A 62,338-nucleotide genomic window follows, 5' to 3' on the forward strand; every position below is an offset into this window, starting at 1 on the left:
TAGCTAAAATTATAGAAATGAAATAGAGATTACCTAGAGAGAAGAAGATCTTCAATCCAAGCTTGTTGTCTTCTACAATGGAGATTGTTCTAATCTAAAAACTAAGAAAAATGGAGAAAGTTCTCCAAAGGAAAAACTAAGAAAAGGGAAAACTAAAATTATGGAATCCTCCTCTGAAAATTCATCAAAGGGGTTTAAATAGTCTCCGAAATGACAACCCTAGTTGAAATTCACGCATCACCGTCTCCACGCCTCTCACACGCGTGTGAGCGTGCGTGGGAAGCTTCTGGAAAGTTTTCACGCTTGCTCACACGCGTGTGGCCTTCTAGATTGGTCCTCCGGGGCTCCGCTTTTGCCTGTTTCGCTCTTTAAGCTCATCTTTTGGTCCTATTTGCTCCCGGGGCTCCTGTTTTACTTCTTTTAAGCTAAAAATGGCTTTTGTGCATCAGTTAGTGATTTCCAAGCATTTACGCACATAATTTACCAAATAAGGATGCTATAGACACGATAAAACACCCTAAAATGTGTCTGAAATAAGGGTATCTCGGAGTCTTATCATTACATCAGTGGTTACTATTGACCAGTTTGTTAAACCCGTAGTCTATGAATTTTATGCAAATTTGGTTCCGGAGTTGGTTTGTCACAACAAAGTTTATATTCGGGGACAGTTGTTTGATTTTGGTCCAGATCGTATTAATTATTACTTCTGGTCTGTTGATTATGATGATGAGTTTGTTGAGGATATGGACCAGATTACTAGCAAGCTGACAGGTGGGGCTAAAACTCGGTGGGTTGCAAAGGATACTATTAAGGTAGTAGATCTGAGTGTGTCCTTCGCACTGCTGCACAAGATTGCATGTACGAATTGGATGCCAACCAAACATCATTCCTATGTCAAGAGATCCATGGCCATGCTTCTCTACAAAATTGACCATGGTGTCATGATTAATCTCGGCAAATTGCTACAGGAAGAAGCTGATTTTACCTAACGTTATTTATGGAATTCTTGTTTCACAGGGATTTAAGAAGCATGATACCGAGGATTATGAGGCTCAATCTTTACCTATTAAAGTAGATCCTCGCCTACTACATGGAACTCATGTTGATGACCTTGGTGCTCCTGAAGATTCCTACCACCAGACTCGGTCCTCATCTGATGGTGCCATAGTCGATACTATCCAAATTCTTGAAGAAGAGTTAGCTGCCATCCATGCCGAGCAAAAGCGGCTGGCCTGCCGTCGAGTGAAGATTGATGATATTCTGACAAAGCTTCGTCGTGAAGACACAGAGCCTGTGAATGTTCCTTCTGAAGTTGCGTCCTCTGATGATGACTCACTAGCTTCTCCTTCTTTTTGATGATTAGTCCATGGGTAACTTCTCTCAGTTTTTGGTCTTAGTGAATTTAATAATGTTGTTTTCTTTCTCATGAAGTAGTATATCTGTGGTTGGTGGATAGAATCTGTGTCAGAAACTTTTTCCCCGATCACATAACTTGATTTATCCATCACCATATTCGAGCCTTCAATTCCTACATTGTTCTGAGTACTCCGAAACAAAATTGCATTGCGCTTTTTAATTGAGATTGAGGTTCCTTGCTTACTTTATGCGCAAACAAATTCCATATTATTAATCGTTGTTGTTTTACCTATGTATCGTGCTGCATTTCTTGGGCTGTACCTAGAAGAGGGCTACCCGCACTTAATATGGTTCAAAAAGAACCTGAGAAGAGTACGGTGTGAAAGCTATCTAGTGTACGTTTCACTTAGAAGAGGGCTACCGGCACTTAATATGGTTCAATAAGAACCCGAGAAGAGTCCGGTGTGAAAGCTGTCTAATGTGATATCTTTTCAGCGGCCTCTTTTATGCTATCCATGTCTACACCTGTACTTCATAGACAACCTATCCTGTCGGTGCTAAACTGCCAAAAGCCCTTGAAAACAATGTTACACTCTCTTCTATCCACTTATTGCTTATATATTGCTCTTGATTGAATTCAAACTTTATTACTTCACTAATACTATGTTTGAGTTGCCTTTGGCACTTGTTTATCAAAAGGGGGAGTATACGTAAGGGGAGTCAAAGCAAGCAAGTCAGGGGGAGCATACAAAGGGGGAGTACATAGTAAGGGGGAGTTACGTTATTTGGAGTTTGTTTGATCAACATATGCCAAAGTGGGAGATTGTTGGTACAAATTAATTGGCATATGTTATGTGTATTGGCATATAAAATCAAACAATATTAAGAAGCAAATACTAAAGGAATTATGAATGCAAAATATGATGTGTGGTGCAAAATATGATGTATGGAGTAAAATGAGGAATATGAAGTGTGGCACAAAATGTGGAGGTGCTTTTAAAGAAAAGTCAGCAAGTGGCATTTAATGAATTAGTCTTGAAAAAATGTGTGATCAAGATTAATTCTCTTTCTCACATCCATGCAACATGCCTGATCATGGGATGGACTTCCTAAAAACAAGGGTCTACAAAACACTATAAAAGGGGAGTCTTGTAATGAGATCAAATCGAAGTTTTAGGGAGTAACAATTCAAGAGTCAGTGACTACACAAAAGAAACTTCAAATGTTCGGGTCTAGAAACGAGTACTAAATTTGGAGAAGCAGCTCCGCGCAGTACTAGTACACCTTGTGTCAAAATCCAGGTTGGCATACAATTTGTGTAATTGATAGATTAGCTCAAATTGTATTTAAAATTTTCTTACTGAGTTATTGTATAAGGTTGGCGTTAAAATAGGTGGTAGGCCTAGTTTTGTAAATCGGTTGAACCTTGTACTTGTAAAAACCAGCGGGTTGATCTAGTGGAAAATTTTGGGCGTGGCCCCGCAGATTAGGAGTGTTCTCCGAACTGCGTTATTAAATGATTGGTGTACTTATTTGGTGCGTTCATATTTTTACATTATATCTATTAGGAATATTATCAGGAGTAATTGTCTCTTACCTAATTCCCCAGTTAAATATAGCGTATATTCATTGGAATTCTACATAACATACTTACAATTGGTATCAAAGCCTGTGTCGCTTAATTTGCTAGCGAGATCCTAGGGATCCTCGAGAGTTGTTTTGCAGGATGGAAGAAGGTGCATCCATTACAAGACCTCCACTGTTAAAGGGAGTCAGTAATTATGCCTACTGGAAGGCTAGGATGAAAGCATTTATAAAATCTTTGGACGAAGAGTGTTGGGATGCCGTTGAAAATGCATGGACTCCACCCATGATAACAGTCGAGAATGAAGAAAAGAAAAAACCCGTCAGCCAATGGATTGTAAACGAAAAGAAACAATCGTCAGCAAACAATAGGGCCATGAATGCTATTCACAGTGCACTTGGACCAGATCAATTTGTGTTGATCTCAGCCACAGGTATTGCAAAAGTTGCTTGGGATGCACTTATGAATCATTACGAAAAAGCACACATTGATATCTACTTTAAACTCTGGGTGAGGCAGTCTGGTTTGATGTTGGGTTTTGGTCTCCAACTAATTGACCTTAATTGGCGATGCAAAAGAGAGAAACCTCATTTTCACGCTAATTTTTACAGAGATGAAGCAGGTAGACGAAGGAACTGAAATTCCGTTTTTACCCTCATTTTTAACGTTCACTTAACGGAAAAATTAACGCAGGACCATTTTGGCTTAATTTTCAATAGTTGAAAGACCACATTGGGTGCAATTGAAAGTCGTCGAGTTACTGAATTGAGAAAAGGTCATAGTCGGAGGATCATTTTGGGAATTAACTCTAACGAGAATTTTACTCCTTGAATTTCATTCATCATTTCCAATTAATTTGCTACTTATTTTCTAGCTAGATATTTATTTGGTAAGTAAGGTAGCTAGGATACACAGCCAAGTAAAAATGATCGCAAATAGAAAGGTGGTAAGTTCAGCAAGCCATAGAAACTAGTCATTATACTGTGGACCAAGGTCACAAAATGACGTCGTTTTAAAAAGGGGGAGAAATGGCTCCCGTAAATCTTTATAACTGATACCACAGTTCATCTAAAATGATACTATAGTTGTGTTGGACTGATACTGTAGTTGGGTTGGACCGATACTGCAATTGTGTTGAAAGGGAACTATAGTAGCGTGGAACGGAGGTCGTTTCATCCGTCTGGACTGCAATTGTGTTGAAAGGGAACTGCAGTTGCGCCGAACGGAGGCTGTTTCATCCGTCTGTTTTCATTAATCAAAACGACGTCGTTTTGTCACTTGGACCACAATGCTTGGTAGACCGCGGTCCACAGTAAAATTCGCGCATAGGAAGATAAGGGCGAAGATAAACAAATACTAATTTGATAAAATAAGCAATTATTAAATTTGTTAGAACATTACTTTTGATTTTTTATTTTTTATTTTTTATTCGCTGCTTTAATGGAAGTAAGAAATTAATTGTATTTCTTTTGGAGTTGTTTGTTCAAATTTCCTTTCTTCCTCATAATAGGACGTTTAATTTGCCTGCATGCCTAATTTGATTTTTAACTTTCAAAATCATCATTTGAATCAACACAAAAATGATGAATGAGCCTATTGATTTTATGGCAAAAATTTGTGTTACATACTAGTACAAAAAGGAGCATATAAATGTCCCTTTTCGTTACACTTTCTTTAAAAACTGCAGTGTATGGTTAAAAAAAAAAAAGTAACGTGACATAACTGTAAATATATTAATAAGAAATAGCGACACCTTTTTTAAAAAAGTGACATGATTTCCTAAAAAAAACACCGCAACGAGTTTTGGCAACACTTTCGCAGAAACTCGAGACTATATAAATAAAATTAAAAAATTAATACACTTACCGCGACACATTTTTTAAAAAGTGTCGCGAAAAGTGACTAAGAAAATGCATTTTGAAATTCAAATTTTTTCTCTTCCTTCGTTTAAAGCCTTTCCCGGTCTTTGTGCACAGAAAATAAAGCAAAGCCTTTCTTTTTCTCGCATTTTTAGATCTAGGAAATTAAAGCAAAGCCAAAAGCCTTTATGTTAGCTGGTATGGTAGTACTTTTAATATCCTAACTTTCGACAGTGTTAAGTCGAACCTATTGTCCAAAGAAAAATTTGACTTAGAAACTATTAGGGGTTGTTCAGTTGAAACAGAGAGTAGCAATAAAAAATCTAGGTCCAAGTCCAAAGGACGTAAGTCCAACAAATCCTGTAAGTACTGCAAGAAGCATGGTCATGATGTGAATGAATGCTTCAAACTGAAAAATAAGCAAGAGAGAGAGAGAGAAGAAGTCTGCTGAAGCTAGTGTTGTTAAATGTGATTCAGAAGGCGATGTTATGTTATCTGTTAGCTCCGGTGACAAACGGAGCGAAAATAAGTGGATTTTGGACTCTGGTTGTACATTCCACATGTGTTCTCACAAAGATTGGTTCGTCTCTCTAGAACCAGTTGATTGTGGAGTTGTCTTGATGGGTAATGATACCCAATGCAAGGTTAGTGGAATTGGAAGTGTGCAGATTAAAACCCATGGTAACGTTATCAGAACTCTTACCAATGTTCGGTATATTCCTTATTTGAAACGTAATCTGATATCATTGGGCACCTTGGAATCTTTGGGGTGCAAGTACATAGCTGAAGGTGGAGTTTTGAAGGTTATAAAAGACTCTTGTTCTCATGAAATCTTCTTCGTTCTGGAAGCTTGTACATGTTGCATGGCAGCACTGTGACAAGTACAATTGCGGTATCCTCATTGGTGTCTGATGTTGATCTCACTCAACTATGGCATATGTGTCTGGGTCAAATGAGTGAGAAAGGCATGCATATCTTGAGCAAGAAAGGCCTCCTCGGTGATTCAGGTATGGGAAATTACAATTTTGTGAGCGTTGTGTTTTTGGGAAACAAAAGAGGGTTAGTTTCTCTGTTGCTACACACCGTACCAAAGATGTATTGGAATATATACATTCCGATTTATGGGGACCGACTAAAGTCCAGTCTATGGGAGGCTATAGATATTTTGTCTATTATTGATGACTTCTCTCATAAAGTTTAGGTCTATTTCTTGAAACAAAAAAATCAAGCATTTTCTATTTTCAAAAAATGGAAAATACTTGTTGAGACTCAAACAGGGAAAAATGTCAAGAAGCAAAGGACAGACAATGGCTTGGAGTTCTGTGAGTCAGATTTCAATGAGTTCTGTGCAGCACAAGGAATTTTCAGGCACAAGACCTTGCCTGGAAAACCCCAGCAGAATGGTGCTGTCGAACGTATGAACAGGACTCTATTAGAGAGAGATCGTTGCATGCTCTCTAATGCTGGGTTATGGAAACGGCGTGATTTTTTGGCCGATGCCGTTTTTACTGCATCCTATTTGGTAAATAGGTCTCCATATTCATCCCTCGATTTCAAAATTTCAAAGGAGGTTCGGTCAGGTAATCTTGTTGACTACTTTGTCTTAAGAGTTTTTGGATGTCCTGCATATGCTGTAACACCCCGTAAATTCGTTTAAGCCTTGAGACCGGTAATCGTTTCCGCCGGATGAGTCATTTGATTTAATTGGGCTTAGTCTTTCCAATTGATATATATATATATATATATATTTCTCGAACCCGGAATTAATTATTCTATTCACAAGCCCAGTTTTGATTTAATCCTTGTAAGGGATTTATTCTAATTTGGATCCTTACAATTCTTATAAGTAAGAGTATTTATATGATGGCCCAATTCCTTATGCTAATATATATTGACTACATTTAATTCCTAATGTTATGGGCTTTTTCCTAATTCTATGTATACATCTATTTAAGAGATGAATTGTTTGGCCCAATGATTATTCTTGTACATAGAATTGTGATATATATATATATATATATATATATATGTATAAAGAGTTGAGCCCATTCCTTATTAAATCTTCCACCCTAATATATACATATATGTATATATGTATTATGGTATATATATATATTCAAGACTTAGCACTTTCTAGAGATTTCTCTCTCTCTCCCTACTCATTCACGCCATTTTCATCTTCTTCTCCTTCAAAGATTGGTCTCCATTTCACCTTCAATATTCAAGTCAAGATTGCTCTTTTAGGATTGTTGGGGCTTGGGTAAGATCTATATCTAAGAGTATGCCTTGCATTATGTAGTTTTCATAATCTTTATACAAGTTCTTATGTTGTTCTTTTAGGGATCTTTTGGGGAAAAGATGATCAAGGTGGAGGTGAAGCTTTGTGAAAAAGTTTGGGAGTTCTTGGGTGGAGTGTGCTTCAAGAGGTAACCATCATGTCCACTAAAACCTATTTTACACTCTTGATCTATGATATTATTTGGTGTATTGGAATCCTGATGATTTCTTTGCTGTAAGCCTATTTGTTGTTGTATGTAAAGTCATTCTTGATGGATTATGAACTTGTGTTCTTGATCCTTTGTGTATTGATGTTTATGGATATTTATTGGTATGGATTCCTTGTTTATTTGGCTTCTGGGAGTTATAATCTGAGTAATCTGATCCTATTTTTGTATTCTGGAATGAACATTTCGTATTCTGTCCGAGTCTGTGATCTGAGGATTGGGTTTGCCCTTGCGGAGTACCCCAGCGGTATAATGTGTCCCGCTGGAGTCTTCCGTAAGTAGGCTGCGGTGAGGGTTGGCGGAGGAGAGGGGTCCGCTGAGGTGGTCCGCTCCCTTCGTGCGAAGGGGTGCAGCGGAGGGCAGTGTTCCACTAGGCTGTTCCGTCAGGCTACTGGGAGTTCTGTCCTAGTGAGCTATTCTGTGATCTGTTTGTTTGGTTGTTTCCCCCTTTGTTCTGAATCTTGTTGGAGTATTATGTTGGGTATTTTACCATGTTTTTGGAGTATTTATTCCTACCTCTTGGTCCATCTTTTGAATCTCTTGCTCTGTTGAATCCTTGATTATATTATCTGGGAGTTGGTTTGTGTTCATATTTGAGATGAACACTCTGAGTGGTTGTCTTTGGGCTGAGGTTGAGGTTGGATATGGAGGGTGAATCTTTGAGTATCTTTGTGTATTCTTGAGGCTTTAATTGCCATTTGTGTATATCGGCACTATTTGCCACTTCGGTAGTTGAGGAATATTTGCCTCTATGTATTCGGGCACGAATTGCCTTCGTGTATTTGGGCACCATTTGCCTTTATGATTCGAGTATTATTTACCTCCGTGAACTGAGTTTGGTTTGATGATTGGTATGAGGATTGGTGTTGGTTGGAGGGTAAGGGTTGGTCTTATCCTTAGGTTGAGGTCTATTTGGTCTCTTTACTTGATTCTTGAGTTATGTCATATCTCGTTGGTTGTTGATTATTCTTAGATGTATTCTTGTTGATCGTTGCTTTAAGTATTCTATTGTATCCTTGATTCAGTTGATATTCTGTTGATATCTTGTTGTCTTGTACAATTCACTTGAATATTTGTATTGTGGAGAAGTCTTGGTTTATCCTTTATTCAGCATGTTATTGTTGAGTATCCGATTTCAAGTATTGAACAGTTCGTTGGTGTTTATATTCTATATGGGTGTGTAAACCTATTTACAACTTATTATATATCTATATTTCCTTGCGGGTGTGAGTGGTGGTTGCTTAGCAGTCTTTTGCTAATGGTTTCTTGTATGTTTTCCAGGAATGCAATAAGTCTAAGCGAGAGCGCGCTAGAGCTTATCTATATGAGGCAGCTTAGACATAGTTTTGTTGTTTTAGACTCGTGTTTTGGGCCTGTGTGCCAATGATGAGACTATATGTACTCTTGTTTAGATTTCAGATGTTTTAGACATGTTTGAGGATTTATTATCTATGCAGTTCAGTTCTTTTGGTTAGCCTGTGCATCTAGGCCGTGTTTTTCTTACCTAGATGTGGCATGATACCCCTTTAGGTTTTTAATCGCTTCCGCTATGTATGTTGATAGTTGAGATAGGCAGCTTTCGTGTTAAAGTTTAGCTATCTCGGCTTGTGAAAAGTTGGGGTGTCACAGTTGGTATCAGAGCCTGTGTTGAGGTCTAAGTAGAGATCCTAGGGTTTGAAATCTGAGACTCTAGGATTTGATCAGTAGAAATTAGGATGCTTGAGAATCCTAGGATGTGTGAATTCTAGGATGCGCGGTGAGGACTCGTTTTAGTTGTTCATAACTTGTTGTGTTGTTGTTTGCTTTGCTTGCCTGTTGTTGTGAGCTTGTTCTCACTTCATTCTTGTACGTTTGGGAAGGCCGACCGCAGTGCTACCCCTCTTTCCATAGTTATCTCTCTCTCTCGTTAGTGATCATGGTGCCACCTCGTCGACGTGAGGACTTCCAGGACGTGCCCTACGGTGAGTAGTTGATGCAAAATCTGCAATAGCTGACGCAGATCACACAGCTTCTGGGTAACGCGATGGTTCAGAACAACCAACGCAAGCAGTCGGACCTCGTTAGGAGGGTGGCGGGGCAGCATCCACCCTTCTTTGCCGGGCAGGAGGATCCCGTGGTGCTCGAAGAGTGGATAAGGGCCTTCGATAAGATCCTGGAAGTGGTGGAATGCCCACCGGGCAGGTAAGCGGAGATGGCTAGCTTTTATCTGCAGGAGGAGGCTGATCTCTGGTGGATCCATAAAGGGCCGGCAATGAGGCAGGAGCCGGGCTTCAGTTGGGAATCCTTTAAGGACAAGATGCGCGCCCGTTTCTATCCCGCGCATGTGAAGGCTGCTATGCAGGAAGAGTTCCTACACCTCAAGTAGGGATCGCGGACTGTGCAGGAGTACCACAAGCGCTTCTTGGAGTTAGCTCGCTTTGCTTCGACATTGGCCCCCACAGTGGAGAGCAGGATCGATAGATTTGTAGCTGGGCTAAATTTGGACACTCGTATGGCGCTGGTCGTGTTCAAATTCCAGACACTGAGTGAGGCCTACAGTAGTGCAGCGGATCACTACCGCGTGTTGACCATTCGACGAGGAGCACAAGACCGCTCTAAGAGGCCGGGAGAGGGTGGTACACCCGACCCCAAGAGGCATAGACCTGGAGGCTCCGGTTCAGGAGGAAGTTTTCAGAAGGGTGGTGCTAACAGTGGAAGTGCTTCCCGCCCTAGCCTGGGGCAAGGACCGAGGGGTGACGGAATCCGAGAGCGGCACTTCTACTGTAGGAGGTGTGGGAAAGACCACCCAGGGAAGAACTGTGAAGGGTTTTTGGTTGAATGTTTTAGTTGCGGTCAGCGAGGGCACAGAGCTTATGAGTGCATCTCCCGGAAGGGAGGATCATCCCAGTCTAGACCGAGTGTGATCCCGGGAACCCCGATGGCGACCCGATCTTCCAAGGAGCCCGAGGGTAGTGGTGGGAGCAAGCCGAGTGGAGGCCGAGGGCAACAAACTGGGCCACAGCAGAAGAAGATCTTCGTGATGGGCCGGACCCAAGTAGAGGCTAGAGGGCTTAATGAAGGTAATCTCCGACCCTAATCTCTAATTACTTGGCATATAGTTGCTTTAGAACCTTTTTCTCTAAGGTGCATGTAGATAGTTAGACCTTTAAGCGACCCTTAGGCGATCTTTCGTTAGCTAGGGAACGTTTAGGTAGTAAGTTCAAAGATCCCATCTCGTGGGATGCGATCAAGAAGTTCGTGAGTCAGGACCGAGAAAACAAAAGGGAAAAAGGAGGTACCAAGCAAGGAAATGACCGATGTTCACGCTAAGACTCAAACCCGCATTCAAGGACTAGTGGCAAAGGGACCGAACCATCCAACCGTGCTAACTCGTTAGTTTTAGGTCGCAAGATCGCGTTTTTGTTGCTGTTTCGGATCAGCGTGGCCGAGCGGATAGGGTGAGCGGAACAGGGCACTCCGTTAATACACTCCGGGCGTGCATGCGGAAGGAGACGACGGACCAACGTCTTCCGTTAGAAGGTTCCGCTAAAAGAAGTATGGTGAACTGACGGGCCAGGGTACTCCGTTGAAGGGTTCCGCAAGGTCGGAGGGTACATGCGTCATTTCCCGTTTCCACTTGGATTAAAACCCTATCTCTTGATCGATCGGCCCTTTCGTTCTGTCCTTCTCCCCCGTAGCAGCGAACAGTCCAGGGTTCTCTGTGGATCTTCTCCGTCAACGAAGCAGACTAGTTCTTCGTCCATCGTTGACAACACACACCAGTGCATCTCTTCTCTGCTTCTGGTTCATCCCTACCGTAGCATGTGGTTCAGTGGGCAACAGCTGCAACATGCCAAGAAGAAATCAGGCTGGAGAAGGTGAAGGTCAGAGCAACATTCAATATTCCATTATCGATGGTAAGGCTCTTGACCCATTACATTTCTCGCCTGAACTCGTGAACATGCTAAATTTTCAAGGCTTGTTGGAAAAATTCTTACGGATTGAGAACGTAGTTTATCCCAACTTGGTCCATCAGTTTTATCAGAATATGAAGGTCAAGAAAGTCAACCAAGTGCTTGTTCTCACTTCGATAGTGAAGAGCGTAAAGATTACATTTGACCCTCCTAGGCTTGCTATGTTACTCAGTTTGCCGTTAGGAGGTGTGAGTCAGTATGAGCGTCACCATTGGATTGAGACGCAGGAGGTGGGTTTCCGAGATTATTTGCGGTATATGATGGGGAGAGATGAAGGCATCACATTGGATGCCAGGCCTATTAAGCACGATCTGACTGGCGAGCAAAGGATTTTGACCTTGCTAGTAGGAGAGAACTTGTTACCAAACAGGAACAACAGTAAGGAGGTAGCAGGGATGGAGTGTACCTTTGCATATTTTCTGAAGCACCGGGTTAAGTTTGACTTACCCAGTTTGATGATCTCTCATATGGAGTTCTGCAAGACGGCCAAGCGTCGCAACCGACCCTATGGGATGGTTCTGAGTTGGATCTTTCAGAAAAAGAGGGTAAATGTGACCGGGGAACTAGCTAGGCAACCGGTTCATAGCACTTTCAATGCGCCAAGTCTACAGTACTGTGGGTTGTTTCAAGTGGAAGGGAATGAGTATGTCACGGCTCACGAGTTGCGCAGGATGCCAACGGATGAGAATAGGGAGCTTATAGAGCGCTTCCACATTCCCCACAAGAGGTTGAGAGGTTTGGTCGCGCCTCAGCAGGCCGGACAAGCGGATGACGATGAGGAGAACGCCGAGTCTGAGGAAGATTCTGAGGATGAGATTGACCGAGAGCATCGGAGGAAGGAGCAACATGACCCTATGGCTTCAGCACCGCCAGTTGACCCTGTACTTCTACAGCTACAGGAGATGCATCGGATGGTGGAAGCTAGGTTCACATCGCTAGACTTGAGGGTGGACCGCGGTTTCCAGCGCTTGGGTTTCATCGAGGCCAAGCTAGGCATTGAGGTTCCGCCCGAGTATTTGCACCCTTATCCTTTTCATGGTCCAAGCAGTTCATCATAGGGAGGCCACCCAGGTTAGTTGGGAGTTTTTCATGCTCGTGATAGCTTCGTATTAGAAACACTTTATTTGACCTAGGTGAGTAGTTAGTTTAGTTCTTGCATGCTATGCATGGGTTGGGTAAGTTAGGAGGTTAAGAGTTAGTGGTGTAGTATGTTCTTAAGTTGGTTGAGCAATCCTTTTCTTTAATCTTCGATCAAGTCCTTGTTTCATTGAACCGTTCCACTTCAAGTTCCCGTGAGCTATGAGCTTCGGGGGCGAAGCTCCTTTTAAGGGGGGTAGAGTGTAACACCCCGTAAATTCGTTCAAGCCTTGAGACTGGTAATCGTTTCCGCCGGATGAGTCATTTGATTTAATTGGGCTTAGTCTTTCCAATTGATATATATATATATTTCTCGAACCCGGAATTAATTATTCTATTCACAAGCCCAGTTTTGATTTAATCCTTGTAAGGGATTTATTCTAATTTGGATCCTTACAATTCTTATAAGTAAGAGTATTTATATGATGGCCCAATTCCTTATGCTAATATATATTGACTACATTTAATTCCTAATGTTATGGGCTTTTTCCTAATTCTATGTATTTATCTATTTAAGAGATGAATTGTTTGGCCCAATGATTATTCTTGTACATAGAATTGTGATATATATATATATATGTATAAAGAGTTGAGCCCATTCCTTATTAAATCTTCCACCCTAATATATACATATATGTATATATGTATTATGGTATATATATATATTCAAGACTTAGCACTTTCTAGAGATTTCTCTCTCTCTCCCTACTCATTCACGCCATTTTCATCTTCTTCTCCTTCAAAGATTGGTCTCCATTTCACCTTCAATATTCAAGTCAAGATTGCTCTTTTAGGATTGTTGGGGCTTGGGTAAGTATCTATATCTAAGAGTATGCCTTGCATCATGTAGTTTTCATAATCTTTATACAAGTTCTTATGTTGTTCTTTTGGGGATCTTTTGGGGAAAAGATGATCAAGGTGGAGGTGAAGCTTTGTGAAAAAGTTTGAGAGTTCATGGGTGGAGTGTGCTTCAAGAGGTAACCATCATGTCCACTAAAACCTATTTTACACTCTTGATCTATGATATTATTTGGTGTATTGGAATCCTGATGATTTCTTTGCTGTAAGCCTATTTGTTGTTGTCTGTAAAGTGATTCTTGATTGATTATGAACTTGTGTTCTTGATCCTTTGTGTATTGATGTTTATGGATATTTATTGGTATGGATTCCTTGTTTATTTGGCTTCTGGGAGTTATAATCTGAGTAATCTGGTCCTATTTTTGTATTCTGGAATGAACATTGCGTATTCTGTCCGAGTCTGTGATCTCAGGATTGGGTTTGCCCTTGCGGAGTACCCCAGCGGTATAATGTGTCCCGCTGGAGTCTTCCGTAAGTAGGCTGCGGTGAGGGTTGGCGGAGGAGAGGGGTCCGCTGAGGTGGTCCGCTCCCTTCGTGCGGAGGGGTGCGGCGGAGGGCAGTGTTCCGCTGGGCTGTTCCGTCAGGCTACTGGGAGTTCTATCCGAGTGAGCTATTCTGTGATCTGTTTGTTTGGTTGTTTCCCCCTTTGTTCTGAATCTTGTTGGAGTATTTTGTTGGGTATTTTACCATGTTTTTGGAGTATTTATTCCTACCTCTTGGTCCATCTTTTGAATCTCTTGCTCTGTTGAATCCTTGATTATATTATCTGGGAGTTGGTTTGTGTTCATATCTGAGATGAACACTCTGAGTGGTTGTCTTTGGGCTGAGGTTGAGGTTGGATATGGAGGGTGAATCTTTGAGTATCTTTGTGTATTCTTGAGGCTTTAATTGCCATTTGTGTATATCGGCACTATTTGCCACTTCGGTAGTTGAGGAATATTTGCCTCTATGTATTCGGGCACGAATTGCCTTCGTGTATTTGGGCACCATTTGCCTTTATGATTCGGGTATTATTTACCTCCGTGAACTGAGTTTGGTTTGATGATTGGTATGAGGATTGGTGTTGGTTGGAGGGTAAGGGTTGGTCTTATCCTTAGGTTGAGGTCTATTTGGTCTCTTTACTTGATTCTTGAGTTATGTCATATCTCGTTGGTTGTTGATTATTCTTGGATGTATTCTTGTTGATCGTTGCTTTAAGTATTCTATTGTATCCTTGATTCAGTTGATATTCTGTTGATATCTTGTTGTCTTGTACAATTCACTTGAATATTTGTATTGTTGAGAAGTCTTGGTTTATCCTTTATTCAACATGTTATTGTTGAGTATCCGATTTCAAGTATTGAACAGTTCGTTGGTGTTTATATTCTATATGGGTGTGTAAACCTATTTACAACTTATTATATATCTATATTTCCTTGCGGGTGTGAGTGGTGGTTGCTTAGCAGCCTTTTGCTAATGGTTTCTTGTATGTTTTCCAGGAATGCAATAAGTCTAAGCGAGAGCGCGCTAGAGCTTATCTATATGAGGCAGCTTAAACATAGTTTTGTTGTTTTAGACTCGTGTTTTGGGCCTGTGTGCCAATGATGAGACTATATGTACTCTTGTTTAGATTTCAGATGTTTTAGACATGTTTGAGGATTTATTATCTATGCAGTTCAGTTCTTTTGGTTAGCCTGTGCATCTAGGCCGTGTTTTTCTTACCTAGATGTGGCATGATACCCCTTTAGGTTTTTAATCGCTTCCGCTATGTATGTTGATAGTTGAGATAGGCAGCTTTCGTGTTAAAGTTTAGCTATCTCGGCTTGTGAAAAGTTGGGGTGTTACAGTTGGTATCAGAGCCTGTGTTGAGGTCTAAGTAGAGATCCTAGGGTTTGAAATCTGAGACTCTAGGACTTGATCAGTAGAAATTAGGATTCTTGAGAGTCCTAGGATGTGTGAATTCTAGGATGTGCGGTGAGGGCTCGTTTTAGTTGTTCATAACTTGTTGTGTTGTTGTTTGCTTTGTTTGCCTGTTGTTGTGAGCTTGTTCTCACTTCATTCTTGTACGTTTGGGAAGGCCGACCGCAGTGCTACCCGTTTGTCAAATGCATTTTCTTTGGTTATGCTTCTATGTCAAAAGGGTATCGTCTATGGTCTCCTGATTCTCGCAAGATCATTCTAAGTCAAGATATCACTTTTGAGGAAAATGCACTACTTTCTTCTGGAAAAGATCGTGTTATTCCTAGTACAGGTGATACGCAGAGTACTGAAGAGAAGGTAGAGTTTGAGTTCAGGCCTATGAATAGTATTACTACTACTGATGGTAATACTAAAGATGATGCATCTACTAGTACCGCACCTCTCGTCGAGCAACAACGAGAGTATTCTATCGCCCAAGACCGGCCTATGAGGACAATTAAAAAACCTGCTAGGTATGCTACTAGTGATGATGAAACCTACTTGGTTGCTTATGCACTTTCAGTTGCACAGGAGTTTGATGGTGATCCATCTGGTTATTCTGAGGCTATTTCTTGTGCCAACTTGTCCAAGTGATTGGTTGCTTACCAAGCCTCTTCTCCTATTGCTAATAAGTTCAAGTAGTGCTTGAGTTTAGTTGGTTGTTTCAGTTATTAATTCTATAATAAATTTGATCCAAGGTGGAGATTGTTAGAATGTGGCTCAAATTGTGTGGTTTAAATTGCATGAAGACCACTCATCATGCAACATGCTCCATCATCCACCGCAACATGCTCTATCATGCCCATCACCCTCCTTTTCTTATGTGTATTTCTCTCTAAATTTGCTTGTATAAATATATTAGCTTGCTGCTTTGTAATACACAACAATTCAATATTAATTCATCCCTTCTGTTTCCTTTCTCACGTAGCACACACATATATATTATATTCATTTTGTAATACTCTTTTAGAGTTTAATATATATATTTATATTTTCCAATTTAGCAATTTCCTTATTCTATCACTATTATATTTCCCTATTATTTAACTTCTATAATTTTCAATTTTTCATTATTCGCTTCCATTATTCTGCTATATTCCTAACATAAGTGAATCATTTCCAATCAAATATTAAGATTTATGATAAAACTCAATGGCTTAATTTGACATCCCGGCAAGATACCCAATAGAATTTAGGATAAATCTGAACATATATAGTGGCTCATATTCTTATCAACATGAGATTCTATTTGTATTTTGAGTCACGCACATACATTATAAATATGGAGTAGCATGTATTGTACACACAGAAATGGCATGACCAGTAGATATATTCCATTAATCCATAAAATAGTAAAGAATATGATAAATGTACTGTTCACCGAAGATAATAAGCACATGTTTGCTGTCTTGCCCATTTCATTGCCTTCTCAATGCGGCTTGCATTTGTATTTGGTGTACATCTATGTGAAGACTCAAACAGGAAGGCAATGCTCAACGCCACAATGCAATTGAGTTTGAAAGAAATTGGTCCACCCTCGGATTCATTAAGAACAAGTACTGAAACTTGACAACTGTAGTTTGATTCACTGCCTCAAGCTCTCCACAATGTTCTTCGGCAATATGGGAATTTGGGAAATGATCATCATAATTCATATGTAGAATATCAACCCCCTACAAATGCCCTTGATGGAAAAACATATTCATGGACAGAGATCTTCTAATAATCTCTTGATTTTCCTCAAGATTATCTGCGATCGGAATCACACTATGCTGCCCATTATCTCTAACATCTATAGGAATCTCGGGTTCATCACTTCTTTCTTGATGTACAATATTTGCCCGGTGCAGGGGGCAATTGGAGTTAGATTTAAGCCATGGATCAATGCACAGCAATATAGGCTGCAGAATCCTAATTGAGAACAGTCCCTTGTGTTGTTCCAATATGACACCCAAGTTTTGGATCACTCATTGCCACCATTTAATTCTACCTCTCGCCCGCATCCCGCTGAAGGGAGTATTCAAGTTTCTCGGGGCATGATACCCGTCGACCAGCTAAATGACTATATCATGGGAGCAATGAAAGGGGGACTAGAGGGAGGACAACCTTCATACACTTACTCCAAGCCTTACACCCGAAGGATTGAAGAAATGAAGATGCCACTGGGCTACCAACCTCCCAAGTTTCAACAGTTTGATGGAAAAGGCAACCCGAGACAGCACATCGCCCACTTTGTGGAAACTTGCAACGATGCTGGAACAGACGGAGATTTCCTCGTCAAGCAGTTTGTCCGCTCTTTGAAGGGCACCGCCTTTGACTGGTACACTGACTTGGAGTATGGCTACATCGACAGCTGGAGTGACATTGAGCGTGAATTCTTGACTCGCTTCTATAGCACAAGAAGAAATGTTAGCTTCTTGGAGCTCACCACCGCTCGCCAATGGAAGGGTGAACGCGCAGGCGCTTACATTGAGAGATAGAGGGAATTGTGCCTCAACTGCAAAGAAAGGATATCACAAAGTTCAGCAATTGAGATGTGTATTCAAGGCATGCACTTCGGGCTCTCATACATCCTACAAGGTATCAAACCCAGGACATTTGAGGAACTATCCAGCCGTGCCCACGACATGGAGTTAAGTGTTGAAAACAATGGAGGGCTTAATATGTCAAGTATGTCTAGATCCTCCAAAGTACTTGCAAGGCAAGAAGTCAAGAAAGGGGGCAAACCCTTCCCAAAGCAAGAAAAGAAGGAAGCTATGAACGTGAAAACAACACCAGTGCGGGTTTTCACAAAAGTGACTGAGAAGCTTAGGCCTAGGTCATTCTTTGGGCCATCAAGGGCAACTAGAATCATTGAAGAGATGCAGCAGAAACAGTATCCATTCTTGGACTCTGACGTTTCGCCCATGTTTGACGAGTTGTTAAAACTCAAGTTAATTGAATTACTAGAGATGAAGCGCCCCGAAGAAGCTGCTAGGGTGGATGACCCCAAATATTGCAAATATCATCGTCTCCTCGGACACCCAATTGAAAAATGCTTTGTCTTTAAAGAAAAGGTTATGGCGCTAGCTCATGATGGAAAGATTGAACTTATTGATGCGACTGCAAGCTCTAACCAAATCTCATGTGGAATGTTTGCACCATTACTCATGGAGGATGATGAGAAAGATGGGGGCAAGCAATGCAAATGCCCGCTTCCCTTTATTGTGAAACACACTGGGGGGCAACACTCAAAGCTGCCACAGGTTGATTTGGTCTACGATAAGGATTGGGTACTCGTTACCCGCAGAAAGCAAAGGAATGATGTTGGGTCTGTTAGGCCATTGAAGAGAATGACGAAGCGATGGATTGAGAAAAAGCCAACAAGAGACCCCGTCTTTGACGCGAAGAAGAAGGGGTATCCCAACAAGCCACGAACACCAGTTACCTTGGCTTAATACATGCCAAAGGTGCTTCATCAACATGAGATAGATATTCTTGGGGTTGGCTTGAATACTAAGGAAAACCATGTTGAAGTTGGAGAATGTTCATTTCCTGTGGTCGAAGGAAGCGACGAGATTCAAGTCCACAAGGCTACATCTTTCACCACCGAGATAACATTCAAAGATGAAGATCTATTACTGGGTGGAATCCCTCACAATCGCCCACTGTTTGTTGAAGGTTATGCTCGCAAACAAAAGATTAAAAGAATTTTGATTGATCAAGGATCGTCCGTGAATATTCTATCACTCTGAGCCGTGAAAGAACTTGGTATTTCAACTGATGAGCTCTCGCAAAGCCGCTTGATGATTCAAGGATTTAATCAAGGCGGGCAAAGAGCCCTGGGTATTATTAGACTCGATCTCAGGATCGGATCTTTGAGTTCAAGTACTTTGTGTTATGTGATAGATGCAAGAACATCCTACAATCTGTTGTTGGGTCGACCTTGGATACATGAAAATGGAGTAGTTCCTTCATCATGGCACCAATGCTTAATGTTTGAGAAAGGTGGTGTGATAGAGAAGGTCGTCGCCGATGAAATCCCATTCACCGACGCAGAGTCATACTTTGCAGATGCGAAATTTTACTTAAAGAAACAAGTCGTTGAAGACGACGTTGATAAGAGCAGTAATGATACACCCCTCGATCCGAAATGGAAGGGCAAGCAAGGCGTAGACCAAAGTCATTGTGACCAGGAACTTGTTTTCCCATTGACAAGAATTGAACCATTAAAAGCTACTCCGGTCAACCTGTTGGAAGATCAAGTGCGGGTGGGAACAAGTCAGACATTGCCCGCAAAACGCACAGATGGTTTCGACCCCAATGCCTATAAACTTTTATTTAAAGCAGGTTTCGACCCCAAGGCACCACAGAAATTGGGTAGGCTCATTCCAGAGGCAAGTTAAACTAGCAGGAGCCACATGCACGCAAGGGATTAGGCTATGTTCCCCCAAAACCGGTGCAAATCTTTATTAACAGAGACACAAGTAATTGCATCACCTCTGCTGATGAGGAAGAAGGTGATAAAAGGCAATCTGTTTTTGATAGAATTGGCAAGGCAGAATCACGACAATCAGTCTTCAATAGACTTAGGTCGACCCGCTTAGAGAAAATTGGTACATAACAGAATTGGACCTACTCAAGTTCCAAAGAAATCCATCAGCTCGCCTACTGAAATAGAGCCATCAAAAAGGCTTAGGAGCACAGCTCCATCTCGTATGAGACGAGAGGAGGATATTCAGGTTTCGTGTGGTGAAATTTTGAAGGTTCAGCCTAAGACCATCGTACATACACGAGTGCAAGCGACAAAAGAAGGTAACATTGATTTAAGTTGTGAAGTGACGTCAAGTCAAGACGAGGTGGCATCATCGTTTCATATCACATTATGTGATGAGACCCCGATTGAGGGGGAGGACGCAGAAGAAGCACCCCATGAGTTAGAGGAAGGGGTACGGGCCACAGATGAATTAAAGGAGGTTGATCTGGGAACTCCTGAGAATCCTCAGCCTATCTTCATCAGCACACTCCTTTCTAATGAAGATGAAAAAATCTATGTCGAACTGCTGAAAGAGTACATTGATGTTTTTGCATGGACACACAAAGAGATGCCAGGGTTAGACCCAAAGGTGGCTGTGCACCGCTTGGCAGTGAAAAAGGCATGTCGTCCAGTCAAACAAGCTCAACGACACTTTCGCCCTGAACTCATTCCCTCAATTGAAGGAGAAGTCAACAAACTTATAGAGGCTGGATTTATTCGCGAAGTGAAATATCCAACCTGGATATCCAGCATTGTGCCTGTACGCAAGAAGAACGGCCAAACTCGTGTATGCGTTGACTTCCGAGATCTTAATGTTGCATGCCCGAAAGATGACTTCCCGCTTCCCATCACGGAGTTAATGATAGATGTCGTGATTGGGCACGAGATCATGTCATTCATGGATGGCTCCTCTGGTTACAATCAGATTCGCATGGCGCCGGAAGATGAGGAGTTGACAGCATTCCGAACGCCTAAAGGCATCTACTGCTACAAAGTGATGCCCTTTGGTTTGAAAAATGCAGGTGCTACATACCAAAGGGCTATGCAGAGAATATTTGATGACATGCTTCACAAAATGGTGGAATGCTACGTCGATGACTTGGTTGTGAAGTCAAAACTCCGCATAGATCAATTGGGACATTTAAGAAAAGTCTATGACCGCTTGCGAAAGTTTCAACTTAAGATGAATCCCTTGAAATGTGCTTTTGGGGTTGCTGCTGGGAAGTTTCTTGGGTTCACTGTTCGACATAGGGGCATCGAGATCGAACAACCTAAGATCGACGCTATAATGAAGATGCCTGAACCAAGAAACCTTCATGAACTTAAAAGCTTACAAGGGAATTTGGCATACATCCGAAGGTTTATATCAAACCTAGCGGGAAGATGTCACCCCTTTAGTCGGTTAATGAAGAAAGGTATCCCGTTCGTATGGGATGATGCGTGCAAAAACGCGTTTGAGAGTATCAAGTCATATTTGATGAAGCCGCCTGTGTTAACTACTCCTATACACGGTCGCCCATTGATCCTTTATATCTCCGCCCAAGAAAACTCTGTAGGTGCTTTGCTCGTTCAGGAAAATAACAAGGAGAAAGAAAATGCCCTCTACTATCTCAGTAGAATGATGACACCGAACGAGTTAAAGTACTCCCCAATTGAGAAGCTATGTTTGGCACTGGTGTTCACCATTAAAAAGCTCAAACACTACTTTGAAGCTCATACCATTCAACTTGTGTCGAAAGCGAACCCAGTAAAGTATCTTATGGCAAAGGTTGTTCTATTTGACCGCCTGGCAAGGTGGTATTTATTGTTTCAACAGTTTGAAATCGTCTATGTGCCACAAAAGTCTGTTAAAGGGCAAGCTTTAGCCGATTTCTTAGCAGATCACCCAATACCTGCTGAATGGGAGTTATCTAATGATTTGCCTGATGAGGATGTACTTATCATTGAAGTCCTACCCCCTTGGAAGATGTATTTTGATGGAGCTGCACATAGAGGAGGGGCAGGAGCTGGAGTTGTCTTCATCACTCCAGAAGGTGAAGTGTTGCCATATTCATTCACCTTGACAGAGCCATGCTCAAACAATGTTGCTGAGTATCAAGCATTGATACTTGGGCTAGAGATAGCAGTTGACATGAAACAACTGAGAATTAACATTTATGGAGATTCGAAGTTGGTCGTTAACCAAGTGATGGGACTGTACGAAGTGAAGAAGGCAGAGTTAGTCCCGTACAACAACTATGCGAAGATACTCATACAATGGCTGGGTGACGTTACGATTGAACATGTATCGAGGAAAGAAAACAAGAAAGCTGACGCCTTAGTTGCACTGGCTTCAACTATTGCTCATCCTACAACTCGGGTACAAGTACGTCAAAAGTGGGTAGTTCCACCTATTTTCAACGAAGATGGCTCAGTTGATGAAACTGTCGAACTCCCTAATGCTTCTGTTTATGACATTGGCAAAGATGATTGGAGACAGCCGTTGATTGACTACTTCACTGATGGGAAGTTACCAGAAGATCCTCGCAAGAGGGTGGATATAAAGCGTCGAGCTCCTCGCTTCATCTACTATAATGAGACGTTGTATCGTCGCTCATTTGATGGAGTCTGGCTCCGATGTCTAGGAGTAGAGGAGGCATTACAAGCCATGCAAGAAGCTCATTCTGGGGTCTGTGGTGCACATCAGTCCGGCCCTAAGTTGCACTTCCACATTAAACGAATGGGTTATTATTGGCCTACAATGGTAAAGGATTGCATAGATCATGCTCGAAGGTGCCAAGCTTGTCAAGTTCATGCAAACTTTATCCATCAACCACCAGAGCCTCTACACCCAACAGTCGCATCTTGGCCGTTTGATGCTTGGGGACTTGATGTGGTTGGCCCAATTACGCCCAAGTCATCTGCAGGGCATACATACATATTGGCCGCCACCGACTACTTTTCAAAGTGGGCAGAAGCCGTGGCATTAAAAGAAGTAAAGAAGGAAAATGTGGCAGACTTCCTCCGTGTTCATATCATCTATCGGTTCGGCATCCCACGATATATCTTAACTGATAACGGGAAACCCTTTGACAATAAATTGATGGACAAGATCTGCAAGCTTTTTGACTTTCAGCAGCGGAACTCCTCAGCGTATTACGCAGCTGCGAATGGGCTTGCGGAAGCTTTTAACAAGACCCTATGCAATCTATTGAAAAAAGTGGTCTCAAAATCGAAACGTGATTAGCATGACAGAATGGAAGAAGCATTATGGGCATATAGAACCACATACCGCACACCTACTCAAAGCACTCCATATTCTTTGGTGTATGGTGTGGAAGCAGTCTTGCCTCTAGAGCGCCAAATACCTTCTTTAAGGTTGGCCATACAAGAGGATCTCACTGATGAGGAAAATGCCAAGTTATGCTTGACTGAGTTAGAAGCCTTGGATGAAAAACGGCTGCAAACTCAACAGAGCTTGGAATGCTATTAAGCTCGTATGTCAAGAGCCTTTAACAGAAGGGTGAGGACCTGTTCCTTTCAAATTGGTGACAAGGTACTAGATGTTCGAAGACCAATCATTGTAACAAAGAAAACCGGCTACAAGTTCACTCCAAAATGGGATGGTCCCTATGTGGTTCAAGAAGTATACACCGGTGGGGCTTACAAGTTGGTTAGTGAAGATGGTTTGAAGGTTGGTCCAATCAATGGGAGATTCCTAAAGCTCTACTACCCTTAAACTTAGGGTATCAACACAAGTCACAGACGCTCCTGGCCCGCATGAGTTAAAACTGTGAACGACTTTACTTATTAAAAAAAATCATTTGAACTACGTTTGACTTTATCTCCTTCGCATGAGTACGTAGGTAGCTTAGAAACACTTTCTCTTATAAGTTCAGTCATAATTAAAATAAATCCTTTTGTGTCAAGTCCGTTCGAAACAACTTAGATTCATTGAAGTTTAATCATTTCATTGTATGTTATGATTTAAAGTAGATTCTCTCGTTAGTTGATTTCGAAGTGACTCATTTGGGGTTTATTCAAGCTCATTTTTGCACTTATGATCAAAGAAAATTGTTTGCAAGTCTCGTGAAAAAGAAAAAATAACGAATTCAACTCACGTCAAAGTCTCGTTTCAAAAGGGAAAAACTCATACAAAGTCGAAATAAAAAAGCATAAACTAAAGGAGCACGACATCTAAACATCAAAGATCTTTACTATTCGAAAATTCATCAAGTCTTCTTTGTCTGCTTCTAGATCTTTCTTCGCTAAGGAAAGCTTATCGTCATCTTCATATGTCAACAAATGCCGAAAATATGTAAATACAAAATTTTGAAAATATATATTTGTTTCAAAATTGATTACATGTTAAGTATCAATATGCGGTGTGGGTACAAGCTCTCGATATATGGTCCTCTGATTCTTCAATTAATGTCTTGAACGCTCCATTGAAGGGCCTCCGGATTTCAAGTGGCTTGATCTTCAGAGAAGAACTTATATGATTGTTCTTCTGAAGGGCCTATGGATTTCAAATGGCTTGATCTTCAAGTGGAGGTTTGGATCAACATGATAGGCATGATTTTCAAGGAGGGGCTTTTACATTTAGGATCATTTTATTGAAGCTGATTCTATGATTTTTCCTAGGATGATTACATAGAAATTAAAGCTCCTATTTATAGCTGTAGAATAAAGAGTTTTGATAAGTTCAAACTCTTTTGATATTATCTAATTAGTTAATTAGATAATATCAATATTATCCAAAATCTATTTAAATATACTAATATAAAAAATAATCAAAATTAACAAATTTTTAGTGTCAACAAATGCCCCCTCGAGACTTGCTTGTACGCCACTTGAGAGCATATACCACTCGAAAGTATGTAGTGCAAGGAAGTCTCGACACTATAGTACGTTAAGATATAAGGCCGTTTTAACTCGTGCCAAGGAGATATGGATATGAGGCCGTTTTAACTCGTGCCAAGGAGCCATGATCAATATGAGGCCGTTTTAACTCGTGACAAGGAGTATCATTTAGCTTCTTCCATTTCAAATTTCATACGGGGTTTGCCCCCATATCGGTGCCTATAAAGAGATGAGAGGCAAAGCTGTCCCACTAGGTGTGCCAAAATATGTAAACACAAAATTTTGAAAAAATATATTTGTTTCAAAATTGATTACATGTTAAGCATCAATATGCGGTGTGGGTACTAGCTCCAGATATATGGTCCTCTGATTCTTGAATTGATGTCTTGGACGCTCCATTGAATGGCCTCCGGATTTCAAGTGGCTTGATATTCAGAGAAGAACTTATATGATTGTTCTTCTGAAGGGCCTCCGGATTTCAAATGGCTTGATTTTCAATTGCCCCTCGAGACTTGTCGGGACATGCTGTTTGATGCGCTTGGAGCGAGAAAGTCTTGAAATTCAAAATTTGACACAACCTTAAGTCAATGGATCAAAATAATAGATCAAGCTTCAATCGACCCATTAATTTTAATAAACATATGCTTGGAAGAAAAAATTGGTACTCAGGCCCAAATAAAATTGGCTCAGGGCCCAATATGTAAATCCAATGACACACACTGCAGATCCAACACTCCAACGTACCAAGAATAAAAAATCCCTTAGAATTAAATACAAATCAGTAGGGTTTGAACCAATCCAAGGTAATAATATTAAAATATAGAATTATCTCTAAGCAATCGTGTTTCCCTCCTGATTACTAGTTCAGCATTCACAAACCCAGTTCATATCAAACTCAAATTCTTCACTCCATGTTGGACTCAAACACTCCCAAATCACCTATAAATAGAGCCATAATGCATCATTTTTTCCATCAGCGTTGAACAAGAAGATTGAGAAGAACGATTCAGAAGATATTGAGAACAGCGATTCAGAAGATTGAGAACAGCAATTCACAGAATTTCTGATCAGGTACATTCTTAAACAACTTCCTTTCATCTTCCCTACATACACTTTCATTCGCAGGAGTAAGAAGAGCAACATTCAAGAACAGCAAGAAATCAATCAAGATACTGTCGAAATTTTTTTCCTTCTCCACTGTCAAATTGCTACAATGAAGAGCAACGGGAAGTCTACCGAGTAGAACAACCACCGAAGCGCGGTATCATTGATGCCGCCCGAGAGTGGGTTTCTACTCGGAGTGGACGGATTTCCGTTGTTGACCGAGCTTCTCACTGGACCATTCAATCCGCCGACGCCACCGGGGAACCAGAACTGCTACGCCGCTGCTTTCAGAGTCCAGAGGTCGCTGGAGCTTCCTTCACCATTTGCCGCCGAGCTTGTGGATTGAAAAATAGAGACCGAATAGTGAGCTGGGGTTCGCTGCCGTTGAAACGCTTTGCAGAGCTTCCCTATTGCTATCGCAAACTGGTGTCGAAGAAAAGAGCTTCATATCACTAAGTGACTTCAACTTTATGGAGACAGACTTGACATTGTGATTTCTCAGATCTTCACGTGGCTTGTATTGGGAATGAAATAAGACATTGTTTCAAATGGGCCGCAACCCCCACTTTCCTTTTTACAACATCACTACACATATATCTCAAAATTATTTGCTACATACACATACTTTTGTTTCGTTTTTTTCGTTTTCCGCTTTTCGCTTTTCCCTTTTTTTTCTTTTTCTTTTCAATCTTTCATTTTCTCTTTTTTTTTTTTTAGTTTTGCTCTTTGATTTCTACAATTTTTTTTTGCTTCTTTCTTTTTCTTTCTATTTCTAAGTTTTTTTGTTTCTTTCTTTTATCTTTTTGATTCAACAAAGTTAATCATTATTATTATATCATTCCTTAGATAATAATAATAATAATAACAATAACAACTTTGTTAATAGTGATATAATAATAATAACTTTGTTAATAATGATGATAATAATAATAATAACTTTAATCATTATCATCATTACTTTTTTTTGCAGTAATTTTTCTCAATTTTGACATAATCTCAACACGGTTCAAAGATGGTGCAATTTCAAGATCAATGGTTTGATGGACGAAGGACTTTGGTGATATCAAGCACCAAGAGTGACCATAAAGTCACATTGTCCGTCAATCAACCCCTTGCATCCCCTTCACCGCCAAAGCTCACGGTGTCATATCACGAACGCAATTGGACTCATGAGTATGACCTCCCTCCGTCCAAGGTGTGGACCTTGCAACCAGGATTGAAACACGAACCCTCCACAAACATCCTTCCCACGCTGGGGAGTCTCATAATCGATGATGAGGTCAAGTGGGGTAAAGACATCGATTTTGAAGGTGAATTCATTTACACGCCAGGATACTGGGAATGGGCTGAAGATGCACTTAACTTCTTCAGAAAACCTCTAAGGGAAGGCATGATATACGATGCCGTGTTCGCGTCATTATTCACATATGACCGCAACGTCGACATTGTCCAAGCTTTTTGCGAAGCATGGTGCCCACGAACCAACACATTAATTACCTCCTCCGGCGAGATGTCTATATTACTGCGAGATTTATACATGCTTGGAGGGTTGCATTGCTTGGGGGCATTTACGATGAGCGCATCCCAAATGCCTTGGACTTGGCCAAGGGTTCATACAAATGTTGTGCGTACTTATTCGAGGCGTTCTTCCATTTAACTCAACAAGAAGATCACACCACTTTTGTTCAAGCATCCCGATGGATCGACTTTTGGTGCAGGAAAACCCGAAGATATGCAGCTCCTCCACCTCGAAAAGGGAATAAGAAATCTTGACCAAAGGCTACTCACAACCCAAGCGGGATCCTTGAAGCTGCTCCTAGATGATCACACGTAAGTGAAGCACCCTTCGTCGAACTAAACATCCCTCCAAATCTTGAACAAGAAGTCTACTTAGCAGCATTTCTGGCGTGTTGGCTCTGTACGTTCGTACTACCGGGCAACCCAACGACAACTATTCGCCCTGAGACTTTTAATATGCCCTGCAAAATGGTGAAAGGGATTAAGGTATGCCTCGCACCTCCAGTCCTTGCCAGCATCTACTATTAGGGGTGAGCATCGGTCGGTTTCGGTCGGTTTTCGGTTAATAACCGAAATAACTGAAAAAAAATTATCCTTCGTATAACCGACCGAAATAACCGACTAAATACTCATAACCGAACCGACCGAAAACCGAAATTTTCAGTCGGTTTCGGTCGGTTATTTTTAACCGAACTTAATTACTGTAATTTCTTAGAAATATTAGTCTATACTTTAAAAATTTAACGCTAACTGGGTATCAATGCTCTATTTAATTTGATTCAAATCACACAATTATAATCACTAGTAGTAAGCAGTAAGATTTCGCAAAAAAAAACAGTAAGCATTACAAAATTTAGCAGTGAAGCAGCATACTAAGCAATAAAGATAGTGTATTCGTGAATAGTAATTTAGTATTAGGTTAGTATATATATTCAATGTGTACAAAATTTAGCAGTGAAGCCGTATACTATGCAGTAAAGATAGTGTATTACTGTATTAGTAAATGGTAATTTAGTATTAAGTTAGTATATATATATATTCAATGCGTGTTGGGCAGTTTGGGTTAAGTGGCAGTAAAAGGCTAAAAGCAAGCTAACATAATTATAAAAATGAGTATATTTACTGGGCTACGTAAAAATATATGGGTTTCTTCCTCGGTTTTTCGGTCGGTTTCGGTTTTTTTTGGCTCAAAACCGATAATCGACCGAAAAACCGAAATGACCGAATTTTTTTTAAAGCCGTAACCGAAAACCGAAATTTTCGGTCGGTTCGGTTATCGGTCATCGGTTTCTCGGTCGGTCCGGTTTTTTTGCTCACCCCTATCTACTATGGGTTAAACTCGATTTCAGAGTCTATCTCTCCTGGTCAAATGGCCACTCCCTTCCCCATCCATTTTGTATATGGATGGCTATCAGCTTACTTCAATACTCACTTCAAGACCCCTAGTCTCATGTCGTCGTCTCCAAAGATGGTCACTTCTTCCAGAGAAGGCGGTGCTAAGTATTACGACAGAATTGATGCTCGTAAGAGGATTTTTAAGGGCGAATACGCGTCTTGGCTTTGCACATCTCGTCAAAATGGTAGAGACTTCTTTTTCTATGATGACAAGAGAGGGGGCAAAGAGAATTTTGAATATTTCATATGTTTGTGCCTTGGTTTTCTTGTTTTACGCCAAGGACGCCAATGTAAGGCTGAGTCTTATGTACCCCATCGCTTCAGTCGTCAGTTTGGATTCTACCAAGCATCTGCCCCCGGTTTGTTACTGACGGATGACCACGACGTCACACTTGCTAAGGGATTTCAACTCCATCGCCAGTATGAGCACTTCAACTCTCTGTCTAGGGCAACATTTCCCATGAACCCGACTATTCCAAAGAAACATGTCTCAGACACCTACAAAGCCTGGTTGGTTGACGTGCATGCAAATCTCCTTGAGAATCGCATCAAAGACATAGTCATTAATGGTGACCCAAACGTAACCGTTAGGAAGGGAATAACTCAAGAGCAAAGGGATCAATTGGATACTTTGAGAAAAGGCAAAGCACCAGTACAGGATGCCCCCCACGATCAAGTGTCAGAGCATGCAACCCAAAAGAGAAGGGAGGAGCAAGTGAGGCACCGAAGCTCGGACGAGGATGTTGATAGTGATCGCAATTTTAAACGAAACAGAAAACCATCGAACGAGGTTAGGAAACTTTCCTAAACTTTTCCCTTTCACAATGACTCAAAATCTTAACCTTATTGATATATGTATTCCTTTTATAGGGTTCTGTTGGGCTACATGTCAGTAATGACGCCCGGTCGTCGAATCAACATTCTTCTATAGGCGAGGTGAAACATAGTGACAGTTTTGAATCCCTTAATCAAGTGGTAGCATCTCATCAATCACTGCCGCCCTCAAACCCACCTCACCAAGAAGCACAACCGGAACCGTCCCATGTCTCCATTCTTCCTGGTGCAGATTCCTTCATGTCACGGTATATGGCCATGATCGCAGGCATTTGGAATGATATTTGCGAGAAGTTAAATGAACATTCTCCAACTTCAACATGTTTTTCCCTAGTATTCAAGCCAGCCCCAAGAATATCTGTCTCATGTTGATGAAGCACCTTTGGCATGTATTGAGCCAGGGTAACTGGTGTTCGCAGCTTGTTGGGATACCCCTTCTTCTTCGCGTCAAAGACGAGGTCTCTTGCTAGCTTTTTCTCAATCCATCGCTTCGTCATTCTCTTCAATGGCCTAACAGGCCCAACATCATTCCTTTGCTTTCTGCGGGTAACGAGTACCCAATCCTTCTCGTAGACCGAATCAACCTGTGGTAGCTTTGAGTGTTGCCCCCCAGTGTGTTTCACAATAAAGGGAAGCGGGCGTTTGCATTGCTTGCCCCCATCTTTCTCATCATCCTCCATGAGTAATGGTGCAAACATTCCACATGAGATTTGGTTAGAGCTTGCAGTTGCATCAGTCTCATGTTGATACAATTTCGAATATATACAATTTTAAAAATCTATAAACACAAAAAATTCGAAATTATATATATTCACAATATCGGTTTGCAGTGTGTGTGTAATTGAAGGTGCGGGTACAAGCTCTGGATATATGGTCCTCTGATTCTTCAATTGATGTCTTGAACGCTCCATTGAAGGGCCTCCGGATTTCAAATGGCTTGATCTTCAAGTGGAGGTTTGGATCAACATGATAGGCATGATTTTCAAGGAGGGGCTTTTACATTTAGGATCATTTTATTGAAGCTGATTCTATGATTTTTCCTAGGATGATTACATAGAAATTAAAGCTCCTATTTATAGCTGTAGAATAAAGAGTTTTGATAAGTTCAAATGTTGGTCCCAAGGGGATGGGGTACAAGTCTAGAGGGGGGGGGGGGGAATAGACTTGTATAAGATTTTGCAAATCTTTTCGACCTCTCGTGTGTATTGAACTAAGGATGTTTCGGTTCGATACCTCACGAGGAGAAGACAAAGTTTTATGCGCAGCGGAAAAGTTATCCCCTTTTAGTTAGCACGAGTTTGAGTTAGTTCGAGAGGTGTGTTTATATGTAGTGCAATCGAGAAGTTAGCGAGAGATAAAAACAGAAAGTAAATACGAGAGAGATTTTTAAGTGGTTCGGCCAACCCGCCTACGTCCACTCTTCTTCCAGAAACTCCCTGGAAGGATTGCACTAAAAACTTCCCTTTTTAGTACAATATCGAGCGCTTGAGCTTTGATCACGAAGCCCGCCTCAAGCCTCAGGTTTTTCGCCCCGCTTCTTGTTACTCCACCTATCGAGCACTTGAGCTTTGATCACCAAGCCCGCCTCAAGCCTCAGGATCTTTACAAGACAGCTCCCAGGTTACTTCGCCTCTCCTCAGGTTTTTCTCCCCGCTTCCAGTTACTCCACCTCTCGAGCACTTGAGCTTTGATCACCAAGCCCGCGTCAAGCCTCAGGTTTTTCGCCCCGGTTCTTGTTACTCCACCTCTCGAGCACTTGAGCTTTGACCCCCAAGCCCGCCTCAAGCCTCAGGATCTTCACTAGACAGCTGCCAGGTTACTCCGCCTCTTCTTGCTTAATCCAAAGCAAGGACCTTTGGTTGTCACAGTTGAGTGTAACAAACTCCAATCTGACCAAGAGCTATCGTTGAGTCAACTTCAATGTAGAGCAGCTTCGGTCACCTTCTAGATGTGTAGCAGTTTAAGCTATGTAACTCTCTCAAACACTAAGATGTGTTTTTCTCGCTGTTATGTAACTCTCTCAAACACTAAGATGTGTTTTTCTCGCTGTTTTGAATATCAGGATGATATTCCAATGTGTTTTTCTCGCTGTTTTGAATATCAGGATGATATTCCAAATTGTTTTTCTCGCTGTTTTGAATATCAGGATGATATTCCAAATTTAGCACTTGCACTTGAACGTTTGAATCAGACACCTCTTTTGAATTTTCCAACTCTGAAAAAAACCTTTTTTGACTTTGTGTCTTCACGTCCTTTTTATATGAGAGTTGAGGAATAGTTCCGTTGGAGGGAAAATTATTCCGTTTGAATTTTGTCTCCCATGCTGTGTATGGGACTTGCATCTTTTCAGCATTCTTCATGGAGTGGTGGTCTTGTAACTTGAATCTTTTGTTTGATAGTGGATATTCCATAATCCACTTTCTTGAGTCCATGCTCCACTTGCTACTTTTGGTAAAAGTTACTCTTTTTAAATTCCCATTGATGCTACTTTTGGTAAAAGTTACTCTTTTTAAATTCCCATTGATGCTACTTTTGGTAAAAGTTACTCTTTTTAAATTCCCATTGATTCTCGTTTTAGGGAATAAGACCGACTTTGGATTGGTGCACCTTCTATCCGTTTGTTGTGGAGTTCTGACGTGGCATCCACTTCTGGCACCTCCTTAATATTTTATCTCCATGATATTCTTCTTCTCCAAACTTCATTCATGCTTCCTGACCGTCATTCAGCCTTTTGGAGAAGTGTCAGACTATCGAGACTAAAAGATGATGTCTCGTCCCCGTGTATCGAGAGATCTATCTCTCGAACTCTGCTTATGTCTCGAACTGGAATGTTGTATCGAGAGATCCTATCTCTCGAACTCTGCTTATGTCTCGAGACTTAGTTGATGTCTCGCAGACCCTTATTCCTCCAGTGTTGTCCCGTGCCTTCTTCTGTTCTATCTATGAAATTACAACACGAGACTTCTAAGATGTTCAAACAAGTTTACCTTAAGCTTAAATATTTTCCGAGTTGAGCTCAAAGTTACCCGGTTGTATTTTCGCTCTTGGTTTACTTGTCGAACTTACAACGTTTTGCCTATGTGTCGAGACTTGGGGATTTCTACTTAACAGTTGGTATCATCAAAACCTATTACATGATGTTCCTAACAATTTCCCCCTTTTTGATGATGCCAACACTTATACTTACTTGTATGGCTGATTAGCAAGAAAAGATCATGATTTTATTTTCAGCGCATACGGTAAGTTTAACAACTATTCTACTAAAGCATGAATAAGCAGACTCACGCAACACCCCCAGCAGAAGATATATATATATTAAGATTAAGGGAATGTTTACATAACTGGGCTTAGTAGAAAAGTTTAAAAGAAATAAGACCAAGAACAACATAAACAACAATACATTGGAATAAGATGGAGTTTGGGCCACGAGAGCTTACTTCTTGTTGGCTTCCCTCTTCTTGTTAATGGCTTCTCGTGTCTTGATGGGGTCTTNAGTGCAAGGAAGTCTCGACACTATAGTACGTTAAGATATAAGACCGTTTTAACTCGTGCCAAGGAGATATGGATATGAGACCGTTTTAACTCGTGCTAAGGAGTCTTGATCGATATGAGGTCGTTTTAACTCGTGCCAAGGAGTATCATTTAGCTTCCCCCATTTCAAATTTCATACGGGGTTTGCCCACATATCGGTGCCTATGAAGAGATGAGAAGCAGAGTTGTCCCACTTGGCATGCCAAAATATGTAAACACAAAATTTTGAAAATATATATTTGTTTCAAAATTGGTTACATGTTAAGTATCAATATGTGGTGTGGGTTACAGTGTATATATTCACAATATCGGGTTACAATGTGTGTGTAATTGAAGGTGCGGGTACAAAATCTTTGTATAGTCCTCTGATTCTTCACTGACGTGTTCTACTGAAGTGCCTTCGGGTTTCAAGTGGCGTAGCCTCCGGGATTCAAATAGCGTAGCCTCCGGGATTCAATTGACGTAGCTTCCGGGATTCAAGTGGCATAGCTTTCCGGGGTTCAAGGGCGTGGCCTTCCGGGATTCAAGGGCGTGATCTTCAACAAGAACCGTCAAAATACTTCAAGTCTTTAACTGCTTCAGGATGCCTTCAAAAGCTCTCAAGTCTTCAATCTTCAAGGTGTGTTTCTAATGGGAAATGAAGGGCTATATTTATAGTGGAGTGTGCAACCTACTTTCCTCAACAAACTCCTTAAATAATTAATTAATTAATCAAGTCCAAGTTCAAAACTTTATCATTTATTTCAAATTCAAATTAATTATAATTATTAAATTCAAATATAATAAAATTATATTTAAATTATAATTATAATTATTATTAAATTCAAATAATGAGCCAAGCACTTGTGTTCTAGTGGCATCAAACCCTTCCCTTTATACGGGAGGTGGTGGGTTTGAGCCTCAGTGGAGGCAATACTGACTCTTGTGCTTCAATAGGTTGAGAAAGTAGTTATGAACAGATACTGCATTGTAATAGAGTTAGTAGTATTCAAANGCTTCTCGTGTCTTGATGGGGTCTTTCGGATTTACCAGGCTTGTGTATTCATCTGTAACATCTAGATGCCTGTAGTTTCTGTAGGCTTCCCCCACGAATTCTCCATCAATCACTCCATCTTTCCACCATGCAATGCATTCTTCAGGAGACATATTGCTGTGAACAGATATTCCAGTAATCTTCAGAAGCTTGAATATCTCAAGAGTCAGACTTTGTTCAGAATCTTCCCTGCTCCAAACTTAAAGTTTGTCATGACAAGGTCGATCTTCCTTTCTTCTTCTGACTGTTGTTCTTGTCTTTTTCTTCTCCTTTCTCTGTCCTCTTCTCTCCTTTTCTCCATTTCCAGTGTACGCTGGATCCTTAAATTTTCTGCTCTTTTCGCTTCCTCCAATTGTTTGCTTATTGACTTTGGAACTTTTGGAGGAGGTCCAGCTGGTTCACTTGCTGCCCTTTTCTTGCCAGTTGTGGATGTCTTTCCTTGTGTATTTTCCCCCTTTTTCCCTTTATTTTCCCCCTTGGTGGCATCACCAGTACGGGAAAGGAGGGTGGACATACCTTCGAAAAGTGCTTGAAGTTGGGTAGGCACTTGGTTCGACAGATCATCAAGTAGTGCTTTCATCACGTCCTGTCGAAATTCACTGGAATACTGGAAGGCTCGAAGCTCTGCTCGTAGCTCAGCTAATTCAGCTCTCGCACTTTCAGCCTCTGCTCGAGCTACAGCAGCCTCATCGGCAGCTTTCCGTGCTGCATCCTCAGCCCATACTGCTTGTTCGAGAAGTTCGGCATGACGACCTTGGGATTCACTTGTGCCGGCTGTAGGCATTGCAGCATTGCGGACAACAGTGAGTATCCTCTCAAACTGAGCCATCTTCTGAGATTGATCGGCCATAAAGTGACGCACCTCACCAATGAAAGCTTCCTCGGCCTGTCGATCATTGTCAGAAGTAGAAGAAGAAGAGTTAAAAGTACCTTTTATCGGAGGGGACTTGGGTGCTTCCAGATTTCCACCCATTTTGTGCAGTTGCAAGTCCACCTCTCGATTGACATTCTGAGAACCAACAGGAACACTGGGATCAGAGCTCGAAGGTAGCTCCATATCAGATGCTTCCCGGTTTCCATCTGAGGTATGGATCACTTCTTGCTCATCACCTCTCGAACCTTTGGCTTCAGCTTCAACAACTGTAGGGATTGGATCAGCTAGGGAGGGATCTTCTGTATTGGACGCTTCCCGGTTTCCATCCAATGGAAGTTCCCCCTCAGCATCACCTCTCGAACAATTGCTGGTAACTTGGTCATCTGCTGGTGGAGTTGGGGACGAAGTGTCGATAGGTGCTTCCCTGTTTCCACCTTCGATTGTCGCATCGTCCTCTTCAGTACCTCTCGAATCAGCAGGACTTGGGAAATTTTGCTCTAGTTGCTCAGAGGACTGCACTTCGGTCTGCTCCGATGAGTCTGGAATGATGATTATTTCAGGAGCAGTAAGAAAACCTGGCAGTGTGAGCAATGGAACTTCACCCTCTCGAACTATTTGAGTTTCATCGTTGTCAACCGAGGGTGTGGACTCAGGTGGTGGCAAAAGAAGAACAGTGTTAGGGGCCACCTCAAGTGCTTCAGAGGTCTCGGATTCACCTCTCGAAGAAGCTACCTGATCGTCCAGAGCAGAGTTATTTACTTGGGACAGGGGGATTGCTGTCGTTGGAATTGAAGTTTCAGTATCATCTCGAGCAACCCCAGAGGTCTCTCCTGGACCTCTCGTATGTCCTTCAGTCTGTCCCAAGGACATAGCAGTGGCGAGCCTGATATCTTCTCGAAATTTGGCATCAAGTTCTGGATCCTCCTCAGGCTCGGCCTCTATTTCATCATCAGCTATGCCTTTACCCTTATCAGTTCTTCCACTGTTCAGCTTCATCACTCGTGTTTCGTGGGCAAGATCCATCAGTTGTTGAGCTGGGATCTCGGAGATACCCAACCACTGGAGTGCAAACTGCTCTTCTGCCTCCATTTCAGCTGCTTGACTCATCAGTTGAGTGAAAGAACTGGTTCTCCAGTTGACCCACCTGATCACCCTGGAGAAGTCATCAAGAGTGGGTGTTTCTACTGCCAACTGAGTAGAAACTTCTTCATATAAATCATTCCGCCCATCAGAGATGATTTCAGTGGCAGAAATTGATTCGTCTATCTGTGCTGTGATCTCTCGACTATGTTCCAAGAGATCATCTCCCACTCTGACTGTGCCGTTTATCTCTCGAACCATCTCTCGTGGTTCTTCTGCACCCCCTTGTACTGGATCACTGATCCCAGTACCTTCAATCTCTCGAACCTCCTCTCGAGGCTCAACCACAGACTCCCCAGCACCCTCAGCATTATCACCAGCATGGAGATCAACAGAGAAAGCTGCTGACAGGGACCTAGTAGGGGGCACTCTCTCAACCTCAGTGGCCAGTGTAGCCTGAGGTTCCCCCTGGGCTTGTGCCCTGTCCTCAAATGGTTCTTGAATAACAGAGGGTGTCACTTCTTGAATCTGGGTGACAATAGCAGTTTTGGCTTTCTTAGCCCTCTTTGGCAGACTAACCCTTTTTATCAGTACATCCAGAGGTTCATCATCAGAATTCTTCTCCTCTGTTTGGGCTTTCCTTTTGCCCCTTCCCTTAGGTTTCGAGGGAGAGGGTGCAATCTTTACACCCTTTGCCTTAGGAGCTTGAGATTTCGTCCTACCCATATAGGTATTCCGATGAATCTCTCGCCCTTCCCTCAATTCTAAGCCCTTCAGTCTTAGAAGGTATTGAACAACAAAACCGAAACCAACCTTTTTACTGATCGTCAGGTTGGTGTTGGAGACTGAGCCCTGCACTTGTTGTTTGAGGAAGTTGAAGATGATGTGTGCCCAGTCCATTTGTTCGTTGTTCCAGATGGCATGGAGGATTTTTAGGATGTCCAGATTGATTTCATCTGTTCCGGACACCTTGCCGAGGATGAATTTCATGATTAGGTCGGTGGCCATTGCAAACCTCTCCTTCAAATGAAACTTGCGGAGGGCTGAGGTTGCTCTTGGTGGTGCAGTCTCTGATCGGATTTTGTCCCAAAACGCTTGCTTGTTCAAGTTGTAATCCGAGAGGTGCTTGACTGCCTCCTCCGATGCAGCGAAGTCGAATGCTGCTCTTAGGTCACCCACAGAGGTTGTGATGTCAATTTCATTGAAGCGGCTTTCAATCTTGCCCTTCGTGACCTTAGCATGAGCGAACCATTCGGTGTAGTCAAGAGCATGGATGGTTCGGTAATCATGCGTCATATACTTCATTAGTCCTGCCTTCTCAAACTTCTTCAGGACTTTCTCTGCCATCTTTGGATTTGACGAGTGGGTGATGAAGCCGTTTTTGTCAAGGATAGTCCCCGCCTTGACTTGTTTGATCTGAGTGCGAATGTGTTGCAACTCCCTCTGGTATGCTTCGGAAGATGAGGTTGATGTGGAGGATTCGGACGCCATTGTTGAAAGATTTGAGGTTTTGGAGGGAATGTGTAGAGTGTATGTAATTTGGGGATTTTGGGTATTCGGTTTGAGCTTGAATCCGGGTAAGGAAGAAGGAATTGGCTTTTATATCATGTGGATTCGGGTTGGATATATGGGTAGGGTTGAGAGCTTGACCCGAAAAGGGATCCCGGTTTATTTAAAAGACATGAAAGGTCAGAAATACCCCCTTTTTATAACGGTTATGTATGTATGGTATGGTAAGGGTATTTTGGTAAGGTATAAAACGGTTTTAGATCACGATAGTGGGATATTAAAAGATGATATCTAGACAAGCATGCTCCCACTCATCAAGATAAAGCCTTTAAGTATGGAAAACCGTCAGTAACCGAAAACCACGTGGCTAACCTTAATGTCCAAAGTTAGCCGTTCCACATATATCCGTTGAGCTTATCAGTTTTACCTCTCGAAGGTGAACCGTTTTCCAAATGAGTTTAAGGATCTTCCCCCTGAGTGATTGATCCCTAAACCTCCTTATTCCTCCGTCTTGATCTTGGTTAAGGATCTTCCCCCTGAGTGATTGATCCCTAAACCTCCTTATTCCTCCGTCTTGATCTTGGTTAAGGATCTTCCCCCTGAGTGATTGATCCATAACCCTCCTTATTCCTCCTTTTAGAGATACGTAGACAGTCAGTTTGATATCTTTCGAAGTAATCTCTCGAACTACCCTTCTTCGAGACATAACATACGAAGTAATCTCTCGAACTACCCTTCTTCGAGACATAACATAAAAAGTAATCTCTCGAACTACCCTTCTTCGAGACATAACATAAATAGGCAAACTGAACATGTATCTCTCGAACTATCTTTCGAACACAGATTGCGATAAGGAGACAGGATTGATTCATAAAAAGATATCACTTGGAACATTCTCTTAAGTTCATTTAGTGACTTCCAGTTACATAACTTATGAATCTATACAAATCCTAATTTCCTAGAGACTCTTTTAGCAGCTTCCTTAGTAAGTTTGAACGGTATGCTTCTCTCCGGAGCTGCTTAATGTAGTTGGGAGTGACCATCTTCATCGCTAATCCTCTTAAGGTCTTTGGATTAGGTATGATCACTCCTTTGACTGCTGCTGACCTCAGAAAGTCCCAACTGGTCTTCCTCTTCTTTTCCCTTGGTTCTCCATTTGGTTGAGGAAGGCCCAGAATGTGCAGCTGTAGGAGTCCCACTTGTGCAAGACTCTTCTCCCGACTCCAGTTTCCCATCGTTGTGGATCTCCTCGCATTTGGGGATCCATTCACCTTGGATGGGAATAGGATGCTTGCTTGGATTATCAGGAAGCTCCGCAATCTGTTCACCCTTCTTCAGTTCTGGATAGTTTTCTCCTTGAAAATCTTTGGACTTGACTGCCGGTTTCTTTCCTCTATAAAAGAATGGAACATCATCTTTTCCTTTCTTTTTCTCCATGGGGAAGTTGATGATATGAACTTCTGAAAGAAACCCTCTATTTATAGCCCAAAGAGTTAGTACTGTAGAGTCACGGGATGCTGTATGAATGACCATTCAATGCTGTGTAACTCCAAGGCTGCCATAAAGTTGATGAAACCGCTCCTCACATGCGAAACAGTTCATGGCACTTAATACAAGGAGATGAGATTTGACCATTCAACCCAACTCTATCATTCCCAATTCTAACCTTAGTTGAGAGAATCTATTTTCACATAACGCTTTTGTGAAAATATCTGCTAGTTGCTTCTCCGTTGCAACGTATTCCAAAGTTATATCCTTTTTCTCAACATGNGAAGTAATCTCTCGAACTACCCTTCTTCGAGACATAACATAAATAGGCAAACTGAACATGTATCTCTCGAACTATCTTTCGAACACAGATTGCGATAAGGAGACAGGATTGATTCATAAAAAGATATCACTTGGAACATTCTCTTAAGTTCATTTAGTGACTTCCAGTTACATAACTTATGAATCTATACAAATCCTAATTTCCTAGAGACTCTTTTAGCAGCTTCCTTAGTAAGTTTGAACGGTATGCTTCTCTCCGGAGCTGCTTAATGTAGTTGGGAGTGACCATCTTCATCGCTAATCCTCTTAAGGTCTTTGGATTAGGTATGATCACTCCTTTGACTGCTGCTGACCTCAGAAAGTCCCAACTGGTCTTCCTCTTCTTTTCCCTTGGTTCTCCATTTGGTTGAGGAAGGCCCAGAATGTGCAGCTGTAGGAGTCCCACTTGTGCAAGACTCTTCTCCCGACTCCAGTTTCCCATCGTTGTGGATCTCCTCGCATTTGGGGATCCATTCACCTTGGATGGGAATAGGATGCTTGCTTGGATTATCAGGAAGCTCCGCAATCTGTTCACCCTTCTTCAGTTCTGGATAGTTTTCTCCTTGAAAATCTTTGGACTTGACTGCCGGTTTCTTTCCTCTATAAAAGAATGGAACATCATCTTTTCCTTTCTTTTTCTCCATGGGGAAGTTGATGATATGAACTTCTGAAAGAAACCCTCTATTTATAGCCCAAAGAGTTAGTACTGTAGAGTCACGGGATGCTGTATGAATGACCATTCAATGCTGTGTAACTCCAAGGCTGCCATAAAGTTGATGAAACCGCTCCTCACATGCGAAACAGTTCATGGCACTTAATACAAGGAGATGAGATTTGACCATTCAACCCAACTCTATCATTCCCAATTCTAACCTTAGTTGAGAGAATCTATTTTCACATAACGCTTTTGTGAAAATATCTGCTAGTTGCTTCTCCGTTGCAACGTATTCCAAAGTTATATCCTTTTTCTCAACATGNCTTCATCCATAAAATCTGAGCACAGCAACTTCCAGCAGCTACGTATTCTGCCTCAGCGGTGCTTGTAGCTATCGAATGCTGTTTCTTGCTAAACCATGAGACAAGTCTTCCACCTAGAAACTGACATGTCCCTGATGTGCTCTTTCGATCTATTTTACAACCGGCAAAGTCCGCATCTGAATAACCCATCAGTTCGAAAGATCCACCTCTCGAATACCAAAGTCCAACACTTTGCGTTCCTTTGAGGTATCTAAGGATCTTTTTAGATGCATTTAAGTGACTTTCCTTAGGACTTGCCTGAAATCTAGCACATACACCTATTGCAAAGGATATATCTGGTCTACTAGCAGTTAAATAGAGAAGGGATCCGATGATACCTCGATACGTAGTTTGATCGACCTCTCGACCTTCACTGTCGATATCGATTCGTAGAGAGGTTCCTATGGGTACTTTGACTGAGGATTTCCCTTCTATGTTGTATTTCCTGAGCAGGTCCTTGGTGTATTTCTCTTGATTGATGAAGATACCTTCCTTAAGTTGTCTCACTTGTAATCCAAGGAAGTAGTTGAGTTCTCCCATCATACTCATCTCGAACTTCCCTTTCATCAACCTGGAGAACTTCTCGCACAAGTCTGGATTGGTGCTTCCAAAAATGATATCGTCCACATAGATTTGCACCATTAAGATGTGATCCCCATCCTTAATTCTAAACAATGTTTTGTCCACTAGGCCTTTGGTGAACCCACACTGAAGTAGAAAAGAGGATAGAGTGTCATACCAAGCTCTCGGAGCTTGTTTTAAGCCGTAGAGTGCCTTCTTCAACTTGTATACTTTGTCAGCTCCCACGTCCTTCAAGAAACCCGGAGGTTGTTCAACGTACACCTCTTCTTCGAGAAGTCCGTTCAGAAAAGCGCTCTTGACATCCATTTGATACACTTTGAAGTCTTTGAAGGCGGCATATGCGAGAAAGATGCGTATAGCTTCGAGACGTGCCACCGGAGCGAAGGTTTCATCAAAATCTATTCCTTCCTCCTGGCAATAACCTTTGGCAACAAGTCTGGCCTTGTTCCTAACAATGATTCCATCCTCATTCATCTTGTTTCTGAAAACCCACTTTGTACCAATGATGTTTTGATGATGAGGTCTCGGAACTAGTTCCCAAACGTCGTTCCTCTCAAACTGATGAAGTTCCTCTTGCATGGCTTGCACCCAATCTGGATCACATAGAGCCTCATCGATCACCTTAGGCTCTATTTGAGATAGAAAGCAAGCAAACATGCTTTCTCTGTATGCTGATCTGGTTCGAACTCTGTCACGTACATCTCCAATCACTTGATCAGCAGGGTGACTTCTCAGCCATCTTAGGTCGGGTTGTGGCTCCTCAGTTGATACCTCCGTTGTAGGTTGAGATGTGGGTTGAACATCTATGATTTGGATTGGATCAACTGAGTCAGGAGCTTTCTTCTTGGTAGACTCTTCATCATCTGATTCTGACTGGAGTTCCGCTACGTCTCGAACTATCGACTGCTTGTCTTCGAGAGGTAAGTTTGATCTCTCGATAGACTCTGGCTGAACTTCCTCAGCTGCTTCCATTGGCTTTGATGGTTGATCTGTCGATGCTCTATCATCAAAAGAAACATGTATGGATTCTTCAACCACCAATCTCCGCTTGTTGAAGACTCTGAATGCTTTACTTGTCGATGAGTATCCCAGAAATACTCCATCATCTGCCTTTTCTTCAAAAGTTCTTAGCTGAGTCTTCCCATTGTTGTGGATATAACATTTGCACCCGAATGTGTGGAAGTAGCTTACATTCGGTTTCCTTCCATTCCACAACTCATATGGAGTCTTTCCAGCTCCTTTCACGATCAAGGACCGATTTTGGGTATAGCATGCTGTGTTGATTGCTTCTGCCCAAAACCTTTGTGATATGTTGGCTTGCGAGAGCATGGTCCTTGCAGCTTCCTTGAGAGTTCTGTTTCTTCTTTCAGCAATTCCGTTCTGTTGAGGTGTTCGGGCAGCTGACAGTTGATGATGAATCCCGTTTTCGTTGCAGTAGCTCTCGATTACTTGATTAACGAACTCTCCACCTTGATCTGACCGGATCTTTAGTATCGAGACATCCTTTTCAACTTGAACATGCTTCAGGAGGTTTGGTAAAGCAACTTTTGTCTCGCTTTTCTTGGTTAAGAACACGGTCCATGTGAATCTTGTGTAGTCATCTACTACCACAAGAGTGTACTTCCTTCCTCTCATGCTGGGTGGATCTACTGGGCCAAATAAGTCCATGTGAAGAAGACTTAATGGTCTAGTGGATGATGTCTCGGCTTTGCTCTTGAAGGAGGATTTGATCTGTTTGCAGCGTTGACATGCCTCACAAATTTTATCCTTTCGAAACGTCACTTTGGGCAGTCCTTCCACAAGGTTCCTCTTAGTAAGCTTGTTGATAGTTTTGAAGTTCAGATGACTAAGCTTACTGTGCCAATCCCAGCATAAGTCTTCCTTGCTCCTTGCTAGCATACATAGGGATGGTTTGGCAGATCTCCAATCCACTATGTACATGTTTCCTTTCCTTGCTGCTTCCAGGACGACTTCGAGAGATTCCTCGCTCATAATCTGGCATTTGCTTTTGGTGAAGACAACCTTGTAGCCTTTGTCACAGAACTGGCTTGTGCTTAGAAGGTTGAATTTGAGTCCTTCAACATAAGATACCTCCTTAATAACCAGCTCATTCTTTTGGATCTCACCAACAGCCTTTGTGCGTCCTTTCTTCTCGTTGTCGCCAAATGTCACCAAGGGACCTTCGATAGGTTGGATGTTCTCTAGCAGTGTTAGATTTCCAGTCATATGTCTCGAACATCCACTGTCAATGAACCACACGCCCCTGGTGTCCTGCAAGCAGATCAAGTAGATTTAGGTACCCAAACTTTGGGTCCTGGTTGGTTAGTAAGTTTAGGCATCCATTTATACCTTGGACCCATTATTCCAAGCCTAGGTGCAATGTAGCCATTATACGTTTGATAATCATAAGGAATGCTAGCAAAGACTCTGGGACTCTTAGGTGCATAGATCAGTTTTGGTTGAGGCCTGACCTCAGACTTACGCACCATGCCCTTCATTGCCTGTTTGGTCATATGAAATTGCTGGAAGTGAGGTTTCTTCCGGAAATTATGATTCGATGACCAATCCTCACTAGATGGATAGAGTCTGCCTTCCTCCATCCGTGAGTTCCTAACTCTATGGATCTCTGACCTTCCATATTTGCCTTGAGGCGCATTATATGGAGTGTAGCTTTTCTTGTACTTGGGATGGCCTTGCGAGAGATAGCTAGATGATCTCTCGAAATTGTTTACCCGGCCATTCTTCATAGCTTTCCTATACTTTCCATTTCTGGTGTATAGGGACGGTTTATGAATAGCTACTCTGGCCTTTTCTGTTGGTCCTTTATGACCCTTATTTGGTTTGGGTTGAGATCCTCCAATTTTTGAAGTTCCCAAACCAGTGGTCTGTTTATCTCTCGAGAGACAGTCTTGACGGAACCCGAGACCGGTTCTGTCATTTGCTGGTCTGTGATCATCCACCATTTTCTCCATAGCTTTGGAGGAATTAGTGTATGATGATATGACCTTCCTAAGATTAAGCTCTCTGGTCTCTCGAGCTCTGCACTCTTCAGTCAGTAGGATTACTTTAGCTTCTAACTCACTTACTTTGAGAGTTAGCTCTGAATTCTCTTTCGAGACATTCTTAAGCATATCTCTTTCAGCAGTTAGCTTGCTGTTTTCTTCCCTGATTTTGGCATGAGTGCTGTTAGCGACAGCGAGATCCCTTTTAAGTGTTTCAAGTATCTCAAAGGGATCGTCATCGCTTTTGAATGAAGAACAACGAGAGGTAGAGGTAGAGCAGCGAGATGTGGAAGTAGAGGTTACCTCATTGTCGATGGCCATTAGACATTGATCCTCTTCTTCCTCGGTGTATAAGCAGATGAGTCCCCTCTCATCTTCAGAGCTGCTGCTTCCTTCACTGGAGCTCGATGCCTCGGACTCCTCGATTGATCTCTCGAGTTCCTCAGCAACAAGCGCCTTTCTGCGCAGGTGTTTCTTTGAATCTCCCTTGAAGCCACTTTGTGCTGGCTTCTCTTTGAATTCCTCCTTTCTCCTGGAATCCCTCCCTTCTTGGCCTTGATATTTACTTACCATAGGGTAAGGGCACTCGGCTTTGAAATGTCCTGGTCTCCTGCAGTTGTAGCAAAGACCCTGATTTTCCTGTCCTGGTCTCCTGCAGTTGTAGCAAAGACCCTGATTTTCCTCCTCTGTCCTTCTGGATTTGTAGCAAAGACCCTGATTTTCCTCCTCTGTCCTTCTGGATGAATGTTTCTCATTGTTCCTTCTTGAGGAGGAAGGTGAACTTGTGTTGCTCTCCGTTGACTTCCTCATGAATTTCCTGAATTTCCTGTTGCTCTCCGTTGACTTCCTCATGAATTTCCTGAATTTCCTCATGCTCTCCGTTGACTTCCTCATGAATTTCCTGAATTTCCTCACGAAGAGAGCAAACTGTTCGTCAGATAACATATTAGTAGGGTTAGGGTCTGACCTTGAGGATGTGGATGGTTGATCAGCAACAAGTGCCACGTTTTGTCGGTCCACTACGTCCTCATCTCTTGGGAACATCTCAAACTCAAAGGCTTTGAGATCTCGAAAGAGTTGGTTTGTGGAGGTATTCTTCAGATCTCTGTGATCACGCATTGTGATCACCTTCATCTCCCACTCCTTGGTTAGGCCTCGTAGGACCTTCAGGTTTAGATCCTTCTGTGGGATGTCCTTGTTGAGATCATTGATCTCGATTGTCAGCTTCATGAACCGAGATTCCATGCTGTCGACGCTCTCTCCTGGCTTCATCTTGAAGTCCTCGAACTTCTTCATAGCCACAGTGAGCTTGTTCTCCTTCTCCTGTTCGTCTCCTTCACCAATCAACATTAAAGTGTCCCATACCTCTTTGGCTGTATTGCTCTTTCTTACTCTAGGAAAGATGGTTTCGTCTATGGCTCTGAAAAGGATGTCCTTGGCAATGTTGTCAAGGTTGTTCCTCTTCCTGTCGTCACTCGTCCATTCTTCCTTAGGTTTTAGGACATACTTTGGTGTATCCTTGGTTTGCTCAGCAGCCGTGTTTATCATCATGATCTTGACTGGTCCAGATGTTATAACTTCGGCCATCTCATCATGGAGGGCTGATAGATACGCAAGCATGCGTGTTTTCCAGTCATCGAACCTGCTAAGATCAAAGAGAAGATGTCTCGACAACATGCTGTCCATTTTAAAAAAAAATTATCTCGTGCTTTTAAAACTTTTTCAAAAGATTTTTCAAAGAAGGATCTCTAGGCAATATAAACAAACGTTTATATCGATCAGAGAACTTGCTCTGATACCAATTGTTGGTCCCAAGGGGATGGGGTACAAGTCTAGAGGGGGGGGGGGTGAATAGACTTGTATAAGATTTTGCAAATCTTTTCGACCTCTCGTGTGTATTGAACTAAGGATGTTTCGGTTCGATACCTCACGAGGAGAAGACAAAGTTTTATGCGCAGCGGAAAAGTTATCCCCTTTTAGTTAGCACGAGTTTGAGTTAGTTCGAGAGGTGTGTTTATATGTAGTGCAATCGAGAAGTTAGCGAGAGATAAAAACAGAAAGTAAATACGAGAGAGATTTTTAAGTGGTTCGGCCAACCCGCCTACGTCCACTCTTCTTCCAGAAACTCCCTGGAAGGATTGCACTAAAAACTTCCCTTTTTAGTACAATATCGAGCGCTTGAGCTTTGATCACGAAGCCCGCTTCAAGCCTCAGGTTTTTCGCCCCGCTTCTTGTTACTCCACCTATCGAGCACTTGAGCTTTGATCACCAAGCCCGCCTCAAGCCTCAGGATCTTCACAAGACAGCTCCCAGGTTACTCCGCCTCTCCAAGGTCTTTCTCCCCGCTTCTTGCTACTCCACCTCTCGAGCACTTGACCTTTGATCACCAAGCCCGCGTCAAGCCTCAGGTTTCTTTCACTCGGACAGCTGCCAGGTTACTCCACCTCTCTTGCTTAATCCAAAGCAAGGTGTTTTTGGTTGTCACAGTTGAATGTAACAGGCTCCAATCTGACCACAAGCTATCGTTGAATCAACTTCGATGTAGAGCAGCTTCGGTCACCTTCTAGATGTATAACAGTTTAAGCTTTGTAACTCTCTCAAACACTAAGATGTGTTTTTCTCGCTGTTTTGAATATCAGGATGATATTCCAAATTTAGCACTTGCACTTGAACGTTTGAATCAGACACCTCTTTCGAATTTTCCAACTCTGTTCCCCTTTTTTTTTTTTCGCTTTGTGTCTTCACGTCCTTTTTATATGAGAGTAGAGGAATAATTCCGTTGGAGGGAAAATTATTCCGTTTGAAATTTGTCTCCCATGCTGATCATGGGTCTTGCATATTTTCAGCATATTTCATGGAGTGGTGATCTTGTAACTTGAACCTCTTTGTCTTGTAGTGAATATTCCATAGTTCACTTTCTTGAGTCCATGCTCCACTTTCGTCTTTTGGTAAAAGTTACTCTTTTTATATTCCCATTATTCCTTGTTTGTAGGGAATCAGACCACTTCAGCATTGGTGCACCTTTTGACCGTTTGTGGTGGAAATCTGACGTGTCATCCATTTCCGCCCATTTTGAAATCTTCACGTTCGGCACCTCTTCATTATTCTATCTCCATGATATTCTTCTTTTCCAAACTTTAAGTATGCTTCCTGACCGTCATTCAGCTTTGTTGGAGAATTGTTAGTGTATCGAGACCAAGGTTGATATCTTGATTGCTTAATGTCTCGAACTCAAATATCGAGAGGTCTATCTCTCGAACTCTGTTTATGTCTCGAACTGGATAACTGTATCGAGAGGTCCTACCTCTCGAACTCTGCTTATGTCTCGAGACTTAGTTGATGTCTCGCAGACCCTTATTCCTCCAGTGTTGTCCCATGCTTTCTTCTGATCTGTCTATATGATTACAACACGAGACTTCTAAGATGTTCAAACAAGTTTACCTCAAGCTTAAATATTTTCCGAGTTGAGCTCAAAGTTACCCGGTTGTATTTTCGCTCTTGGTTTACTTGTCGAACTTACAACGTTTTGCCTATGTGTCGAGACTTGGGGATTTCTACTTAACAGTTGGTATCATCAAAACCTATTACATGATGTTCCTAACATCAAACTCTTTTGATATTATCTAATTAGTTAATTAGATAATATCAATATTATCCAAAATCTAATTAAATATACTAATATAAAAAATAATCAAAATTAACAAATTTTTAGTGTCAACAAATGCCCCCTCGAGACTTGCTTGTACGCCACTTGAGAGCATATACCACTCGAAAGTATGTAGTGCAAGGAAGTCTCGACACTATAGTACGTTAAGATATAAGACCGTTTTAACTCGTGCCAAGGAGATATGGATATGAGACCGTTTTAACTCGTGCTAAGGAGTCTTGATCGATATGAGGTCGTTTTAACTCGTGCCAAGGAGTATCATTTAGCTTCCCCCATTTCAAATTTCATACGGGGTTTGCCCACATATCGGTGCCTATGAAGAGATGAGAAGCAGAGTTGTCCCACTTGGCATGCCAAAATATGTAAACACAAAATTTTGAAAATATATATTTGTTTCAAAATTGGTTACATGTTAAGTATCAATATGTGGTGTGGGTTACAGTGTATATATTCACAATATCGGGTTACAATGTGTGTGTAATTGAAGGTGCGGGTACAAAATCTTTGTATAGTCCTCTGATTCTTCACTGACGTGTTCTACTGAAGTGCCTTCGGGTTTCAAGTGGCGTAGCCTCCGGGATTCAAATAGCGTAGCCTCCGGGATTCAATTGACGTAGCTTCCGGGATTCAAGTGGCATAGCTTTCCGGGGTTCAAGGGCGTGGCCTTCCGGGATTCAAGGGCGTGATCTTCAACAAGAACCGTCAAAATACTTCAAGTCTTTAACTGCTTCAGGATGCCTTCAAAAGCTCTCAAGTCTTCAATCTTCAAGGTGTGTTTCTAATGGGAAATGAAGGGCTATATTTATAGTGGAGTGTGCAACCTACTTTCCTCAACAAACTCCTTAAATAATTAATTAATTAATCAAGTCCAAGTTCAAAACTTTATCATTTATTTCAAATTCAAATTAATTATAATTATTAAATTCAAATATAATAAAATTATATTTAAATTATAATTATAATTATTATTAAATTCAAATAATGAGCCAAGCACTTGTGTTCTAGTGGCATCAAACCCTTCCCTTTATACGGGAGGTGGTGGGTTTGAGCCTCAGTGGAGGCAATACTGACTCTTGTGCTTCAATAGGTTGAGAAAGTAGTTATGAACAGATACTGCATTGTAATAGAGTTAGTAGTATTCAAAAATTCAAATAATGAATTGGGCTTGGACAAGTTAATCAATTAATTCAATAGCCCAACATCGAATTTAACTGGGCTAATTAAATTAATTTAATTATCATGGCCCAATTAATTAAATTGGTCCAATAATCAATCTCAAAATTAGGCCCAATAATAATTTAATCGATCCATTTTTTGAGCTCAAATTTTCTGTGTTTACAACGTTATCCACCCCAACAATTTCATTGCAGTTCATCACCTTATGCATACCCACATTTTGAGAAGTAATTTCAACATCAATTTCTTCAAGAGATATTAGTCTACTCTTATGCATGTCATTAGAAACCAAAGTAGAAGAAACACCATCAATTACCTCATTTCCTGGGTTCATCTTTACCACTTCCGGATTTTGGCAGGGCTTCCGAATTCTTCAGTCGGAACTAGAGGGGCCGATAAGTAGCTTCCACCGACTTCAAAATGCACCGATTGTGGAGAAAACTGATCCTGCTGGGGAGCCATGGAAGGTATCTGGACTGCGGAGCTCCTCTGTACTAGATTCATAATTGCAGATCTGTCGAGCCCCATAGCTTCTAGCAACTCATCTCTAAAATTGAACATCTCCTCTCTGAAATTAGAGATCTTAACACTTAATGTCCTCACCAAATCTTCAGTTGCATGAAATTGTGCATCAATTTTGATGCCCAATTCAACCACCTAAGCCTCTAGCTTACATACTCTAGCCTCCATTGATAAGGGCTCTGGGTTATTCGGATTCACCATTTGAGACGCAAGAAAGACGAGCTCTGATACCATATGTAATGGTCCAGGGAAGTGAACCGAAAGAAAGAGAGAGAAATAGAAGAGAAGGGGGAGATACAGAGAATAGAGAGAGTTTGAGGGAAGAAGAAGGTAGGGAGAATTGATATTAATTTCAGTGTAAAACCAAGCATATCCTTCACTACAATCTACTACCTATTTATACTAGAAATATTCTAATAACAGCTAAACAAATTCAGTAACAAACTAACAGCTAAGGAATAAAGCGGCGGCGTCCTGGGTCGGATCCGGTTGGCTCGGGGTCGGATCCGATTGTCGGCTTTTTCTTTCCTTCGATTCCAGTTGGAAAGCGGGGTGTTACATATACCTCTACCAACGTCGCTGCCTCTCCGTCAAACACGAAATACTCCATCTGCATTTCCTTCCACAACTACACTGTCGCGGCTACGCCGACTTGGCGTCCAACAATCGCATCACGCTCACGCAGATGTTCTTGTTTCATAAAATCCCAAAATTTTAAAATTCAATTTCTTTAACAGTGGCTTAGATCTGCCTTTAGCAGGATCGGGCAGCAGCAGATTTATCCAAGTTTAACGAATTGAAAATCTCAGAATTCACGAGGATACGTAGAGCTGAACGTGTTGTAAACTAATACTTGATCAAAACAATACAGAGAAGAAGAGAAAATGAGAGGAAAAGATTCCATTCATTCCATCTTTTTACATATTACAACTATATATATAATATACATTTGTAACAAATATTGGTAGACATAAATTTGACCGTTACGAACTTTATAAAATCAAGCCATAATATCCACAATCAATAATATTTATAACATTAATAAATAATTGCACATCTAGTTATACCAATTGGAATATTAATATATTTTTAAATTTTAGTTATTTTCATTCAATTTTTTAAATTTAATTTAATTTTTTCATATTTTTATTTAACATAATTCAAATTCAAATTCAAATTATTTTATTTTGAATTCTTTTAAAATAAATTTACGTAATTTGAATTTTTATAATCGTAATTTATATATCGGTTGAAGAGATAATTGCGAAAATAAAATATTTTTTATTTATGAAAAAATAATATTTTTAAAGTGTTACCTTTTATGGACGCAAATTTTATTGTGAACCGCGCATCGAAACGACGTCGATTTGATTAATGAAAATAGACGGTTAAAACAACCTCCGTGCCGTGCCATTCACTTTTAGTTCATATACACTGCAATTACATTTCTATACAACTACAGTTTCTTTTCGATATAACTGCAATTTTATTCGATATTATATATTCAAATATGTGAACCTATTATTCAGTTTCCTTTAAACACAACTACAATATCATTTCGTATTAAAAAAAAAACTACAATATCATTTCGATATGACTACAGTTTCATTAGACAATATACACCTAAAAATATAAAACTGTTATTCAGTATCAGTTTATATACAATGCAGTTACATATCAACACAACTACAGTTACATTTCGATATAACTACAATTTTATTCGATAATATAAAAAACACAAATGTGTAACTGTTATTCAGTATCAGTTCATATGCACTACAGTTACATTTCAACACAACTACAGTTACATTTCAACACAACTACAGTTACATTTTGATATAACTACAATTTCATTCGATAATATAAAAACAAATGTGAAGCAATATTTTTTGAGATGAACTGTAGTATCAGTTACGGAGCTCCGTTACACGACTTACGGTCACCGTTTCTTCCAATTACTAAAACGGCGTCGTTTTGTGACCATGGTCCACAACGCATTGTGAATCATGGTCCACCGTATAATGACTGTTTTATGGATACACAAAATGATAATACAAATGTGATGATATAATAAATAAACTCACTTATGAAAGTGAAAGTATTGGATGGAAGGTTACATAGCCTAATATTTGTACAAGAATTTATAAATGATATTGAATTTTGAATAGAAAAGTAACAACCAACATGTCTCTTCGCAAGTAGCCGTATAACATTAAACATATTCTTACTTTTTACTGTTTATTGATGTGATCTAAACAAAATAAGTAAATACATATAAACCGTAATTTTTATTCATTTCCTTTTCTTCCTCAAATAAAGTGAGAGCATGTAACATGAATTTTACTCCCCAAAAACTATACTTATCATTTTCCATAGTGACTTTTGATTGATCACTATATCTATAAAATTCTATTTGTACAACATCTTTACTATCTCTCCTTGCCTTCTTCGATTCCTAAGCTAAACTACATGTCTACACAAAGAATCCCCACCACAAATCATAGATGGCTAAACTACATGTCTACACAAAGAATCCACACCACAAATCATAGATGGATATGGGTGGGTGCAATATGAATGAAAGAATTTTGAAGAGAACGCGCAAAAGACTCGACCTATACAGTTTTGAAGGGAAAAAAGAAGGGAAAAAACCAAGTTAATATGCCTTACTCTTCGTCTGGTCTAGTCATCTATGCGTTGTATCTCACCCATCATGATGCGATTACTTGTGACCTTGAATCCAAGGAGAGCTGGATCTATCTGTCTTCCTTTCTTCCCTTTCTTTTTGTTGCTTCGTGCACTCTGCGCTGCATCTGACGATGACTCTGAAGTGGCTGTTGAAGAATGAAACTCCCGAGGGGCTTTCTTGACATTACTCTTGAGCATGTCACTGAAGGAAATCTCTGTAATTTCGGCATCACCACAAGACACAGTTCGTCGGGAACAGATATCTTTCTTCCCAGTTGGTAAGGTGTCAGACACTTGATTTGCTGTGTTACATACTGCATCTTGTTTTCCCACTGATGATGAAAGTTTTAAAAGGAAACCACTGATAAATACAATGGAAAGAAGAGGGTGGTATCCATGAACACACAATTTTCCCAAGCATTATAGCAGGGTACATTTCCATCCACATGGCATTCACTCAAAATAAGTGAACATAATTGTACCTAATAGTAAACATGGTCTAATTGCCTACTGAAATTATAGCTTACTCCTAACAGGCAAAACTTAACAGGAAACTTAAGCATAGCTCTATTTTGGAGAAAGTGTCACCAAGTCTATGCATCCAATGCCTCAACTAAAAACCCTTGGAAAGTAACCCCTTGATCCAAGTTCTGGAAAGTTAACTTTCTCTAGAACAGGGAAATGAAATTACAGAAGGAAAAGAGAATACCATCAGAAGCTATTGTATTTGAAGGACTTTTTCCCATGGCAAGTGAATCAGAGTTCAGTTTAGAAAAGCTTTCTTGATGACTTGATGAAACATGTGAGACAGGTGGATGTTTTAGCAAAATGCTATCTGGCCTTCTGAATGTGGCTGTAGTCGCACTGTCAAAGCATAAATGAAACAATAGATGCATCACAACTTACAAGCACTTAGACCAAACATATAATTGACAAATAAGTGAGATAACAATAAGAGGAAATTCAAAATATATCCTTACTGATCCACATGAGCATCCTCCGCCAGGGAATCATCTGTCCTATTTTTGTCTCCATACGAACCTGCATTTCCAACCACTACAACTCAGTAGTATTTTAACTATGGTCAACAGCAATGAAAGAAACAAAAGAGAAATTTACCTCCATTGCCAAGTGAACTATTCCTGATCAGATTACGAAGTGGGACTTCCCCTTGATCTATAGCTGCCAAACCAGCCAGCTGAACTATATCTTCTCGAGTCTCCTGTTCAGGGCCCTGTAAATCACCATCTTCATATTAGCACTCTAATATCATCCAGATGTAGTGAACCGACCACAAAATTGGAGTTGGTGTCAAAAATTACCTTGGAGATATCATTGAAACCAGAATGAAAAAGGTCTTCTTCAGCTAATGCTCCAGCATGAGATCTAAAGGGAATCCTTTCACTAATATCAAGACCACTAGCAATTTGTTCTGCAAGAAAATTCTTAGGTGGCACACCTGAATTACAACTAAAAGATCCTACAGCAAGGGATTGGTTGAGGCCTATTTTTTTATCAGATATATGGTTCAAAGTATTAGCCTCAGAAATATGATTTGAAGCTAGACCCATTTCATATGAAGTTCCAATGGTTTTTGAATTGTCCGCTGACTGCTGTCCAGATTTTTTGTGCAGCAGTTCCATAAGCAATTGCTTAGAACTATCATCATTTGCTTCAGTTGACATCCATAATCTAGAACCATCAGAAGTCTTTTTGTTCTCCAACTCCCTCTTTTGCCTCCCCCTACTAAGATGCAATTGCTGAATATGGGACTCCAAGCAATCAGTAGACAGCTGACCATTGGTCCCAGCCCAACGGCCATCTACTGATTCTGGGTGGGAAGCATGAAAATGATTAGCAACCAATGGGTGTTGAATATGATGAGAATAGAGACCAGAAGAAATCCCACCCATAATACCACCAGAGTACATTTGCATATTAGGCTCCTTCAAATCTAAACCCTGTACACGAGCCAATGCATTTACAGCATTTGAATTAACTCTTGCACCAACGCTAGGCAGTGAAATTGATTGCTCAAATGACAAGGATCCTGGATCACAAAGACCCCGCTGAAGTCTATCTTGTAATGAAAGAGTCCGATCAAGAGTATGATGTTCTTCAGGAGAAGGCATCTGTTGCTGTTGGAGAAAATCTAATGGACCAAATCCAGAGCTATCTCGATGAGCAACAGCAGGATTTCTAATAAACTGACTAGTTTCATCCATTGGCCACACAGATGAAACTTGTCTATCTCCCTCGACTTCCAGCCATTGCCTCAATCCCATTGGCACCTGCCTTCCATGCAACTGTTCTTGCTGAAGCATCTGCCCATGCTTTTTCCGTGATAAGAGCTCCAACAAATCATCTTGATGCCCTTGATGTGACATTTGACTAAACCTTGATTGTATGGGATGATCAATTGAAGGGTCAGGATACCTTGTAGGAGGATGAGAGGACTGTTGAACTTCACTGAGAATTTTCTGCTTTATCAAAACTTCATCCAGAGAACTACTGGGTCTAATAGCATTAATATGTGATTGTCCATGATTCGATTCTCGTATTTGACTCTGCAATAGTTGTTCAAGAAGCAATTGCCTAGCCTGAGCCTGCTGCTGTTCTTTCAGGAGCGTATGTTGATGTAACTGTAGCTGCCGCTGAAGCTGCAATTGTCTGTGCTGCTGCTGCTGCTGCTTCACATGAAGAGCCATAAACTGTTCTAGATCCTGCCCCATTTGACTGGCCAGCTGTGGGTTGTGCATTGAATTCCGATTTGCCACTCTTTCAAGCACTGCGTCATGCATGTGGACATTACGAGAGATCAAACTATGTGGCTGAAGATGCTGATGTTGAAGTTTTTGCATTAGCTCATGATCCATCCTTGACATATGGTGAGCATCTGCAATATCTTGATACAAATTGGGGTTGGTAAGCAAAAATTTTCTATAAGCATCAGGCCATGTCTGTGCAGGACCAGTTGATTCAGTCATTTCACTAAATGGGGAAACCCTTCCAGCAATGGGGTTAGCAAGCTGATCCTGACTACTTCTATGATGATCCCTTGCGTAAGTGCTTTCAAGCTCAGACCATAGCAAGCCAAATGGGTGTAGCGTACTCTCTCTCTGATTTGGTACCACATTCTCTGACAGATCATTTGGAATATAAGGGTTGTTTAAAATACTAAAAGAAGGATCATTGGTGGACCTAGAAATTTTACCAATAGTGCCACTACTTCCAGGCCTTCCAGGAAAAGCACTTTCTGCACAAGAAAGAAATACCATTCTTAAATTCAATCATTTATTCAATATGGACATGGTTATCTACTTTAAACAAATTATAGCCTGGAATTTCAAGAATTAAGAACCTTTACTAATATTATGGTTATGCCCCAGTTGAGAAATAACAACAACAACAACAACAACAACAACAATAATAATAATAATAATAATATCATTATATTAATATTATTAAATACACAAATTCAAGTCAAACATACCTTCATCTGGGGCACCAAAATCATGAAAGTCATTGGAATATGAATGTTCTGAATGAAGTTCAAGATCAGGTCCTCCAGATTGAATACCCTGCGCATAATGACCATGAAAATCTTCTGGCTGCCAGGTCAATCCATCAAGCAGGACTGAAGGACCACCAACAGAAATAGGGGCAGAATCCTGCACAACTTCAAGCTTGTACTCAAATGCTGCAGGTTGTTCCAATTTAGACCTACAATCAGAGGCAACGGCATACCCATGTCCACCTCTTAAGTGTGGCATAACATCACCCAATTCTTCAAAAGGTGAATCTTCTAAGGCATCATCCACTAAGCGAACTGGTAAATCTGTTCCAAAAAATCCTTGTTCAAACCATGAAATGATATCAACCCCAAGAAATGGGCCCTGGATTTCTCCTTGAGGATCACGATAGTACAAACTTAATTCCTCAGGCAGGACACCTCTTCCTACTTGGTTTCCACTACTGCAGGGGTCCAAGTATTTCTCTGAAGATTGCATGGAAAACAGGGAATTTGAATCATCAGGAAGCTTAGAACTGACATCAAAGTGAGGCCCAGTCATATCTTTTGACACATTTATATTGTCACTTCTCATCCTAGCTGACAATATCTCATCTCTGGCAATAGCTTCAAGAACTTTTCCTTTAACCTCTGAGACAACACATGTCCGTATCAGCAGTTTTTAATCTAATAAATCTACAAGATTGCTTCATTATTTACTTACCATGCAAATTTGTTTCAAGGTCATTGTCATAAGACAAGCAATCAACAGTGGGCTCTTCGACATCTTTTGGTGTTTTAGGAAGAGTATCCATCATTTCCATCATATCTGTAGGGAGGACAGCCAGTCTTCCATTGATGGGTTCCAAAACTCCTATTTCTAGAAGAAAGCCAGACAAAAACTGAGATTGATAAGAAAAAGAAAAAGGTGAAGAGAGCTCTGTTTGGAGAGGTGGGAGGATACTGCAAGAGGGGTTAAGTAGTGGAGAATAAGCACACAAATGCCATACAATAATTGCAGAATAGGAAATTACCTGTAACATTATCAGTTAATCTGCCTTTTCTAAATGAATTATATAATACATCACTACCAGTGATTTTACCCTTCCATATATCATGAAGAATTGCCTGCAAATTTGAAAGAACTCAGCACATTAACTCTGCTTAATGGAATCAATATTTCTATGCAACATCCAATGCAGCTATGGAAGTAAACTAGGGATCCAATAATGCTCTTACCTCCTCTTGAGAATCAGGAGCAACAAAAGCATAAGGTTCAACCACAGTGAGTTGTCTAATATGGGGTGCCTCTTCCATATTGTCAGGAACATCACAAAAATGTGAGTCAAGCTTTTTCCTGCGGTATACATCAAGAAGTTTCCCCCTTGGATAAAAAAATGTATTGGCTGCAATGCACAGCTTTCCAGCACTTTCATTCTGAAACTGTTCAGTGCCAATTGCACCACCAGAGGAAGGTCTTAGGATAGATCCATTCGGCCGCCCACGCCCTAGGGTGAATCCCACATATGAGCCCTCTGTGCGTCCTCTCTCAATCCCAAATCCAGGAGCAGAACGAATAGAACCAGCAGCCACAGTATTTCCCTCCATTCTGTGGCGAGGTCGCCACTTATCACGAGCATCTTGCTCCCTTTCTGAAACCGAACGGCTAGAAACAAAATTCTGATTCTCATTGAGAGGATCTTCCTTCTCAGCATCTACCCTTTTCTCAGCATGACCTTCCTTCTCTTTCTCATCAGGACCCCATCTAGAAGACCATTTGTTATCACGCCTCATTTCATGAACAGTAGTGCGATTACCAACATCATTCCACCTGTCTGAAATAGGTAAAACTTTTGCTTCTGTTATTTCTCTGGTAGTAGCATTTTCAACAACACGACGATCTGCTTTCCTTCGATCTCTTCTACCAAGCAAACCAGTTTCTCTCTCTTCTTCGCGCCAGCAGCGGCCACCCTCAACCTCTGCATTGGTCCTTTTCCAATCCTTTCTATCCTCAGATGCATCTGATCGCCAGCTCTCCCTTTGACTTGAGTCTGAAGAACTTCCAAGTGACAGAGAACTTGGTGCACGCATCTCCTATAAACAGAAGATATGGGTTGACAGAAGAATATTAAATTGGAAATTCCAAATCTGAAAGGGGACAGTAATATATATCATAAATAAAAATAAAAATAAAAATAAAAAAGAAAATAAAGGACCATTGCCTGGTTCTACCTTTTGCCCACTTAAGCAGTAGGAGAATAGCCATTTTAGTCCCTCAATTATGCTTATACATGTGACCTCATTTAGTGTTGAATTGTTCATTTAGTGGCTATTTCAGTCCTTCACCTCAAGTTTATGTTAAAATAAACAGTGATGGAAGGGTAAATTTGGAAATTTATTAGCATTCCCTCAAAACACAAATCAAATAAGTTTTGAAGTTGTAACCATTTCTTGGATGTAATATATATTACTCCGTATTTAATAACAATACTTTTAAGTCAAATGCAGATTTTGATTCCCTTCAACCAAATGTGTTTACCCCGGTTAGTACAAATGTATTTTCCAAGACCATTATTGGAATGATTTGGATTTCAATGGTCTTGGAAAATATATTTGTACTAACGGGAATCAAAATGTACTTTTGATTTAAAAGTATTACCATCTTTTTCACTTTATTATTAGTCTTTTCTTAGCATCCCTTAATCATTTTGAAAACATTTAGCTAAGCATTATTTACATGAATTGACAGAGCAAAAAAAAAAAAGAAGAAAAATAATATATATTAAATACAAGAAATGGACAAATGGTTACAACTTCAAAACTTATTTGATTTATGTTTTGAGTGAAAACTAATAAATTTCCAAATTTACAATTCCATCACTGTTAATTTTAACATAAACTTGAGGTGAGGGACTAAAATGGCCTTAAACAAACTAGTTGGGGTCACAGATATAATTAAGGGATTGAGTTTACCATATACTCATATAGTGTAATTGAGGGACTAAAATGATCATTCTCCCCTTAAGCAGTCAAAAGCTTCAAAAATAACTAAGATGAAGATGTTAACAAGAAACTGTAAGAATATTATGTGTTTTAATGCCAACTGCAAGTTTCTCTGTTTAAAAACTCGTTTCCCCTTTTCAAATGAAACTGCTTTGTGAAACTGTTAATACTCTGCTAGATAATTATAAATATTTTAGAATATCCACGTTCCTTAAAAACGATTCTAGAGACCACAAAAATGATGCCTTGGGGAATAAAAGTTTCTTCAAAAAGAACAGACAACCAGATTTGATGTACATTATCCAAATACTTTTCTGAAAGTCTAAAAGACATAGCGCTTTAATAACAATAATCCAGTGCTTCCAGGCTATAAATAGTAGCAATTTATCCACAAAGTTAAATGCATCAAGCAGGCATATCAAGTTTGATCCACAGTTAGTGCTACCATACATCTGAGTTCCACTGTTCCAGCATCCCTATTCAATAGCAACTCATGCTCTAAGCATTCAAAATTATGTTTGAACAGTGCTGCATACGCAGAAGTTAAGTTACATAAATACAATATTATTTCCCTTCAGCAACAATGTTTAACAATGCTAAGACAAGAAATGATAAAAATTCAGGAAACAGCAAGATTCGAAACATTCTTGTAATTCTGAGAGAATAAAAAAGCTAACAATGTGCAGGCACCTATGAAACAAAACAGAACCAAGTAATAAATGAAAAACCTTTTAACACCTAAAGATCGATAACTTACAGTCTTAGTGTCACTTGGTTTAGCATATAGCCACTGTGGAGACAGAGGAATGCTGCTATCAGGCACCATTTGATCTGCAGAAAATAGAAATTATTAAATAAGAATCTAGTCCTCATGAGAGCAACAACACTATAGACAAAGAGTTTTTCAAATGTCCTATGGTATGCTACTACCAGAGAATAATCAAATACTAAAGACCACAGGGAGAAAAAAAATAAAAACAAATATTAAAAAAAAAAAAAAGAAGAAGAAGAAAGAAAGGCATTACCCTTTGACACATCAAGCAATCCCATAACAGATTTGTCCTCATCATTACCTGCAAAGAGTTTCATGACCAACAAATAATGCAGAATTGAATACAACAAAAAACAGAAGCCTGATACAAGGAGAAAAGATTAATAGAGATATATTACAAGATAAGTTGAATGTTGATTGAAATGCATATTTAAGGGAAAAAAAAAAAACAAAGGATACACTCAATGGCAGTGGAAAATACTTTGTTAAATGCAATGAACCTATCAAATCCTGTAATCTACTGATCTTAGATTTATAGGGAGCATAATACCTAAAAAAAATGACCGCCTTATCAACAAACAGTGGAGTAACAAGTTTTAATATGAAGGTCACAATATAGCATATGAATGACATATTATCTGCAAGGCTATATTATTGAATGCAGTCAGCAAAGTTATTTTATCAAATGCTGTAAATAGAAGTTAAGAATAGCATTTTGACATTGTAGCTACATAGTTGAACCCATAAAAAACATTATAAATAAATATATAACAAGCTATATAGTTTGACATTCATTTTCGTACTCCTCTTTCTCAGAAGTTTCAAGCAAGACCTGATTACCAATCAGTATCTTATCTGAAACCACACAGTTGAAGTCAGTCCAAATTCAGACGCTGAGTGAAGTTAACTCACTCAGATCCATACAACTTAGGCTAATTCAATCAACTCGAAATCCAATCTAATTACATTTAAGAAAAAAAAAATTAATAATCAAAGACACTGAAGAATAGGCAAGGAGTTTAAAAAACCCAATTAACAAGTACATTTAGGAGTCGAATTCTGATCGGACGCTTTGAGTGCGAGGAGATTTTCAGGGAGATCAAACTTGCGTCTGCGTTCAGCCATCTGATTGCCGATATGTCACAAATGCAGATATAGAGAGAAGGAGATGTGAAACAATCAAAGGGTTACAGCGAGAAGCAGGGAGAGCTGAAAAGAGAAACTGATCGTGAATGACAATTAAGCGATACGGAGAGAGAGACAGAGAGAGCACAAAAGGATTCACATCAACAGTTGCAGGTGACGATGAGAGACAGGGAGAGTGGTCAAGGAGGACAAAAGGCTAAGGAGGGTTTGGGACTTTGGGTGGGTCAAATCTAGTTAGTGTTACCGCTTGCCGCTTGGTTAGCAACTAGCAATTACGGAGTGTGATTTCATGCCTGGACCGCTTTGTTTCTCATTTATATTTCAAGCTAGTATTTTTCATGTGCGATGCACAAAAATAGATATTCAATGTTAATAATTTATATTAAAATTTTAGATTTATTTAGATTTTAGATATTTATTCTAGTATTTTTGTCTGTTCGTGGTATGGAATGGATTTGTTATAATATTTTTAAAATATTTTGATCGATATATAATTATATAAATTATAACATCGAATATTATATAACGTAATTGACGAAATTGGTTGGATCGATTATGTTTTCTGATGTCTTCCTTGCTTGAATTAGAGAAATAATTGTCCAATTACCCGTGCAATATACGGATAAATTTTTTATTATATATTTAGATAATAAAAATAAAGATTAAATTATACAAAATTCTAATATTGAACGTGTACATTTATTTGATTATAAGATTAGTGCAAAAGTATCACTCAATAAATTGAATAATATATGACTTGTTAATCTACAATTATCTTAAAAAGATCGATATGTAATATGACGTATGTAATTATATTATTACTAAAACTAGTATTTTCACTCGTGCGATACACGGAATGGATTTGTTATAATATACTAAGAATATTTGGATTGATATATAATTATATAAATTATAACATCAAATATTATATAGTGCAATTGAAGATATCTTTTGGACCGATTATGTTTTCCGATGTTATCCTTGTTTGAATTCCAACAAATAATTGCTTAATTAATAGCTAATGTGTAGATGTACGCATGCGGTGCTGGAACTTTAGAGATTTTATATATCATTGTTTAGGATTTTTATAAATTGGGCAAATATGCTCGTTCTCTAGTAACTCAGTTATAGGAATCAATTGCTATTCTAATTCATATGTATGGAAGATATATTTTTGTGTAGATATATAGCAATTTTTCCATCTTGGAAAAAAATATAATATCACCGGTTATATTTACACATTATTGAAAATCTCTTTGTAGACAACATTGGTAGTAGCAACACAATCTTGTCCATCCTCGTCTAGAACTAATTAACACTTTTAGGTTATCCGTGCATGCAAATAAACTATAGTATGAGTCTTCCTTGCATGCAACAAATATCACAAAAATTCAGTGTTCTAAAATAAGTATATAAATGAAATATGTAGATAATTTGAATTGCATTATATATCTTTAATTTAATTACTTGTCGGTTAGTTATTGCAAGATCTTGAGGTACACTTATATTTTGATATTCAGAAAGTATAACTATATTAGAGAAAAATTCACCTGGGAGTAATGGGATAATCAGTTGAGTGATTGTTCGTTGACTGTAGAGCATTGATATTTTCTAGACAAATAACTGTTGGGAAAATAGCATAAAATGACATTTTAATAGCTATATTGTGGTACAAATATATGTGGGGTCCACTTTCGATTTGGGTCGGGTCAAAGTAGATTCGGGTTCTTCATCGTTATAAGAATAGATTGATATATTGTACGCTCAAAATGGATAATGGGTGAATGAGAAATTGGTTCTCAAAGTTGACCCATTTGAGTTAGAAAAATGGAGAGAAAAAGCTTTCAAGTAACTTTTGTCCCACATTGGTTTGGGGAGTGGATTTGCACCACTACTTATACAAGAATATTTCTAAGGCTTAATGAATTGTATAGCATATATGCTCTCTCGCGCACGGAGGGGGGGTGCAAATCAAATCTTGAAAAGGCTTGACTCGTGTGCGCCGAGTGCAAATCAA

General features: G+C 40.4%; 2 protein-coding genes across 4 annotated transcripts; one reads left to right on the top strand and one right to left on the bottom strand.

The window, feature by feature from the left end:
* The first annotated feature begins 19,887 nt into the window (after positions 1-19,887).
* LOC116026968 lies at positions 19,888-22,932 on the top strand. Its single transcript, XM_031268392.1, has one exon. The coding sequence runs from the start codon at positions 19,888-19,890 to the stop codon at positions 22,930-22,932; it is 3,045 nt and encodes a 1,014-aa protein (XP_031124252.1).
* A 28,538-nt stretch (positions 22,933-51,470) lies between these two features.
* LOC116026727 (protein ESSENTIAL FOR POTEXVIRUS ACCUMULATION 1-like) lies at positions 51,471-60,557 on the bottom strand. 3 transcript variants are annotated; one of them, XM_031268097.1, is made up of 13 exons: positions 60,219-60,557; positions 59,429-59,476; positions 59,161-59,234; positions 56,640-57,494; positions 56,435-56,528; positions 56,125-56,280; positions 55,383-56,051; positions 55,104-55,145; positions 53,212-55,028; positions 53,009-53,123; positions 52,870-52,945; positions 52,599-52,753; positions 51,471-52,221 (listed from the first exon to the last, which is right to left on the bottom strand). In XM_031268097.1, the coding sequence occupies exons 1-13, from the start codon at positions 60,298-60,300 to the stop codon at positions 51,884-51,886; spliced, it is 4,521 nt and encodes a 1,506-aa protein (XP_031123957.1). In that variant the 5' UTR covers positions 60,301-60,557; the 3' UTR covers positions 51,471-51,883. The 3 variants fall into 3 exon arrangements, with proteins under 3 accessions (XP_031123957.1, XP_031123956.1, XP_031123955.1); XM_031268096.1 differs by having other exon boundaries at positions 52,870-52,930; positions 53,212-55,145; positions 60,219-60,556; XM_031268095.1 differs by having other exon boundaries at positions 53,212-55,145; positions 60,219-60,556.
* Between the last annotated feature and the right edge of the window lie 1,781 nt (positions 60,558-62,338).

The sequence above is a fragment of the Ipomoea triloba genome, chromosome 8 (assembly GCF_003576645.1).
Source record: "Ipomoea triloba cultivar NCNSP0323 chromosome 8, ASM357664v1".
NCBI lineage: Eukaryota > Viridiplantae > Streptophyta > Magnoliopsida > Solanales > Convolvulaceae > Ipomoea > Ipomoea triloba.

Excerpts from the sequence above, each read along its gene's own strand:
- LOC116026968 (XM_031268392.1), top strand. The coding sequence starts at position 19,888 with ATGAGACGAGAGGAGGATATTCAGGTTTCGTGTGGTGAAATTTTGAAG.
- LOC116026727 (XM_031268095.1), bottom strand. The coding sequence starts at position 60,300 with ATGGCTGAACGCAGACGCAAGTTTGATCTCCCTGAAAATCTCCTCGCA. Across the intron at positions 57,495-59,160 it reads AACCAAGTGACACTAAGACT|GAGATGCGTGCACCAAGTTC; the intron begins GTAAGTTATCGA and ends TTCTGTTTATAG. Across the intron at positions 55,146-55,382 it reads TTTTGGTGCCCCAGATGAAG|AAAGTGCTTTTCCTGGAAGG; the intron begins GTATGTTTGACT and ends TTTCTTGTGCAG.